Here is a 72,089-nt window from a genome sequence, read left to right as displayed (position 1 = left end):
TGAGAGCTAGGGTTGAAAGACACATCTCCTCCATTTCAATCCAAAGATTTCTGCAGAACACTGATTTTTTTACTTCATAAAAAGAAAATGATATTTAGAAGATTATTTATATATTTGATTAGGATTGCAAATATTTCTGCATTTATTGTTTGGTGGGAGGTTTTGTGGTTAAGAGCAAGCCTGGGCTAAGAGCCATATTTCATGGCTGAATAAAAACATCAAAATATCTTTAATTGTTCCATTTTTAAGGTAGACAGATCATTCAAGTGTGTTTAAAAATCAGAGCAAATGGTTGTATATTGATATAGTTCTGGCTACAACAGAATATATTCTGTGTAGGATTAGAAAGAAAATCTCTCTCTCTCTCTGTCAATAAAATATTTCTCCAGAGTTGAGAAGAAGGAACTCACAGAGCCTGATAGTTATAATGTGAGACTAGAATCAGTTGACAAGCAGAAAGAACTCCAATGTTCCTGATCTTTCAGGAATTGTGCTGTATATGGGTTCATGTTGGTAGGGAAAAGTTGATATTTAAGACAATATGCTATAATTCTTAAAATTTAGGCTTTGGAGCCCTGGCTGGTTGGCTTAGTGGTAGAGCATTGGCTTAGCATGTGGCCGTCCTGAGTTTCATTTCTGGTCAGGGCAAACAGGAAAAGCACCCACCTGCTTCTCCACCCTTCCCCTTCTCCCTTCTCTCTCTCTCTTCTCCTACAGCCATGGCTCAGTTGAAGCAAGTTGGCCCTGGGCACTGAGGATGGCTCCATGGCCTCTGCCTCAGGCAATAAAATAGCTTGGTTGCTGAGCAACAGAGCAACAGCCTCAGATGAGCAGAACATTGCCCCATAGGGAGCTTGTTGGGTGGATCTCCGTTGGGGTGCATGCAAAAATCTGTCTCTCTGCCTCTCTGCTTCTCACTTAAGAAAAATAAAAAATAAATTTAAAAAATTTAGGCTTTGGAGGTATTGAGAATAATTTTAATTAGTTATGTTAATATCTTTCCAAAAAGATTCAGACAGGAAAGTGAAGCAGAACAACTTAAGAGAAGGATTTAAACTTGAAGATTGGTAACCACTTTACTTTTATCTATGTCTATCACAGGGAGAGGGGGCTGTTGGAAAGGGGAGCAAAGAGGGACAAATATATAGTGACAGAAAATGATTTGACTTTGTGTGATGGGCACACAATGCAATCAACAGCTCAAATGCTATAGAGATGATCACCTGAAGCCTATGGACTCTTTTTTTTTTTCTTCCTGAAGCTGGAAATGGGGAGAGACAGTCAGACAGACTCCCGCATACGCCCGACCAGGATCCACCCGGCACGCCCACCAGGGGCGACGCTCTGCCCACCAGGGGCCAATGCTCTGCCCCTCTGGGGCGTCACTCTGTTGCGACCAGAGCCACTCTAGTGCCTGGGGCAGAGGCCAAGGAGCCATCCCCAGCGCCCGGGCCATCTTTGCTCCAGTGGAGCCTCGGCTGCGGGAGGGGAAAAGAGAGACAGAGAGGAAGGAGAGGGGGAGGGGTGGAGAAGCAAATGGGCACTTCTCCTGTGTGCCCTGGCCGGGAATCGAACCCGGGACTTCTGCACGCCAGGCCGACGCTCTACCACTGAGCCAACCGGCCAGGGCCTGAAGCCTATGGACTCTTATTGATCAATGTCACCCCATTAAATTTAATTTCTAAATTAAAAAAAAGCAAGTTGGAGACTGAGTTGAAGTAGGCTCCATTGATATCAATACCTCCCACATGATAGAAAAGCAGAATTTGACAAGCCAAGAACAACCCCCCTGAACTGTTATTTACAGGAATTACAGTATAATGGACATACAAATACAAAACAAGGAAAAAGAGACATTAAACCACATTACAATTAAAGCCAAAGACTCAATCATTAAAAGATACCACAAACGGGGTGAAAAAGATAAGCTGCACGAAGGAGGAAGCTATTTTTTAATACACTTAGAATATAAAAGGAATTCCTATTTATAAAAGAGAATGAAATGAAAATACAATAAAAAGAGAAGAGACACAGATGGGCCATTTCTTAGGAGGAGAAACACAAATGATCATGAACATATGGAATGTTGTTCAATTGCATTTTCAGAGAAATACAAATGTAATCACAAAGCCAGTGTTTTCTGCAGACTAGTTTGGTAAAATTATGCAGCTGGGTTATGTAAAATTTTGATGAGAATGTGCATCAGTGGGGACCATTATTCACTGCTGGTGGGAGAATAAATTGGTACAACTGCTTTGGGGAGAAAGTGGAATTATCTAGTAAATTGCAACATGTTTTGTTGTAATACACAGCAGTTTCTCTCTTCGGTGCACATCCTATGTAAATTTGCATAGGTGCTCTGGATCAAGAGGCAGGCACCAGCCCTGGCCCAATAGCTCAACTGGTTAGAGTGTCATCCTGATATGCAGAGGTTGCAGGTTCAATTCCCTAGTCAGGGCACAGACAGGAACAGATTGATGTTTCTGTCTCTCTCTCCCTTCCTCTCTCTCTCTCTCTCTCTCTCTCTCTCTCTCAAGTCAATAAATACATATTTAAAATAAATAGATAAAAACAACACTAAAAGAAAAATAAAGAGGCAAGTACCAGGCACTAGCAACAGTGTCAATATTAGGAAAATATTAGGAAAGACTCTAAATGCTCAGCACAGCTAAATGATTAAATAAACTCTGAAGTATTCATGAGATAAAATAGCGATCACAGGAAACAAGAATTTATCCATTATCAACAGGGATGAATCTCAAACATATAATGACAAATAAAATAAGCATATATTATTATCTTACCTACATAAAAGATAAAAATACTAACCTCAACTATATAATTTATTAAGTATAAATATATAAGTAAGAGGTACTAGAGAGAAGCCTAAGAATGGATGGAAACAGAATTCAGGCTCAGGGCTAGCTCTTGCGGGAAGAAAAGCAATAGGTAAGATCACTTGATGGTCACACAACTTTTGGTTGGGTATTGGCTACATAGGTGCTTGTTTTATTGTTACTATTTAACCATTCAAATATGTTCTACATATTTTTTAATGTTTTGTATCTTTTGATATAAAATATCAAAAAAATCAGTAAGCTGGAGAAGAGAAAGGATAACACAAATAGTAGATTGGGAAGACAAGACTGAATAAATATATATATCTCCTGCTGGATGACCAGACCTCGTTCTGTTAAATTAATTGTATTTGCTGTCACTCAAGGAAATACTTTTCTGGTCCAGTTAGTTATTCCACCCTGCACACCCCATGCGTTCCAGGTTAAACACATTAATGTTTTAGGAGAAACCTCAACAAAGAATCAGACTCCCCGCTATTTCTAACCACTAGTTCATCTTGATAACTTTCACTGGTGAGAATATATGTATTTTGTTTTTATTATACCATGCAGGAATAATTAGAGTTAATATAGCATGCCATAGGTGATCATTTGTCCACTCTGATAATTAGAATCTTGATTGTACCTCTTAAGAAGATGAACTTGGTCCTGGCCGGTTGGCTCAGTGGTAGATTATTGGCCTGGAGTGTGGATATCCTGGGTTCGATTCCCAGTCACGGCACACAGGAGAAGTAGCCATGTGTTTTTTCACCCCTCCTCCCTTCTCTCTCTCTCTCTCTTTCTTCCCCTCCCACAGGCTTGGCTTGATTGGTTCGAGAGCATCAGCCCTGGGAGCTGAGGATTGCTCCGTGGAACCTCCATCTCAGGCACTAAAAATAGCTTGGTTGCAAGCCTGGCCCTAGATGGGCAGAGCATCAAAGCCAGATGAGGGTTGCCAGGTGGGTCTCAATTGGGATGCATGTAGGAGTCTGTCTCTCTATCTCCCCTCCTTTCATTTAGAAAAAGAAGAAAAATGAAAAAAGAAAAAGATGAGCTTGAATCTGGATCCAATGCTAATTTGCCATACTGTATTTCTTAGTTTACTTCACTTATATTAGCTAGGTTCCTCATTTGTAAGGGGAATAGTATTAATTCCAAACTCTTAGTACTGTTGTGAGATTTCATATAAAATCACCTGGTGCATGATCCAGCAAACCTAAATGATGAGTTTCAAAGAAGCTGATGTGGTTCAGTTAACCTGTTTAGATACAGAATATTTCATAAAGAGATTTTTTTTTAACTTTAGACTGAACTTCACACAACAGATTGAGGATTTTATCATTTACTATAAAGTTAACCTAAATACATGTATTCACAAATTCAGTATAAGTAACATAAAATAACAATTCAAATAGCTCAGTACTAAGAATTGAAACCCCGTTATCTTCTCCTACTTTGCTCATTCTGCTACATCTTTTTAAGCATCAATTCTTTTTGTATTACATTAGCTATTTTCCTGTGTTAGAACACATACCAAAGGATCAGAGAATACTCAGTCCCTTAATTTGCAGTCATTCAAAGTTCAGTTCTCATTCTCTATCTTCAACTACTCTGAACTCTCCGTTTGAAATTCACAAGTTTTAAGAAGGTTTCCTCTGTCTTCAGCACAGTACCTTCAGCCCGTGTCTGCTGCCAATCACTTCCCACCAGGAAATCGCGCTGATTTGTGCCCACGGTGCAGTGCCGCTCTCTCTCCTTCTGCATTACATCTTCATCTCTTCACAATGACTTCTGTGTTCTGCTGTGGAGCCAAGAAGGCCAGTTGGGGCTTATAGCCATACCTTTTGGCAGGAAGGAAATCTGAAAAATTACACCTCTTAGAGAGATGACTGAATTCCATGAGTATACCCTTTTAAAACTGAGGATATTTACTCTTTAGATAATTTATATTAATAAAGGTGGAAAAAAACCAAGTACAATTTAGAATAACCCAATAGTTTTCTTTTTCAATTAAAGAGAAAATATAAAATTTGATTGATGTCTGAGATGTTCATCAACATGTCTGCCGTATCTGGAATGGTGTTTGGTATGTGATCTATTAAAATGCAGCTGTTCAACAATATTTGTTTGAGTGAATTAATGGCTTATTGAATTAATAAAACAGACACACATGTGAACAAAAAGCCTGTAATATACACAACTCAAAATCATTGATTTGAGGCCCGACCAGATGATGGCATAGTGGATAGAGCGTTGACCTGAGACGCTGAGGACTCAGGTTTGAAACCCCAAGGTGCCAGCTTGAGTGCAGGCTCACCAGCTTGAGCACGAGGACACCAGCTTGAGTGTGGGATCATAGACATGACCCCATGGTTACTGTTTTGAGCCCAAAAGTTGCTGGCTTAAAGCCCCAGGTCTCTGGCTTGAGCAAGGGGTCACTGGCTCAGCTGTAGCCCTCTAGAAAAAATATTATTGACTTGATTATCCCATCATTCTTTAATCTCTCTCTTTGTCAATGCTTGTGTAATCCTTATGATTGATCATAAAAAAATTTAGATTCTATTTTTTGTTAATCTCCTGTTAACATTATTCTATATCTCATGGCAATTTATGATATTCTTTAGCCTAACAGGATTACTTACCTAACTCTTAAGGAAAGGATATGCAGATTGAAGTTGCTGGTTTTTTTATTGATTTAAATTTATTGTGTTCACATAGATTCAAGTGTCCCACCGAATACATCCCCACCACCCCCGTGTTCCCCTCAACACCCCCCTTGTCCCCCTCCCCCCAGTGCCTTCCCCCGTTCCCTCCAGGATTTGCTTTTTTCCTCTCTATAATGCTGTGTTATGTATATATAATTTCACCAACCTCTTTCCCTTCTCTGATCCCATCCTCTCATCCCCTTTTCCTCTTTCTGCTTTCCCTCTGCTCCCTTTGATTCACCTCTGCCTCTATTCCGTTCCTCAGTTCACATTGCTCATTGGATTCCTCAGATGAGTGAGGTCATATGATATTTTTCTTTCTCTGCCTGGCTTATTTCACTTAACATAATAGTTTCCAGGTCCATCTGAGTATTTTGACATGACTTTTAGAGGTACCAGGAAGTGCAAGAAGATGGATATAGGACCAGGGCAGTTGAAACTAGGAAGGATAACACGACACTTACTGAAGTTTGGGAAAAGAAGTTTCCCAACTTTTCTTTTATTTTTTGGTAAATTAAAAAATATATATAGGGAGAAATCCTGTGTGGTCTTTATTATACATAACATATCAACAAATGATGGGAGATGCCAAACAGTGTACCATAGGGAATTTTTGAAAGGCTTTCAGGCTATATTTATATAAATTATTTTCCTCTCTTATGTAATCACAATAAAGAAGTTGGATTGAGACTTTAAAATATTTTTCATCACAGAAATATATTTATATACAGTCTGTGAATAACAGCAGACTTATATGTAAATAATACATATGTTTATATCTATTTTATGTATATAAGCATACACATATCTATACATCAAGCCAAGTTGGGAGTTTAAAAGAAAACTAGATTGGTAGGATGGAAAAGCTAAGGAGATACCCTCATATTTGTGGAGTATACCTAACACAACAAAATATTTTTATAATGATTAATGAATAGGAGGATATTTGCTTTTTTAAACAGTTTCCTTGGCTCACTCGAGGCTGCGTTTCAGCTCCTCTTTTATTCTGATATTTGTTCAGAGACTGAATGGAATCTCTTTAGGACTCAGTCTTTAAATTCAACTGTAAGAAAGTGGTGGATTAAAGTCAATTTCAAGTTCTTTGTAGTTCCTCCCCACAAGAAGTCTATTTTCCCAACCCTTGACTTGGGCTGGCTGTATCATATACCTTGCCCAGTAGAACACAGTGGAAATGATTTTGTACAACTTCTCAGGAGGCTTTGTAGCTTCTGCACTTGTATTCTTGAAACACTGGGACCATGAAGAGAAAGAGATCAAACCACAATTAGCACTAATCAATAGACATATGAGTGAAGCCTTCTTGGACCATCCAGCCAAGATAAACAGCCAGAGAGTAAGGTGTAGGGCAGGGGTCCCCAAACTTTTTACACAGGGGGCCAGTTCACTGTCCCTCAGACCATTGGAGGGCCAGACTATAAAAAAAACTATGAACAAATCCCTATCCACACTGCACAGATCTTATTTTAAAGTAAAAAAAACAAAACGGGAACAAATACAATATTTAAAATAAAGAACAAGTAAATTTATTTATTTTTATTTTTATTTTTTAATTATTTATTCATTTTAGAGGAGAGAGAGAGAGAAGGGGGGAGGAGCAGGAAGCTTCAACTCCCATATGTGCCTTGACCGAGCAAGCCCAGGGTTTTGAACCGGTGACCTCAGCATTCCAGGTCAATGCTTTTATCCACTGCGCCACCACAGGTCAGGCAAGAACAAGTAAATTTAAATCAACCAACTGACCAGTATTTCAATGGGAACTATGCTCCTCTCACTGACCACCAATGAAAGAGGTGCCCCTTCCGGAAGTGCGGCGGGGGCCGGATAAATGACCTCAGGGGGCCGCATGTGACCCGCGGGCCATAGTTTGGGGACCCCTGGCACTGTAGGGTTAAGATGACTCTTGAGTTTAGAGCTCAGTGTATCCATTCAACTATGAATGGTTTATTCCTTATAGTGGCAGACAGATCTGAGGTGGTACCCATGACCTCTGGCTCCTGGTGGTCACAGCTTTATGCAATTTCTTCTCCTTGAGAGAGGGAGGGTGGTGCAATTTACTTCTAATCAATAAAATATGGCAAAGGGGAGGAATCTGACATCATTCCCATGACTATGGTGAAATATATTAGACACCACCTTGCTAGCCAGCTGGCTTTAGAGACTGTCCTTGCTAGCGTGACATATTAAGAGGCCATGTTGGGAGTAGGGGGAAATCACATGTCAAGGAACTATGGCAGCCTCTAGGAACTGAGGACAGCCTGCAGCTGACAGCCAGAAAGAGGCTGTGGCTAACAGTCCTTCATAAAGGAAATGCATTCTGCCAGAAACCTATGTGAGCTTGGAAGTATTCAATAGATACTTCCCCAGTCATTTCTCCAGATGAGAATACAGCTCAGTTGACAACTTGATTACAGCTTTGCAGAAGACCTTGATAAGCTAGCTGTGCACAGACTCCTGATCCATAGAAACTTTGGGATAATAAATCCATATTGTTCTAATACTCTAAATTTGTGTTCTTTTGTTATAAACAATAAATAATGAATACAAGTATGTATTATAGTATTAAATGTATTTCTCTTTTTGGACAGGTCTGGTCCTCTAGAACATGAAAAATTTCTGTAGCTAATTCTTTAAACTTATATTTGCCAACTTACCCTTTCATAACCTGCCTAACTTGCCTATCTTTTGGCCCTCAATCATGGTTTGGCAATTCAACTCCAGTTTATGGAAATTGCCCTCAGCAATATATTTAAGTACTTCTGCTTCTAGTGCCAAAAATTCCAAGTTCTTGAGTGATATTTCTAGGAGTATGGCTTAGTTGTCAACCAAAGTGCCTTATCTCCACTGCATTGATCTCATGCCAAGATGGTGAGGTTCCCAAAATCCTTTGAATGCCTTGATTGATTTTAATTACAGTGAAGTCTACTGACATGAAGCTAAATAGCATTCCCAATAGTAACAGTGTTGCCAAGCATTATCAGCAATCTCCGAGAATCCAGGGGAAGTGGCTTCCGAGGGCAAAACCCATAAAGTGGACTTCTTTGTCAATCAACAGTTTCTCAGGGAGCCTCTCAAATGTAAATATATTTGAAAGACATTCTTTCTTTCTCCAAACTTGTTCAGTCTCTTCTCTGAGTGGCATCTCTTCAACTTCCTGATACTTTGTTCTAGTTGTGAAGCTTCTCTGAGCTTCTGAAGAGATTCAGAAAATTCAGCTTCAAGACCGTTGTTATTTACTACTCACCTGCATCAGAAAGCTACAAAGAGAGAAATATGCAGAAGAGAAGAAAAAGGGACACACATCTAAGGCTCTTTTCTCAGAAGGGTACCATCCTACTATCCGGGGACTGTTTTTACAATGATGTTCTCTTGGCAGTGATCATATCTTAAATATCTCTGTCACCCTGGTTTGAAGCACAGTACCTTATACTAGTAGGCAATGTAGTGTTTTTTTAATTGTGGTCAGGGAATAGATGATTTTACAGAATGAGGGTATAAGCTTTTCTTTTTTTTAAATTAATTTTACTAGGGTGACATCAATAAATCAGGGTACATATGTTCAAAGAAAACATGTCCAGGTTATCTTGTCAACCAATTATGTTGCATACCCATCACCCAAAGTCAGATTGTCCTTTGTCACCTTCTATCTAGTTTTCTTTGTGCCCCTCCTCCTCCCCCTTTTCCTCCCCCCCCCCATAACCACCACACTCTTATCAATGTCTCTTAGTCTTGTTTTTATGTCCCACCTACGTATGGAATAATATAGTTCTTGGTTTTTTTCTGATTTACTTATTTCACTTTGTATAATGTTATCAAGATCCCACCATTTTGTTGTAAATGATCCAATGTCATCATTTCTTATGGCTGAGTAGTATTCCATAGTGTATATGTGCCACATCTTCTTTATCCAGTCTTCTATTGATGGGCTTTTTGGCTGTTTCCATGTTTTGGCCACTGTGAACAATGCTGCAATGAACATGAGGCTGCATGTGTCTTTACGTATCAATGTTTCTGAGTTTTTTGGGTATATACCCAGTAGAGGGATTGCTGGGTCATAAGGTAGTTCTATTTTCAGTTTTTTGAGGAACCACCATACTTTCCTCCATAATGGTTGTACTACTTGCCATTCCCACCAACAGTGAATGAGGGTTCCTTTTTCTCCACAGCCTCTCCAACATTTGCTATTACCTGTCTTGTTAATAATAGCTAATCTAACAGGTGTGAGGTGGTATCTCATTGCAGTTTTGATTTGCATTTCTCTAATAACTAATGAAGATGAGCATCTTTTCATATACCTATTGGCCATTTGTATTTCTTCCTGAGAGAAGTGTCTGTTCATGTCCTCTTCCCATTTTTTTATTGGATTGTTTTTCTGTTTGTTGTTGAGTTTTATGAGTTCTTTGTATATTTTGGATATTAGGCCCTTATCTGAGATGTTGTTTGAAAATATCATTTCCCATTTAGTTGGCTGTCTGTTTATTTTGTTGTCAGTTTCTCTTGCTGAGCAAAAACTTCTTAGTCTGATGTAGTCCCATTCATTTATTTTTGTCTTCACTTCCCTTGCCTTTGGAGTCAAATTCATAAAATGCTATTTAAAATCAAGGTCCAGGAATTTAGAACCTATGTCTTCTTCTATGTACTTTATTGTTTCAGGTCTTATATTTAGGTCTTTGATCCACTTTGAATTAATTTTAGTACAAGGGGACAAACTGTAGTCAAGTTTCATTCTTCTGCATGTGGCTTTCCAGTTTTCCCAGCACCATTTGTTGAAGAGGCTTTCTTTTCTCCATTGTATGTTGTTGGCCCCTTTATCAAAAATTATTTGATCATATATATGTGGTTTTATTTCTGGACTTTCTATTCTGTTCCATTGGTCTGAGTGTCTAAATCGCAGACATAATGGAGGGGGGTATGTGGAAGGAGCTTACAGTGAGGTTAGGGGTTGACAGCCAGAGACGGGACAGACTCTGCCCTTTCTTTGCATGTAATATAGTTAATCTAAAGGAGTAGAGGTAAAGTGAGGTTACAATTGATTAGAGGGAAACTGAAGCATCTCTATTAGAATTATGTGCTGTATATGGAGTACCTCTCCTTAAATTTTATGTTTTCTATAAAGTTTTCCATCATATTCTTGTTTGATTTCAGAGTCACTTCGTTACTCTTCCCTGGTTACATTTTTCACCAGGTAATAGAAATGTCAATTTATTTGCCACTTACCTAAAGTGAATTATAAACAACTCAAAGAGAGAGATAATGTATGCCATTTTGTGCAAAAAGGGGAGGAGGGAGCAAGCAGGTAGGCAGGGCGATAGTACGAAAAGAAAGACGCAAGATATTATGAGACTTCAGAGTCACAAAAAGCCTCTATGACATGTCGCATACTAGCTTAGCACGTAAGAAGCCAGTCAAATATATAATCAACAGTTTTCTTCATCTAAAATATAAAGTTAATAATAGCTATTCAATAATCTTCAGAAGACAATTCTGGAGATCGAGGAGACATTAAATATAAGAGCACTTTGGAAAGTATAAAAATATACAAAAGTGACTTCTGATTTTTAGGCTTTTCAGCAAAGCAATGCCATTATAAGTGCAGTGTTTTGAGAAAATTAATATGCCCTTGAAAAGAAAACCAACTCTAGCTTTGTGGATGGTCATGAAAGTGCTATTTATAATATAAAAGATTAAAAATAAGCTAAATGATCAACAATAGAAAGCCGCTTAAATAAATACCCATTTTGTCATCAATTAGACTATCATGTAGCCCAAATAATGGTGTAGAAGAATTTTAAATTGTATATGAAATTTGTAATACTGTATGAGAAATTACAAAATATTACTTACAAATGATCATGTGTATATGTGTATGTGTGTGTGAGAGCTCATAGAGATGTGTGTGTGTATCCAAAGGCATGTAAACAAATATGATAGTAAGATTATAGAAAGATTATAGAGTGCCCTTCGTATCTGTGCTTTTATAATGAATAGTTTGTAAATTGCAAGTGACCAAACACACCCCCTCCTATAACATCAGCCCCCTGCTAATTCCAGAACTATGATCTAGCTTCTGGAGGGGCTGGAAAAGGAAGAAGTTCTCTTTTTCAACTTCTACTGAGAAAGGAGACGTGCAGAAATGAACGAGAGAAAGGGGATGACTGCTGTGTGAGCAAGTCTCCACTTCTACTGCGCACCTGCTGCCTGGATTCTGAAATTGACACGGCAGAACAATGGAGTAGATGGAGTCTTGGGAGAGCCCTCATGAGACTGGAGTTCAACCAACTTCCAGTTCTCAATTTGGCAGATTGCTTGTTTCTTTTCTAGCCTACCTAGAGTGACAGGGTCTTTTCTGGCTCTGAAACATTATGTTTCTATGAGTATGGAAATATATCTCCTGGCCACAAACAGTCATATACTCTTTCTTGCAACCTTTATTTGCTGTCAGTTTCCAATCCTTTTCAAAGTATTCCCTAAGGTGTTGTCTTATATGCTGGGGTTTGCTAACTGGTTTATACATTCCATCCACCTTGTGAGTTAGAAAAGAATAGCATTAGTGATTTTTATAGATGAGGAAAAGAGGCCAATGGAGGTGGAATGATTAGGGAACGGTTGAGAAGCATTTATATATTCGGGTATGTTTTACCCCAAAAGTGGTACTTTCCCAGGAATCATGCTCCTATGTGTCTGAGCTGGTTTTACATGATACTTTTATTTTATTTCCGTTTATTGAATGTATTGGGGTGACACTGGTTAACAAAATTATACATGATCATTTTAGACTCAAAAGGGCTGATGTTCATCTTGCATGGGTCCTGGAATGTATTGAATAATTATTTGTTTTAGGAAAGGATGAAAGAGAGAGATTATAAGGATTTCTGAACCATGTACACGCCCAAATAAAAGAGAAAGAAAAGAGAGGGAGAGAGTGAAAGAGAGAGGAGGAAAGAGTGGGGAGGGTGGAAGGGAAGGAAGGAAGGAAGGAAGGAAGGAAGGAAGGAAGGAAGGAAGGAAGGAAAAAAGGAAGGAAAAAAGGAAGGAAAAAAGGAAGGAAAAAAGGAGGGAAGAAAAGTAGAGATTTTTAGGACACTAATGATTCAAAGGCTTCTTCCGCAGAAATGGATGGATGAGCTGAAGTTGAATCAGACTCATTGTTCAGTGCTTTCCACGTGGGTTGGAAGTCTGATTCTTCCCTTTTTCTAATGGGGTCCACGGTGGGAGGCCAAGGGGGAAACTGATGATTGTATTTAATTATGTTCAAAGGAAGTTACAGAATATTCAGCAGATGTTAGGCTCACAGCTGGGATCCCATAACAAATGCCGCTCTGCTCTCCTGCCTTCCACATTATTGCGCCAAAGCAGGTCCCAGAAAATGCCCAGCAGACACGTTGGCTGGGACCGAGTGAGAAAAGATAACAAATCTTAAGAAAACATGTTGCCTATTATTCCTCCTAATGAGAGCTGCCAGGGTGTACATTGAGCAGGCCTCCGGCTGATACTGGGACACAAAGGACCTTAATGCATCCCACACAAAGATGTCATTTGCAATCTGGAGCAACAAAAGAGATGGAAGCCTTGGAAGGTGGGCCTTGTTTCTTGATACTGTATAGCCCAGAGAAGACAAATAACAAGCAGGCGGTGTGCTTTCCCAAGCCCCATAGGCATTCCAAAGCAGCCTGTTGACTGCAATTAGGATACCCTGGCTTTTAAAAGCCAAGCCTCTCAGCAGGCCGCAGGATACAGTTCGGGCATGTTTCGGATTTACCATGGAGGCAGACTCACTGAAGATAGGACAAAGGATAAACCCTAATGATTTAAAATGCACAGCTTCCTCCAGGGGGTCTTCAGCGATGCCTCCCAGATAGAATAAGCTAGTTTCACACTTTGAAGGGCAGGGGGGGAGATCATATTTTCTAATCCTCTCAAACTAGGTCCACCTAAGAGGTCGCCTACACATGGCTCCCCAACAAAGCCAATATTTCTCCTGTCTTTCCACCTGAAGACCTTTCCTGAAGCGAGGGTTCCTAGTTCAGATCAAGCCCAAGTGCTGGGCAGTTAACGCACGAAGATGTATCCTGAGGATAAAGAGGAGAGTGTGTGGGAAACCGCCCCAGATTCCACACAGTTGGTGGGACCACACTCGATTCAGCATCTCTGAGTGTATCCCAAGGCTAACGGAGCCTCCGCTGTCATATATAACCCACTCATTTCTGCATCCCTTACTGGTTTTTCTTCTTTCCCCGTCTCCCTTCTGGAGTTCCTTCCTTTGATTCCTGACATTATGCTTTAGATAAATCCCTGGTATGAAAATCCTTGTTTTAGGTTCTATTTTTAAGGAGAATCAAATTCAGGGAGTTAGCCAGGAGATTTCAGGGTCTCCTCTAATCCTACCATTTACAAATCTTAGAGGGCTTCTCATTGCTGTGGAGTAAGGAGAAAATTTTCTGGAAGACATCTGTGATTCTTCTTCTTATGATTTTATTTATACAATGGAGCTCTGAAAACCTTCACTGGGTGTTTTGATTAAGACTTGATCCTTGTCTTTTTACTTATTATTATTTATGATTTTAATTTGTGTTTACATAAATTCAAGTGTCCCACTGAATATATCTCCCCCTACCCCCACCCCCTTATTCTCTATTATGATTTTAAATGAACTCTAGACACATGGGTAGTTCTCTTTCTCCACAACACAACAGTTCCACAATACTTTTTATTATTTATGTCCCAGTAGAGCCCAAGCTCTACGTCAGGGGTCCCCAAACTTTTTACACAGGGGGCCAGTTCACTGTCCCACAGACTGTTGGAGGGCCAGACTATAAAAAAAACACTATGAACAAATCCCTATGCATACTGCACATATCTTATTTTAAAGTAAAAAAACAAAATGGGAACAAATACAATATTTAAAATAAAGAACAAGTAAATTTAAATCAACAAACTGACCAGTATTTCAATGGGAACTATGGGCCTGCTTTTGGCTAATGAGATGGTCAATGTCTGGTTCCATATTTGTCACTGCTAGCCGTATCAAGTGATATGACGCGCTTCCGGAGCCATGATGCGTGAGTCACGCGTCACCGGAAGTAGTACTGTACAGGAGAGACGCAGCGCTTTGCGGCGCTGCCACATACAGTACTCCTCTCACTGACCATCAATGAAAGAGATGCCCCTTCCGGAAGTGTGGCGGGGGCCAGATAAATGGCCTGAGGGGGCTGCATGCAGGCCCGCGGGCTGTAGTTTGGGGACCCCTGCTCTATGTTGATCAGGTGTCCCTGATTTGACTTCCCCATGTAGTGGGACACTCCTGCTTATCAGCAGGGCTGGCAGCCTTTTCTAGACTACTCTTGAGGCTATATGAGGATGCTACTGATAAGTGCCGACACTAACTGCCACCGGAGGAAAAGCACGAGACCAACATACACAGAGTTAGTTGCAATAATCACACAGGCAATTTATTGTTCACAAATCCTTTTGGCGTGCCTGGGTACAGCTTAAGGGGGGCCCCATCAGCATGCTCCTCTTGGCTGTCTTTGGTCAGAGCTCAGAGCGGTGTGGAGACAGTTCATGTTCACGTTGGAGTCTGGGCGACTAGTGCAGCACAGGGCCCCTCAGCTTTAGTATCTTTTCTGGCCTATGCCTTCCAACAGGTGTCAATCAACAGGATTATCACCTCAAACCACTTTTTGGGGGGTTCCTAGCAGGGAACCCCTTTTATTTTAATCTACTGAAATGTTTACGTCAAACCACTTTTTAAGATGTTCTTATTTACATGAACTTACAAAGTTATGACACCAAGCCACTTCTTATCTATGTATAACTTCACACACATACTAACTGGGCCCTACTCGAAAGTCAGAGTCTGTTTATCACATTTGCGCCCACTATATTAATTTCTATACAGATGGCATAACTTTACTTAATTTCCTTAATTATTTTTAATGTTATATTTTAATTACTTTTATATATCTTCCATATTTTTTATATTTCTATATATTTAATTACTATAACATTATATTACTACAACAATTTCCTTGTTTTAAGCCTTAATGAAAAGACTTCTTTCAATCTGAATTCTTCACTTAACAAATTTGTATTTTTCTCTTTTGCCTTCTTTAAGTGACTTTTTACTCAATGATGCTTTTTATGATTCCAAAAAATAGAGCAAGGTGCTCTCTTTGTGAAGTGCCCTAACATTTTGTGGGTACCATCATTGAAAGCATTTCTAGTTTTCCCCACTAACCTGTAAGTGAGCTCAGAGTGAACATTGTCTTTTTTTTATCTTTGTACTCTTATTTTGTATCACAGCCTGATAGGTAATAAATGCCCGACCAAAAATATGTTGATTGAATGACTAACTGAATAAAGGAATGAAATATCAATGCTTCATCTTTAAGGACAGATGTTTGATAATCCTACCTCATCCCTCTCTTATTCTAGGGAAGGGTATTGAAATAATAGAATTTTCCATTCCAGGTTATCAGAGAAGTCAATAATATTTCTCAAGAATAGGTAAAGGTAAAACAGAAAATAAGTTACCAGACTGGGTGCTTTGTTGAAAATTTTGGTCTGTGTCTTCCTTTCAGAGAAGGCATTTAGAAGTTTAATGTACTTTGTACTGGTGATCAACACTAGGAGGAGTCGAGACTGAGGCCATTAGGGAGGTAAATGGAAGCTGGTGGAATAATGGAAGATTTGGAACCACAGGACTGAAATGCAACTCCTGGTTTTCCTAGAGGTCTTAGTCAAGTCACTTAAGATTTCTGTTTCTAGCCTGACCAGGCAGTAGTGCAGTGGATAGAGTGTCAAATTGGGATACAAAAGACCCAAGTTCAAAACCCCAAGGTTGCAGGCTTGAGCGTGGGCTCATCTGACTTGAGTGTGAGCTCACCAGCTTGAGCATGGGGTCACTGGCTTGAGTGTGGGATCATAAACATGACCCTATGGTCGCCGGCTTAAGCCCAAAGGTTGCTGGCTTGAGCCCAAAGTCACTGGTTTGAAGTCCAAGGTCGCTCACTTGGGCAAGGGGCCACTCGCTCTACTGTAGCCCTCTCCCCACCCCATCAAGGCACATATGAGAAAGCAATCAATGAACAGGTGATGCAACAAAGAATTGATGCTTCTCATCTCTCTCCCTTCCTGTCTGTCTGTCCCTCTCTGTCTTTGTCACAAAAAATGTATGCATATTTCTGCTTCTATATCTATAAAATAAAAATAATATTTAGTTTATACTGTATTTTGAGTGTTTTAATGAAATAATGTATGTAGGTATACTTTGTACCATGTTATGTGACTACACACACATATACTATGTGTGTCTTTCTATCTATCTATGTATATATATTTACTTATGATTCTCAAAATTTTTATTTTAATGATAAATGCTATCTGTAAAATAAACCTTCAGGAGCCAAAATGAATACTGCCAGAATGCAATCTAAAGATATAAGGCTTGCAGTAAGGCCAGAAATTTGGGTATATTTTGCTTTTGAACTAAATCCCAAATAGTGAGGATCCGTCCTAATTTTAAAAACCTTCAGAGAAGTAAGCACTCCCATTGTTCATATAGCCTCACAATTCGAATTGGAAAACTTAAACACTAAATACTTAAATATATAAAACAATATAAGCCTATGTATTTTTTAAATATGCAAAAAATATTGCTGTGATCAAGACAGTAAAAATGTTAATTTTATTATTCTAACAAAAGTTGTTTCCAGGACTGACACTTGATATCTTTCTCACTCTCATGGAATAATTCAAGTGGTTTCCCAGGGTGTTGCAAAATTTAATGCTCCTGGTTGTGATTATTTCCGGGAAGAAGAATAGTTCCTTCAAGAAAATGTGCCAGCAATGCGTTATGGCATGTGGAGTTATGCAACCCCACACACTGACCAGAATGAGATATCTGTCTGAATATTTAGCACTTAGGATTTATGAGATCCTGTGTGTTACTCATCTGTTTAATGTCCGTGATGTACTGGGAGGGGGCAAACAGAAGGATTCTAGGAGAAGGGCGAGCAGAAAATAGAGCAGCCAGAGACATAAGGAGTAAGTCCAGTCCACTACATAATACCAAAAGCAAAGAATTAGGGACCAAATGGTTATCAGGAAACATTCATTCTGAGATAGGAGTCGGAGGAAGTTGGATTTTGAGGCTTATTGAGGGGATGGAATTCAGAGCAAGTGGTAGTCAAGAATCTAGATAGTTGGTAGGTATCTGGGGAAATCTGCAATTGGATCAAGATGTCTCAGGTATATTAGTGAGGAACCAAGGCCAGAATTTTAGTTCCTGGCAACAGGCTTGAAAAGAATTAATCCAGACCCCAGTTTTCGAGACATGGTACCCCAAATATAAAGGTAAACACAAGGACCAAAACTGAGATCTGTTACAAAATAATGTGGTTCAAATGTGGCCCACGTCTCAGAAATAAGGTAGAACTGGGTAGCAATCAAAATTCGAGGTGGAGTCCCAGGGGAACTGGTTTTATCCCTTCTGTCTTGATAATAGAAAATCCCTAAGGACTAGGACCAGGTCAAGCCTGTCAGGCTGAATTGTTCTGGTTTGGAAAAGCAGTGGTAAGCAAGGGAAAGAAGCCAAGCAGAGACTTACAGTGTGGATAATGCAGTAATGAAAATGACCATTGTCGATCAGTGGTTAAAGGCTCATTATATCATAAGGGATTTTCTGTCTCACACTAATCAATCCTTCAGAATCGCTATGAGCAATCAGACCTCCAGTGTACTACATCCTCCTTTTAGGAGAAGCACTCTTTTTTCCTCTAGAGTTTTAGGATTAGATCTCTATCAAGGATTTCGTCTTGAAGGCTAAAGTAATGACTTATTCAAGTTTCATGGTGGAAATCAACCTTTTCCAAATCTAGTTACATTCCAGCTGGCACATAACACTGGCTGTCTCAAAACCCAAACATCTGGAAGAAGGCTTGAATTGGCTATCTCCCTGCCTCTTATGTCTGAAAACTTTGTTAGATAGTAGGTTAGAAACATGTTTTTGGCTGGACAAGATAAATATATTTTTTAACTATCAAATCTCTGAAGTAATATAAAGCAGACCAAATAATATATAGGAGGCACAAAAGGCATTTTAGTTCTAGTTCATTTAATAATTGTATATCAACTACAGTGCTAAGACCAATAAAATGATGGTTATGCTGTTAATAAACCATATGTTTTGACCCTACAAAGATCAAACTGACAATTCATTTATTTGTGGGTTGATTGTTCAGTTAATTAGACATTTCATTTGTCCAAAGACTGATTTGAGTGGAGCTCTTGCTCAGACACTGGTAGCCCAAGGGGTTGAAAAATTAAAATCTGAAATTAACATGCTCACACTGAATCTTGACCTTCATTTTTTTAAGCATTTCGCCCTTAGGTTTTGCAGGAATCACTGTTATAAGAAAACCCTTTGTTTGAATCCCTGTGAAACTGTTTACTAACTTTGTGAACACAAACAACCTCCTTAGTACTTCCTGGTTCTTGGTGTCTTCCTCTGTAAAATGTAGATCGTGGTAACTGGTGCTGGGGTGGGGGAGGTGGAGGAGGGTGTAGGGGGATAAACGGTGATGTGTGGAGACTTGACTTGGGGCAGTGAACACACAGTGCCATGTACAGATGATGTGTTGTGGAATTGTGCACCTGGAACCTGTATAATTTTGTTGACCAGTGCCACCCAATAAGTTCAATAAGAAAAAAAATGAAAAGAAGAACCATTGCTAGGTTTGCGGTGATGATTACAATAGATACTCTGTGCAAAGACATGCCAAGCAGCAGGCACTCATTACATGGCAGCTATAATTATTTTACTATTGTTTTTATTAAGCAATGAGACAGAGATCAGACTGGCACCGTGCACCCAGAGCGGTGAGAGTTGTGGCCTGAGATGACAGGAGCTTACAATGCCCAATCTGTAATAATTAGCGAAAGGAGTCAGGAGACAGTTGACATCAGTGAGAGTAAAATGTGAGCCTTTGGAGACATCTGGAATTCAGCTGTGGGAAAGGCCATTCCTCCTCCCTTTGAAGGCAACCCATGTGAATATCAGGCAAGCATTGGCCCCAAGTCCTCGTCCCCAGTGCTCATGTGGTGGCAAAACGTTCCTTGTCGCTTCCTGCCGAAGTTCCCAAATCCACTCGCCTGTTTCCTGTAGAGAAAATGTATTTGATAGTATCCCCCACTGTCTGAAATTCTTTTGCTTATTCCAGCTACTCTGACAGTCAGTGTTTTAAAGACTAGAAGATTAAAGGCAGTTCATTTCCACTTAGATTCTTGGCCTGCAATAAAATTTAATGACCTAGTATGATAATTTTATGAGAAATCAAAGTTGTTCATCATGTAAACTTATATTCCTAGACTCCCATGGAAGTATTTTATCTAATAAAAATATTGTCTACTGGTACAAAAATGTATTACCTTTTATTGCACTTTCCACATCATATTTTAAGTGGATAAAATAGTTTGTTACAGATTTTCTTAAACTCTAAGTTCATTGACTCGCTCAACAAATGTGTATTGGGTGAGTAATAGACCTCAGCCACTGTGGGATTTTTTTTTTCCTGTGGGAAATAATAATAAACAAGACAAATAACTTAATCCTGGCCTCATGGAGTTTAGAATCTACCAAAGGAAATAGAAATGAAACAATAAATCAACCTAATATGGTGGGAAAATGCCTTCCATTAAAGTCAGGAAGTCGGGAGAATGAGTGTTTTCCTGATGGAGAGTCTGCATTTATTTGCAGAAATATCTTGGCGGCCTTTTTTAGTACGAAAAGAAAACATGACATTAGAGTGACTTAATGGGCCTACTCAGTGGTTCTCAAACATGGCAGCGCATTTGGGTAAACTAAAAAAAGCAAAAACTGATGCTTGACCTCCATCTCCAGAACTTCAGACTTCACTGTTTGAGTGGTGCCCAGGCATAGGGGTTTCTGTCATGCCCACTGAGCATTTCTAATAAGTGCATGTAAAAGTCTATTTAATTTGCTGTCAAATGTGAAAAAATCTGCACCTTCTACCACTGCCCTGACTTTTCAGGAAATTTGAAACACACCAGTATGATTTTTTATTATCCTCTGAAGAATTCAGTGTTGTGTATAATGTGATGTGTACCTAAGGAATATTGTCATCATATTTGCCAGGCTGCCCTAGTTATGGAATATGAACAGAAAGAACTTAGCGCACTTTTCATCTCCACTGTTCTCCTTAACTTTTTACAGTAAATCAATTATTCAAATATTAATTAAGCTTTGTAAGACATTGTCCTGATTGATGGAGTGCAATGATAAATCACAAATAGCTATTCCCCTTAGTCACTTGCAAACTGAAGTTTGATTTACAAAGGTCTAATAATTACCAAATTATAAATCAATATATGGTCAAATGCCATATAAGAAAGCTAAAAAGATAGTTAAATCTCAGAGCAGGGTAAAGAAGGAGCAATAAATTCTGGTGATCTGTAGTACTCGACTGTAATGTTTCTCTTCTGAAAATAAACTTCTAAAAAAGTTTCTTTTATTGTTAGTACCTGGAAGCTCTAAATTATGGGTCTCCATGCAGGAATAATTGAAATAAGATTGCCCTTTGGGAACTAAATGGTAAATCAACTCAGCTGACTGGGGCAGAAGTGTGGCAAGTTAGTTCAAAGTAATGGAGTAATAGAGTGAAAATTGAGAAGGTGGATTAGAAGAGGAATCATAGAAAAAGGAAGCAAAAAAAATGAGTTGGCAACAGACAGTGTAGTGGTGCTGGAGAATCCTTAGCCTTGGTTTTGATTTTGAATTTTTCTGATCCTCATGATAAAGCCATTCCAAATCTGGAAATGCAGGTGGATTAGCCTTGTGACACTAAACTTTGTTAAAATTCTGCGATAGCCTTGCTGCTCCCATTGCCAAGAGAATCACAGTTGTGAGACGCACCATGTGACATTTGGTCATCAGTCTCCTTACATCTGAGTCCCTGCTCATGAAGCAATCTCTGATGAAGATTTGGCTGCCCAAGTACCTCTGCCTATAGGGACTCAGGGGGCTGATTATATGGACTTTCCGTATATCCAGTTCTCATAAAATGGTGCAATAGCTTCTGATTACAATTTGGCCCCCTGTTTGCCTTGACTATATGAAGAAAATAAATTGGTTACATCAACTTGAGTGTCTCTGATTGTGTGACAATGATTTCTCAGCATAAAATAAAAAAATTGATATTTCGTCCACAAGTCTCATGATCTGGTCCATTTCAATCTCTCTCAACAGATGGATCTGTTCGTGTGATGGCAAAATTTGATTCTGAGACATGGAACATTCAACAGAGTGTCTGTTTCTTCTTGAAAAAAGGGATAAGCCAGGATTTTGCGATTGTACCAAAACCATGATGTTGTTTATTAGGATTTTCTTTTATTTCAAATGTTAGTTCAGTTCTCTCTGGCTCAAGGATTTTTTTTTTTTTTTTTTTTTTTGGCCATCCCCAAAATACTGGGGAGAAGTGATGTTTTGTGGAGGCTGTTTATTTGCTTGTTCATTTTGTTCCAGCAAGGGGTAATGCTCTATACTAAATTCCCTCTTAATTACAGTGGCTTAAATAAGATCAAGATTTCTTTCCCTTAGATGTAACAGCCCCAAATTAGGTGGTTGGTCAATGTGGGTAATTTTTCCACTCTTCAAGGTTATCCAAGGATCTAGGCTTGTGCAGGGTCTGTGCCATCCTCAAAATATAGCTTGTGTTTCTGGATTTATGGAGGCTGGTTTCCCTGTTGCCATCGCATATTTCCCAGTAGGTGAGGAGGAGGCAGAGAAGAAATTCGGGGTAAGCAACAAGTCGTTTTGGGACATTAGGCTACATTTGCCTCGCTAAAACTCCATTCCTAATTTCAAGATAATGGAAATAAGTATACCAACATCATAAGATTTTGTAAAGGTTAAATAATTTAACATGTATACATTTGAGCAAGATACATAACTATATAAACAAGCAAGACATGAGTTATTATTAACCTCACTTTAGTGGTTTAAAATTGGGTTAATCAGAATAGAGATTTGAATGAGAGAAAGGATATGCATTACAAAGTAAATTTCTAAAAAATATCATTGTGACTGTTATTCCACATTTGGAAAAGCAGTATTACCACACTCTTTATCATATATATTATAGGTTTATGTGTGAGGCTAAAATGACTCAAGTCCACATATTCCCCATACTTGAAGTTTCTAATGTGTTTAGTATTAGGATTTCATCACAAATGATATTTGTTTTTTCTTTTATTGAATTTATCCTCTTTACAAGTTAATTTCTGCTTTTTAAGACTTTGTTTCTCTCCCTCCCTCTCTTTCTTCTCCTCCTCTTTCTCTTCCTTCTTCTCCTGTTTCTTCTCTCTCTCTGCCTTTCTCTCTCACTCTCCCTCCTCCCCTCCCCCTTTCTATCTCTATATTAACACACACACATGCACACATATACAGTTGCTCCATAATATAGGCAGAATGGAAATTTCAGTATTCTTCCAGAAATATTTATAATTAGGAATTCACTGGCAACTGACATTATTCTGAAGACCACAAAGATGACAAATGTCAGAAAAATTTCTCTGGATATTCTAGAATTTTTAGAATATTTTCAAAAGGGCATTGATTGCATTTGTTTATTTATGATTAATTCAATGCATATTTATAAAGCACATACAGTGAGCCAATATTTGTATTCAGCACTGGGAACTCAAAGGGGAGAAACATCTGGCAGTGCTCTTGTCCTGTTGAAGTATGGTCTAGCGGGGATACAGACATGCATGCAAAGGTGAGATTACAGTCAGTTGCATAATGCTTCAGTCAAGTATCTGTGCAACACTGTACCTATAGTAAACAATTATATATTGCACACATCAATATTTTCTAGGAGGGCTGATCTCATGCTAAGTGTTCTTGGCATAGTAAAAAAAAAAAGGTGGAAACTGAAGAAGTTCCATGTGTGTTCCATTCTATAAAGCCTCGTGGGGATTAGACACAGATTGGAGGTTCAGGGACAACTTCTCTAAGGAAGGACAATTGAGCAGTAATCTTAAATAAGAGGAGTTTTTTGTTTATTTAAAGAACGCAAGGGAGAAGTGGGGAAGAGTGTCTCAGGTGTTAGACTTCTACTTAACTAACATGTTGCACAATGTCTTCTAGAGTACTACCTATGCGATTTATACATAAGTATACATCATACTACATATTTTATCTTAAAATGTGGACAACAGACAATATGCATATGGGGCGTTGGGTTCTTGACCTATAAATTGAGGGTTCGGCAAAATGTTTCCTCAAATGTCTTTCAGATTTAAGATTAAAATCTCATGACTTCATAAGTTTTCACAGATCACACACAAAAATGTCACAGTAGAAGAACAACATACGGTAGACCTATTTTTCATTAAGTATTAAGTGTAAGCTTTAAAAAGACTGTTCAGGTCAATCTTAATCAACATCTCATCATCAAACTAAAACATGTTTTCCCAAAATATCTACTGTTTTATGTTCTGTTCTCACATTCTAATTTAACATACAAACAGTAAAAGTAAGAATTTTAACATGGGAAAACATAAATAAAATGTTTATAATAAATATAAAGTGAAAAACCTAATTAAAATTAATTATATGTTTAAAAAGTAAGACCCATAAAAAATAATTTTTAGGAGTTTGGCAGAATTGAAAAAAATTACCTTGAGTAAAGTAAAGTAAACAACATTTTACAGAAGTTATTTTGCATAAAGAATATATTTGATCTCTACAAATTAAATGAAGTATGTATTATTATTAGTTATTTTATTTTGGAAATTTTTATTTTGATATATTACTATCCAACCCAAAGCCTAGAGTCCTTGAATTGAATTGGTAACTCTCTGATTCAAGTATCTTCTTTCCATTAAATCCTGTTTCACAACCTACACCTGGATTCTGAAAGTGCTAACTCCCTTCTTCCAAATTTATTCTTTCTACTAGATTTTTATTTTACTCTCTTATCAAAAATTGTTTTTAGCAAATGAACGAAAGCTCAAAATGAAATCTCTAGCTTGTGACCAGAAGAACAATCAAGCTGATTTGTCTTTATTAGAATTAGCACTTTGACCTAAAAATTGAAATTCCATTAAAATAGTCCCAGTTCCACCACTTCAGAAGACCAGAAGGCTGTTTGCAAAGCATGGGTTCATACCTTCACCCAAAATCCTCAGGTATGCAAAAACTCACAAGATCCACCAAGAAAAGTTCCCAAGCCATCTCATTCAAGTTTATTCTTTGTAGACAGAACTGTAGAAATGTGCAGGGCAAATTTGGAATAAGAAATAGAGACTTCCAATGGCGACATCTTGCCCTCTGTGGATAAAGTTTGACCAAAGATTCACTGAACACTTGCTAGAAGAATTAGCTCTAGTCTTTAACATTCATATAGGACTTTCTAGCCCCAGAGATGATGATGATGATGATGATGATGATGATAGATAGATAGATACATACATACATACATACATACATACATATAAACAAATAAATAAATTTAATCTAATTGGGTTGTGTTGGTTTAAATTGCTTAATCAAGCTCCTTCATATGTGCTATCTTATTTTCTTTTTTATCCCCCTACCAATAATTATATAAGTTATTCAGGACAATATTTCCATTTTACAGGGGAGAAAACTTATTTACAGTATGTAAAAGAAATTGTCTAAGGTCACACAGATAAGCAAAAACATATAGCATAAAATAGCTAACATGATATAAATATCAAAATAAGTCTTCTAATTCAAGTCTTATAACTCCAAATCTCATGCCATATGGCATGTTTTAAAAGGTACTTTTTATCTATTATTTATTAAATTAATTTAACTAGTCTGTAAGGGGCTTATTATGAGTATAATTCATGTAATCTCATGTACACTTTTCTAAGTCACTTTAACTAATCTTCTAATGAGATACTTTAAATGTTATTGTAGATAGATTCATAACTATTTTTGTTCATTGTGGTCATCTTGTGGTTCACAACTCTGTCTTTCTCTTATTGTCTTAAATTATTTTTGCAAATTCTTTTGACATTCTGAAACTCAATTTTAATATATGTGTTTGGGTCTCTTCCCCCACACTTCCAACAAGCAATTCTCAGACACCAGCTGTGTCAACTCAATTCTGACACTACTTACGGGAGATCGCATTAGACTCTACAGGTTCACATTTCAGTTCTATAAGACTGTCCTCCTCATACACACTTGAGAAGTGAGTCACAGACCCAGGTCGTCACCTGTACTCTGATCAACCAGGAATAAATCAGAGGTTCCCATGACCCTCTCGTTGGGCTCCATCAATTTGCTAGAGCTGCTCACAGAACTAAAAAAAAAAAAAAACAAAAAACAACCAACATTTACTTACTAGATTAGTGGTTTACTATAAAAGAATTTAAGTCAGGAGGGATGCATGGGCAAGCTTTGGGGAATGGGCCAGGACCTTTATGCCCTCTCTGGGCATGCCACTTTCCTGGCATCTCCACAGATTCACCAACCTAGAAGCTCTCTGAACCTTGTCCTTCTCGGACTTTATGGAGACTTTATTACATGGACATGATGGATTACATCATTGGCCATTGGGCTTTGATCCCACCTCCAGCCTCTTCCCCTCCCTGGGAGTGAGTGGGACTGAAAGTTCCAACCCTTTAATCACAATTTTGGTTCTACTGGCAACCAGCCCCCATCCTTTGGTGCTTTCCAAAATTCCTGTCATTAACATAACAAAAGACATCTTTATATCTCACCACTTAGGAAATTCCAAGGGTTTTAGGAGCTCTGTGCCAGAAATGGGGACAAAGACCAAATATATATTTCTTAATATAAATCACAATATCACAAAATACTCCCAAATTCTACCACTATGTGATAAACATGACATTTCCAAAATTCTCCAAATATCCACATGGAATAAATGTCATGGTATGAGGTAAGGCGTCCATGACATCTAATTCACACTATGCACTTTAATAAATCTTTAGCAACTTAAGTGAGGTTATGCAAAGTCTAATTGAGAGTTAGCTTGTACTTACCATTCAGCCATCCTGCAAATCCCATTGTCATCCTGTCTGTAATCCAACATACCTGAGATCAAATCATAATTCCATAGCTCTTTTTAAGCTTAGCCATTAAAAGGTAATAAATATTGAGCTGTGAAGACTTAATGAAATAATACATGAAAGCAATTGGCACAATAGCTTGCTTATAGTAAAGAGTCAGTCACTAAATAATAGCATGTAAAATACTAAAATGATTAATACTAATTTATCTTTTCTTTTCTTTAGAATGAAGTGAATTTTGTCTTTCCCTATGGCTTTCTTATTTTATTCTTTATTCTGTCCTGAAAGACACATAAAACAAACCCATTACATTTCCATGTATCTATAGTGAATTGCACATAAAAGACAATAAATGCCTTCGCAGGTCACCTAAAACAGTAACAATCATAGCTACTAATCATCATGTTTCAGCCTTTGTCTTCCATTAGCGGATATATTTATGATTGTCTAGGAAGGTAAGGTAAATGTTATTGTTTTTGATTTAAACATTTGATGATACTCTGGCCTAAAAGTTTTCATGATTGCTCTAAGAAAAGATGGAGGCAAAATTTACACCAGTTCAACCAGGCTGTTCCCTTCCCAGTATGCTTTTCTACCACCAAGTTAAAACAGATTTCTGGTTCAGGGAACAAAATGCAAATATATGAGAAATTTGGTATATTAATCCTTTAATTTTGTCAGCAGTAAGTGTTGAGCGCAAGAAAACTTAAAAATATACATATATTAACAGCTCCTAGCTGGGTAGCTGAGTTGGTTAGAACGTCCTTCCAAAGCAGAGAAGTTGCCGGTTCAATCCCCTGTTGGGCACATACATGTTCCTGTCTCTCTCTGTCACCCCTTCCTCTCCCTCTCTCAAAAATCAGTAAATAAAGAAATTTGAGGAAAAAATATATTAACGGTAAAATTTTAGGTGCCAATGAATATCAAGAGGAGATATATTTATTTTGAAGGAGATGATTTCTAGACTCCGTCAACCCATCTAAAAAAGATATTAAAACTTCTACACATATGTCTGAAGCTGTTTGCCATGTTTGGAATCTTGGACTGAATTCCAAGGATGTTATTGAAACAGGTTTAAATGGAGAGTTTGGGACTTAGGGTTATGACCAAGCAGAGTGACCAGCTGAAGGCAGAATGTGTTTATCCAATATAATTTTATAACATTTTGATGACCTAGGATTTGAAGATGACACTGCATATAAACAAGTTTACAGTTGCTAACAGCCACAGATATTAAAACAGTCAGGAAAAGTACAGGTTGGATGTTGGAAAACATCTTGAATTCAAGGTAATAACAAATGCAACATTTATTTCCTTAGGTCTAAAACTTTGAGCATGAGAATAGTAAGCCACAAGGTTCCAGACTTGAAGAATTTTTACCCAAGGGAATATAGTACCTAAAAGTATGTTGATTTATGAACAATGAACAGGATTTGTTTGCTTGCTAATTCAGTACCAGTCAAGAAGAAAGCCCCACAGCTCAATTCTTGTTGTAGGAAGAAAAGACGACAATGCAACTCTCTCGTCCTCTTCTTTGGCATGGGCCATTGCTAAGGACTTCTTTAGGGTAATAGCACAAATTTGCAAAACAGATCTGCTGGAAGCCCTGACTATGAAGACCACTTTGGGCATGAAACATACATGGGAGGAATGTTTTGGCACTATCACCACATATGGTCACAATAACTACAAAGGGTAGAAAAAATATATTTATTATATAAAAGAAAATTCTGCACTGAAATGTTGCATGGCTTCCATAAACAACTGTATTATTTGAAAAATAACAGAACCGCATGCCTCTGATTTATGTGAAGTTTTGGCTGGGTGCTTCTTTTATTTTGAAGAATTGTTAGTCCTTCCCTCATATTTAATTATTTTGAAAATTGAAGGACACCAAAGAAATATTTTGTCCCAGTGAGAAAATTTCAGTGTTATACAATATATATTAGCTCCTCCTTATTTAGTAGAAAAATAGAAACAAATTTATTATTCTTTCCGATTTACCTTTCAGACAGCCAAAATAGCCAGAATCAGCCTGATGGAATGACAATCAAAGTTGCTTTTCTATAAAAACATATATTCTAAAGGTAAATAGTGAAATAAACAAGAAATATATAAGACAATTTCAAAGACTTTTAAGCTATGAAGAAAATAAAATAATGCAATATGATAGAAAATGGCTTTGGATATATTCTTTTTTTTTTTTTTTTTTTTTTAATTTCTGCACTACAAATTTCCAAAAATTTATTAATTTAAATGGCACAGTTTATCAACTCACAGTTTTCATAGGTCAAGAGTCTGGACATGAGATAAGTGGGCCATCTGCTCAAAGTCTTATCAGGCTAAAATCAGGATGTTAACTGAAATTACAGTTTCATACAGAACTCGGGGTTCTCTTCAGAGCTTACTCATGCTGACGGCAGAATTCAGTTCCTTGCAGTGGTAGGACCAGGATCCTTGTTTCCTTGATGGTTGTTGGCCAAAGGTAATCTCAGCATCTTGAGACCTCCCTCAGGTCCCTTTTGTGTGACCTTGTCCATAGAAACTCTCACAAAATGATAACTGACTTCTTCCACACACACAAAAGAGTATCTCTGCTTTCAAAGGGCTTTTGTGATTAGGTCAGGGTCACCCCCAAAAATAACCTTTGGATGAACTTACAGTCAACTTATTAGGGGCCTTACTTACATCTGCATACTTTGTTGTGCCAAATAACATATAAAGATCATAAATAACATATAAAGATCATAAATTACATAAGTTTGACGGTGAAATCCCAATATAGTCACATCTCATCCACACTCAAAGAAAGCCAATTATATAAGAATATGGGTAATTTGGGGACATCTTAGAATTCTGACTACCACATTGTGTAAGCCTACAATATTAATTAGCATAATCAAAAAAGACTTCCTAGGGAAGTAATATTTGAGTTGAACTTGAATGTTGAGAAACAGCCAGACATATAATAATCATGGGAAAAAATTGTGAAGGCTCTGCTGTGGAAAATAATTTTGTGGGTACAAGAAACAGAAGAAGGTTCAAACGCCAAGGGAAGAGGGAGAAGATATGAGGTAGGATAGATAGAGACTGGATAATTCAGGGTCTTACAGGTCATGCAGATTTCAAATATTAAGATTAACAATAGTGCTGTATTACATGATTCATATGAAATTTAAATTCAAAGTTCAGTGTTAGGTTCGGGGAGGTGTGCTGTGGCTGCCAGAGTCTAACTCTTGAAGGAGCAGGAACAGGGAAGTGCTGATAGGGTCCCTATGAGGCCGAGAACAAAGAGATAGGGTCCCTGTGAGGCTGAGAACAAAGAGATCAGCATAAAGTTGGGCAAACATCCTGCATTCTATTGGTTAGAGACTCTTATCAGAAGTTTATGTTTGAAATTCACCACTGAACTAAACACTTCCCCTGTTGCTATGTTGTGCGCGACCCCCCTAGCGAATAGTGAACTGCCACATCTGCTTCTGTATAATGCTTGCTCACTTAGGATATATAAGGACCTAGTTGTAACCACCAGGTGCGACTCTCATTTGTAGCCCCCTGTGGGTACGGTGTCTCTGAACACCTTGAGAGTTCGTCCCTGCGCAGGTTAAACTTGGCCAATAAAGTAAAATCTAACCCCTGAAAGTCTCCGACGTTTGTTCTCACACTTGGTGGATGCAACATTTCAGTAAGTAGTATTAAGATGATTTAAGTAGTGTCGCACCATAATCTATTTCTTTGTAAAATTTCAAAACCTTTCAGGTTGCTTTTTGCAATTTATTTTTTGTTTGACCATTTTAAATGCTCTGCTCTAAAGAAGAGAAGTAATTATGAAAATACAACTCTTAATTCTGTCAGCAAAAAAGAGTTTGCTACTGTCCTTGCTTGTCAATGTAGGCTACTCTGATTTTTCAAAGTGACTATAGATTTAAAATTTAATTTCAAATTAAACCACTTGTGTAATGCAATTTTTTCTAACTTTTTCAATGATTTTTTCCTGGGTGGTTAAACTTTCTAAAGAAGGGAAAAAAAGTATAAAATATATTCAATCATTACAGCTTATGTATTATTATTTGCCTGCCAATTGGTTCCAACCACTCACACTAATGTTACATCTGATTTGAAAACAAACAAAGTTTTGAAATTGAAGTACATATTTATCATTTGGAACAATAAAGCATCTAGTTTGCTTACTGACCTTCAAAAGTAAGTAAAGGATAGACCTGGAACTAAAAACCAGATATAGTTTATGACCTCTACTTCTTGCCAAATGGAATAAAAAGGACATAATTTATCCTAACACCAGAAAAAATAAAAAGAAAAAAAAACAGAAAACTGGCCAAAATATGTGAAAGTACAGCTCTCAATATACTGGACATAGCATAATAAAAGCGAGTAACTGAAAGATGGAAAACAAATGTAATGAATCTTATTTCTGATTGTTTCAAATGATTACCTGAAGAGAGTTTCCAGGATATAGTGCAGGAGTGGGGAGCCCAGGTATAACCTTATGACTCCCAGCATTGAAGAGGTTAAGTAGAAAGTCCAGGAAAGACCAGATTGTGAGAGTTCATAAGGCAGAGGACCAGAGAGGAGATAGCCTAACAAAAACATCAAAGATCTATATATAAAGAATTCCCTTTGAGTACTCAGCTGAATACTGATTAGTACACGCATAGAAGAGAAGTACTCAAGGCTGAGAGGAAAAAAACACTGAAAGAATTAGGGGGAACAATACCCAGAGCTCACATTGTACCATTAATAGGACCTATTTCCCCCAGTTAAAAGAGAAAGCCTTATAATATACTGGTGGTGTTGGGTAGTATACTCATAGTGGTTATGCCTCAGGAATGGAAAAAACTAACCCCACATTAAAAACTGTTTTGTTCTAGCCAAAAAAGCCTTAAAAGGAAATAGCAAATTAATAGATTGTTTTTACATAACCTAACCACATCTCAGTACAAAACTCCGGAATATTTCAGAAAGGTAAAAATATCTAAGACTTAAAAAAATAAAATTCACAATGTATAGCATCCAATAAAAAATTAAATTTATAAAAGCAACAGGAAAATAAAATAAATAGAAGAAAAGTCAATCAATTGACAATGACATAGAATGACTAAAGAATAAAATTGGTATACAGGGCTATTAAAACAGACATTATGACTGTGTTCCATTTGTTCAAGGAGCCAGAAGAAATATTTACAATATAATATGGAGACATAAAAAATACCCAAATTGTACTTCTACCAATTAAACTACAATGTCTGCAATGAAAAAACACAATGGATGGAATTAATTGCATATTAGATATTAGAAAAAGAGATCAGTGAACTTGAAAACATAAAAATAGAAACCGTATAAAGTGAAACATACAGAGAAATAAAGTGAAAAAGTGAAGAAAGGATCAATGATCTGTGGGACAATTTCAAGATGCCCAACGTATGAGTAATTGCAGTTCTAAAATAAAATAAAAAAGATAGAGAGCAAGAAATATATATTTTTAAAATAATAGCTGAATATATTTCAAATTTGCTGAAAAAAAAACTTTACAATCTAACAAGTCAATGAGAACCAAATGCACATATATTAAAAAAAATTTTGGCCCATCAGAATAAAATAGCTTAAAATCAGTGAAAAAAGGCAATGTTAAAGCAGCCAAATAATGTACATTATGTACAAAGAAACTAAGTAAAGGAGGACAGTAGTTTGTCACTGTAAACAATGCAAAGGAGAAGAAAGTGAAGAGACATTTGCATTAAATGAAATACTCAATTATTTACTACCTATAGTAAAACGTCATTTATAAAAACAAAAACTGGATAAAATAAAAAATGGAAGACAATATAGTATGCTAACACTCATCAAAAGAAGCAAAGTAGCTTAATATCAAACAAAAGAAGATAACTTCATAATGATTAAGGGAACAATTTATCAAGAAAATGCAGCAATCTTAAAATTTTATGACCCAAACAACAGAAATTACAAACACACAAAACAAAAACTATTACACCTTCAAAAAGTTGTAAACAAATTCATTATTAGAGTCAAGAATTTTAAAATTACTTCCTTACTAATGGATAGAAAAATCAGTAAGATATAGAAGACTAGAAAATACTATCAACCAACTTGATCAGCATTTTTAGACCATTCTACCCAACAACACGACAATATTTTTTTAACGTGCACACAGAAAATTTATCAATATAGACTATATTCTGTAAAATAAAAATAAAAAATTCAAGTAATAAAATGTATGTTTTATCCACCACAATAAAATTAAATTAGAACCCAATATCAAAAAGATACCTGAATAATCCCAAATATTGGAAATTAATTAGTACACTTCTAAATAATTACCTTAAGAATAAAAAATATAATTCTGCAAAAATTCTTTTGGAAATTTGAAGAAAAAACACATCCCAAAGCATTCTATGAGGCCAGCCTTCTTCTGATACCAAAATAAAACAAATGAAAAGAAAAAGAAACTACACAATTGTATCTCTCATGAATATAAATCCAAAAATTCTTAATACAGTTTTTTCAATGTTAATCAAATAATATATAAAAAGAATAACACATCCTAATACAAGGGGTTTTATATCGGTAATGCAAGATTGTCTTCATATTTTAATATTTGAACTTCATCAATTTAATTAACCATATTAACAGGTTATAAAAATATGATCATCTCAATTGATGCAGAAAAAATTTGTTACAATACAATATTCACTTCTAAAAAGTCTAATTGACATAGAAATAGAAGTCAAATTTCTTTATTTTATTTATATATATATTAGTGAGGAGAAAGAGAGAGAGAGAGAAAGAGAGAGAGAAATAAAGCAGGGAGGAGCAGGAAGCATCAACTCCCATACATTCCTTGACCAGGCAAGCCCAAGGTTTTGAACCAGTGACCTCTGCATTCCAGTTCAATGTTTTATCCACTGCACCATTACAGGTCAGGCTAGAAGTCAAATTTCTTAATCTCATAAAGGGCAGTTATCAAACTCGTGCAGTTTACACCATACTTTATGGTGAAAAAACAAATGCTTTTCCCTGAAAGTCATGATCAAAATAAGAATATTTAGTCTTATCACTTCTTTTAATATTGAAATAAGTGTTTAGCCAGTGCAATAAGTCAAGAAAAAAAATGAGTTGGTGTCTATATGGACAGGACATAAAAAGCTTAAATCCTTTGCCTCTCTAAAGATAACCAACATGTTTGGTGTGTGTGTATAACCCCTTTGGTCACCTTTAGAATAAGGGAAACCTTAGCCTCACTCCTAATCATCCCCCGCCCCTTAAAGTAGCTGAGGTCAAAGTAGAGGAGGAATTGGGTGCATGGTGCAGGAGAGTGGTGCCATGCCAATAAGGAAGGCACATTTACTCTCTTGTTTTAGTCACTGGACAGCTGTATACCACTGAGTATTTCAAAGATGCTTTATTCTTTCTCTCCTTTTCAGGATATCTGAGTCTAGAAAAACAAATGCTTTGGGGAAAAAAACAGCATTTATGAAATTAAGACTATATTATAGGAATTACTATATAGCCGTTACTCATATATAGTAATTTACTCATACTTATCCTATGGTATAGGCATTGATAATTCCACATTTCATTTCATTTCTTTTATTTTATTTTCTTTTTCTTTAAAAAAAATTCCTTGTTGATATGAGAGAGAGAGAGTAGGGGGTTAGGAAGAAAGAGAGAGAGGAGCATCAATTTGTTGTTCCATTTTTAGTTGTGTACTTATTGGTTGCTTTTCATGTGTCCCTGACTAGGAATCAACCTGTAGCCTCTTCATGCAAAGACAATGCTCTACCCACTGAGTCTCTCAAGGCACCATATTTTATTTCTTAACCTTAATGTTACAGAGATTATAAGCAGTATAGCTAGAATTTGAGCCTAAGTTGTGTGTGTGTGTGTGTGTGTGTGTGTTTTAACTCCAATTCTCCTGCCTGTGCTCATACACAAATATCTTGCTGCCCATGTCAGTGTTCTCAGTCACCTCTCTCTAGTCAGAGTTTTTTTTTCACAGTTACATGCAACATTTTTTAAATTATTTTTTATAAATAATTTTATTTTTTTAATGGGGTGACATCACTAAATCAGGATACATATATTCAAAGATAACAAGTCCAGGTTATCTTGTCATTCAATTATGTTGCATACCCATCACCCAAAGTCAGATTGTCCTCTGTCACCTTCTAGCTAGTTTTCTTTGTGCCCCTCCCCTAGTCAGAGTTTTAAAAGTGTAATTACTGCTTCAAATCTAGCTGTATTAAAACAGTTTTGAAATTACATAAATTAGATAATATCTATTAAATTATGTATGGGTGGGTTTTTTCAATATTTTCTTTCATTTTTAACCTAAAATGGACTCTTTAAGTTGTAATATTTTTATATTCCCTGGCTATTACAGTACTGTAATTTCTATAAATATCCTTAGTCTTTGTTATGCTTTTACTAGTTTAGGAATATGCTACAAAGAATATACATTATACATCAGACATAATATGATAGAGCACCCCTGGTGGCCTGGTGGGTCAAACACAAGATTCACTGTCAAGAATCTTTAGTGAAACATCTCCTGCTATTGGATGCTTATTCTCCTCTATTTTCCCCCTTTGTCTTTGTTTCTTTTTTAAGTACATGATTCTTCTCTTCAGACTTCTTTAACTATCACCTTGACTGTTTTATTAACTCCGTTCCTTGGTAAATCCACTAGTGAAGTAAGAATACTGTGGATTCAATCTTTGGTTTTACCATAAAAAACATTTTATTTCTATTTCCTCCAGAACATTTGCATGCCTTTCCTGGACCTGTCCTTCAAATCATCCTTGTTAATTAGAGTAAATGAGAAGGCAATAGCATTATGTAAAGACATTTAGAAAGATTAACTAAATAAATATTGTCTTGAAATTCTTTTTTTCCATTCTCTTCTGTCATGACAATATGAGCTAAAGGAAAAAAGAGAAAAACAATTGTATTTAGCACCGTGTTTCCTTTGCTTCAAATTGTCCACTTGTAAGAAGAGCTATTGATGTTTTTGAACACTATGGAAATAGTTTCATCGACTAGAATCAGTAGTCCAGCTAACAGACTTAACAAACCAGGATTTATTGAGAGTGTGTTAGAGTATACAAGCACTATATATATTTTATCTCTTGTAGCACTGACAACTATCCTCTTAGTATTTTTTTTTATCCTCTTAGTTTTTATTATCTGAATTTAACAGATGAAGGAAAAGAGAACCAGAGACTCAATGGAAATCATTCATGAATAAATGTTAATGTTAAGATCTGAAACTTCAAGTCTCTCTGACTCCAAAAACTCTCCGTAACATGAGCTTGAGCATGTTGCTTTGAACTTCAAACTTCCCAGCTGAAAAGGAAGGTGAATGGTAGTCATTGATTTTATTTTCAAGTATTTATTGAGTTACTGTATGCTATACATATGCCTAGATATACCAGTTAGCTCAACATAGACAAATATTAACTATTTATACTAAAAAACAAATAACTGTTTCTCAATCTGCTGGATAACAGAAAACGCACATCTATGTTTCATTCATATGAACATAGAGAATGTGGGGAGTTGGAATAATCAGAAAAGACTTCCCTGAAAAATTTGCTTTGAGCTCATAATGGAATGATAAGAGGAAAATAAACAGGGGAGGGGGAGTAGGATCCCCTTGGGAAGTCCTAACAGAGAAAATAGTGGGAGCAGAGGCTGGCAGCAAGACAGGCAGTTTTTTCTAAGCCCTGTGTGTTACCATTGGAGCTGGACTGGGTGTGGGGGAGATTTCCCTGACAAAGTCTTCCTAACTAAGATGGCTGTTCTGTGGTTTAAAGTCAGAGAGGCAAGGCCAGCCAGCAGAGAGTACCTTGTTATTTAGAAAGCCCTGTGTCAACGTGGAGTTTTGTGGGAGTTTTGCTGGATTCTTATTTTAAAAGACTGTAACATTTCCCCCAAACCATTCTTAAAGTCTTAGTGCCGTGGAATCTTTTCGTGGCGTAAAATTGGGGTTTATAAAGGAGCTTCTGTTTCAGTGTTGACAAAGCTGGAGATACAGTGAGCTTAACTCCTGGGATGAAAAAGTGCTTCAGAGCATCAAATACACACTTCTTATCTGTTTCTAAAGAAGACAATATGCATTTGTAGTTTGGTTAATTATAAGTGTGTGTTTCTTGGCTGAAGAGAGGAGAGTTACAGAAACCCACGCTGTCTCAGAGGCTAGAAACCAGAGGAGAATGTTCCCCACTGAAGGGTGGAGGAAGAGAAACCTATGAGCTGGTGACTGGTGGGTGGGTAGCTGAGTAGTCCTGATGAAAAATGTAACACATGCCCACCAGATAGTCTCATCTACCTTTCTCCAAGTTTGCTTTCTAATGAGGGCTGGACCATACCTTGTCTCCATAGCAGGAGATGAGGATGGGGACCCACCTCCTTCCTGATCAGAGCAACTTTCTTTTACTCCTTGTAGGAGGACTGCAATCCCTTTTCACTCAAGCGTGTCTTCAGTGAGAATGTATGGAGTGCTCACTCTGTTGGACATTGCAGATCCAGGGACAATAAGAAGCCATGTTTGACTTCAGTCTAGTGGAGGAGACATACATGAAAATAAATACCAATGTCAATAATGCAAGGATAGGGGAATGAACAAAGTTCTAGGAGAATCGGAGAGAAAATGATTAATTCTCCCAGGAGACATCACAACATGTGTTAAAAGGGAGGGTCATTTGAGCTAGATCTTGAAGAGTAACTGGCTGAGGAGATGAAAATGAGCTTTCTAAGGAAAGAAGGAAAAGGAAAAGTCAAATGCATTGAGGTTTGAAAATGCTTTCTACAAAAGAAAGCTGATAAAGTGGTTGGGCTCAGATTATGAAGAAAGGTGAATGCCACATTCATGATACTGTAAATGCAAGAGCAAATATTACCTCTGACTTGTTCATTAACATTATTTCCAGTTTGTATATTTTCAAGGCTGACTATATATTCAACAGCCAAGGAGCCATTGGTTCTTGCCACTAAATGAGCCAGTTCATCACCATGGGCAATCTTTTGTAACATTTCAGAATTAAAAGGAAGGGTAGAAAAGAAGAAAGAAAGGGGGGGAAAAAGAAGGAGGGAGGGAGGAGGAAAAGAAGAGAAGGAAGGAAGGAATGAAAAAAGAAGGGAAGGAAAGGAGAAATGGTGGAAGGGAGGAAAATATTAGGTGAGAGGAAAGGAGAAAGGGAAGGAGAGAAAGCAGAAGGGGAGGTAAAGAAGAGATAACCAAAAGAAAAGAAAAAAGAGGAGAAAATAAAGAGGGAAATAAAAAGTAAAGAATCATTTGGGTTCACTGCCAACAAGAGTTAGAAAAGCTGATTTCTTAAGATAAACTGAAGTAGAACAAAATATGCTCCATATGTTGAAACTGTATACTTAGTTTGAGATAAACAAAAACATGTTTGGAGAATAGCTGCCATAATTAAAAAGAAATTAAAAGAAAGAAAGAAAAACCATCTGGGGGTAGATACATGTTTAAACACACACACACTCACACACAATACACAGTGATTCCAAAACTTGAAGTTTTTCTTGATTTAAGTAAACTTGCTTGTTGCAAAAGGGCATTGCAACAGTCTATGCCCTAAGCACCCTGTGTTCCAGGCTGGAGCTGTCCAGAGCTACTTGGCATTGCTCAAACCCCACAAGACCTTTCCAAAGCCTGTCCTTTGCTCCTGCTTTCTTCCTTGCTGTGTGACTATACATCCTCCTTTTTCCTCTGGATCACCCCCAATTACCCCAAAGCACCCAAGTCAAATGTCACCTGCTCCCAGTGTGTGCCTGATACACAGCACAGTTCATACCGCTTTCCTCACCTGTGAACTCTATGCATGTGTTATCCCTTTCCTGGGGCTGCCATGACAAAATACCAGAATCTGGGCAGCTGAAAATAACAGTCTATTTTTTCACAGTCCTGGAGGCTAGAAGTCTAAAATCAGGCAGCGGAAATCAGGGTTGGTTCCCTCTGAAGAATCTGAGGGAGAATCCATTGCAAGCTTTTCCTCCAACTTCTGCCAATGCCTAGAACTTCTTGGAGTTCTTTACACTAAATGCATCAGAGAAATCTCTGCTGTGTCATCACCTGGCGCTCAGAGCCCTCACATGGCTGCCTTTTTAGAAGGACACCAGTCATGTTGGATTAGGGCCCCACCCTACTCCAGTATGACCTCATGTTAACAAGTCACATTGGCAACCACCTGATTTCCAAATAAGGTAACTGAGATACTGGGCGTTTGGACTTCAACATATCATTTTGGGGATACAATTCCATCCAGAGGATAATGTCTCTAATATAAATTCAGTTTTACTGAAGGAGTCACATGCATGTCTATGTCTCCCATCCCCAAAAAAGTTAACGACTAACTCCATTTCAAGTATATATACTGCTCACAAAAATTAGGGGATATTTAAAAATGAAGTGATAAACTATCCCCTAATTTTTGTGAGCAGTTTATGTATAGTATTTCCAACCTTGTATTTCCAAGACTGAGCATTGTTAATTCTTAGTTCATGTTTTCTAAATTGAACTAACTATAAAATATTATTGACAGAGGGTTTCTGGTTAAGGCCAAAAGATGGTTAGGAGGCAGTCAAGTCTACATTTGATAGGAAATGCTGGGCATGTGGTGACTCTCACATTACTACAGTTTCCAGATGGGGTTTTCTTCTGCAATGGGCCGTGTGGCAGTAAAGAACCCTTGCTGGAATAACATAATGAGAGGAGCATCTCAGAGAGACTAGAAGACTCAAAATTTTCATCCATGAAAGAGAAGAATTAGGAGGAGGAGAAGGAAGAGAAAAAGAGGAAGTAAGGAGAAGGGGAAGAAGGTGATGAAGAAGAAATAGAAAAGTATCTATTTCTTAGAAAATAAGAGATACTGGGGAAAGAAATAGTAAGGAAGGAAAAAAGGACCTTGGGAAAAACTTGCTATGGCCATAGAACAGTATTTCAAAGCAGCCTCCCAGTTTTAGCTTAATAATCATGTAGTCAATTCTAAATTAAGTTGGTCATTTCTTTTTTACAAGGGCATTGTTATTTTTAACCATATCATAACTCTATGTCCCAAAAGTAACATAGCCTGAAGGAGAGACACAGAATGGAGAAGACCTCATGAGCATTTCAACTAATAAATCACAGGAAGATGGATTTGTTGTACTCAAGTTAGTGGTATCTAAAACAACTTATGGGCTGGCTTTAGCTCAGTGGTTCCTTTGAGTCAAGTTCACTTGTTAAAACAACTTATAAATATCTCCTATCAATTTTTGCCTCAGAAATTATGAACTGGTAATATTTCCTAGGGCACACATTTTGTTGTAAGTGTCTGTATCTTGGTTCATGCTGATCCTCCATTCTGATGTGCCCACCCTTACCTTCAACTCCAGTTCTTTCCAAATGTAACTGAAGCTTAACATTCTCCAGGAGCATTTCTCTGGACACTCAGGTCCCATTAACCATACTTTCCTCCATGTGCCTCTGTGCTTCCTCTGCACCTTGAATGAACTGATACACTTGTACTGTGACATTGACTTATAAATTACTTCTTCATTAGCTGCTCCATTGTCAAATAATGGGTTCTCCTACAGCATTCTCACCTGGAATGTCTTAACTTCCTAGTAGTTATTCACTGCGCCTGGCATATAATAGGTATAGATCAGTGTTTGCTGAATGAATTAGTTAATGAACAGGGGAGTCTATGTCAAACTATTTTAAAGTTTTCAGGTAATCTTGGAAAAATATCAAGAGGAGTATAGGCATAATTAGAATGCCATTATTCTATTTAATATGTGGAAGAGAAATAGAATACTGCAGTCAAGTCTCTGGTGGTTTTATTCCTGACTCAACACAGTCATGGCGAAGGAACACAGAAAACGGACATCTTTTTTTTTTTTTTTAACTTTTTTTTGGAAATTAGCCCAAAAGCCAAATGTTTTATTTTAATGGTTTCTTCTCTCATACCGCAACTAGTAAACATTTCAGATCACACATAGACACAATGTTTGTTTGTATTTACTATAATTCCCTATGCAACTCCAGATGCTTGGACCGTTCAGGCATCTAATACATGTTTGATGAATTAAGGAATTTAACCCTTGGATAAAATGAGCTAAGATTCTGACATCCATTAGCAAGCTGTGGCCAGTTTTCATCTGCCTAGTTTGAATGTAGGCCATCCATTTGGAGACAGGGAATGGAAAAATTGTGACGTAAATAACTGATCTGTTCAATGCCTTCGAATCAATACTTAAAATACACTCCCTATTCAACATCTGGTATACCATGAGGTAGAATTCTCAGTTCTGGCTCCAAGTTTGCCCCCACACTGCTATGTGAAATTAACTTTTTTGGCTAAGTAGATTGAGCTTAGTCCCACCTACCTTAATATAGTTTAACTGTATGGGACATAGGTCAGAGTTTCTTTAAGTCCAATAAAGTCTGATCTGATTCTAACACAATTATATACATGAGGCTAGATTATAATACTTGTATGTCTCAATGAGGCTTTTAACTTGGTATCATTGGTAGGCAGGCATCACCTCCAAGTTTTAATTTAAAGAAATAAAATTCTGTCCCTTTGATTAATTTCCAGGAAAAGTTGTTGGAAAAATACTCATCCTGTATGCCTCGAGCAATGCATTTCTAGTTTCATACTTCTGTTCTACTCTGTATTCAAGAAGTCTTCAATTAAGCAGAGACCTCCTTCTTAGAGATTTTTATTGACATCGTGTGAAAGGGGAGCATGCCTCTTGGAATAGAAGTGGTAAGGGTCTCATTTACCAGTAGGTCATCAAATGTTTCTTCCAGCTATGTGTCACACTCCTCTGAGAATGCTGGCAAATTAAGTATTCTCCAACTTCTTATACTCCCCGCTCACTTTATAAATAATTTTCCTGATCAACGTCAAGGTGACATGTCATGTCTGATCATGCCTTTATAAAGCAGGTTATAACTCAAAGTGCCTTTCTTTATCTGCATCATCTTGATAAAACCTCTCAAGTCTTGGAATAGCAAGTCAGATTAATTTTTGCTTATTTTTCAGTTAGGTAAATGGAGTCTCAGAATGTTCCAGATTTATGAAAAGATAGATCATGGAAATGTATAGAACTGGGCTTGGAACTGAAGTGTTTGATTTCTAGTTCAAGGCTCATTGATCACACCACAGTGCTCTAATGGACGTTCAAGAAACAGCTGTGCTTACTCACACATTTTTTTTTATTTCAACATATTTACTGAGCATCTATTATTTGTAGATATTGTGCTTAGTGTTGGTATTATTAGTGGTAATCAAACGTAAATCTCTTCCCTCGTTGAGTTGGTAGTAGTGGACATATAGAGAATGACAGTGCTTACTAATGTACTCAGTAAAGCAAATGAACAAACACACATAATCACTAATTGGAAGAAATCATCACTTTTGCCAACACTAGGATGATCAAGCAAGAGAAAGATGAGTTTCACCCTGGATTGTAGTCTGCTACTAGAAACTGTGTTTTCTTCTGATTTAATTCAGTTAACAACTACAGGAAAATGTAACACTGGCGCTAACCTCACCAGACTATAGAGTACAAACCAACCATGTACTACATATCTGGGTCTGAGTGAAAATCCAGGGGATTGGTTGGCTTTTCTCCCTAGAAATTTTCATTTCTACAGGACTTTTAATAACAAAAGAACAGTATGCCTCTGCAGTACCAAAAGTGAAAAAATTTAGATGATTACCCAGAAATGTTCTGCATGAAATGACTCTTTGTAATGACAGCAACTGATTTAAAAAGTTGCAGTTATTTCTGCCCTTTCAGGAGTATCCACACATCTCCATAATTTCAAACTGCTTTGTTCATTCTTCTGATAATTCTTAAACCAGGGCAGACCATCGTAGGCAGGGGCGCCAGGAAATGGAGCCTGCACTTCTTCCTAACAAGAAGCTATTAAAAGGAAGTGAAAGAAAGAACAAACAAATGGAAGGTAGTCTTTGGTTTGAGTAATTTAAGACTATTATGTTTAGTGTTTTATTTCACTCACCTGGAAGTGAGTCCAATAATGGGAGGGAACGAGCCACTATTATGCAGGAAAGAACACTTCCGACTTTTATCAGAACTAGAACTATGAAGCATGGGTGGAAGAATTTAAAAATGACATGCTGAGAAAGATGCCCAATATCTGACTGTTAAAGAAGGAGTTTATCATCTAATTAAATGCATTAAAGCTATCCCAGGGATCTCTGAGATCACTTGGGTTATTCATGTAGTTGATTCTTCAAATACGAATGTGTGATACTTCCAAATGAATGTGTTTATCTTCCCTGGGCTTTTAAATAATGTAACTAATATTCATCTACTTTCCTTCCTTCTGGACCATGAAATAGCACATGCACTTCTTGTGCATGGTGCAGAAAAGGCTAGCTTGGTTCATTTATTGGATTTCTAGGTCTGATTTTTTTCACAGTGATTTGGGCCATTTGTCCTTGAGATAAGAACTTTTGGGACAGTGGATACAGCCTAAATGGCAAGAGTATATGCTTGATAAACCATACAGTAGATCATCGAAAGCTGAAGCTGAAAAAATTGGAATGCTGCTTGCTGCAAAGGCTTGTGTGGACCTCAGAGCCAGTTCAGTGTTTTGGTAGCAGATGGAAGAAAGTTGCAGAGAGCTTCCATTATCATCCAGAGTTGCCAGAACCAGTATCATGGAAATTGCACTAAACTCCTGGATCAACTTTTTAAAAAGATTTTATTTATTAATTTTACAAAAAGAAGAGGGAGAGATGGGGGTGGAATGACAATTATCAATTCATAATTGCTTCAGTTTATTTGTTGATTGATTGCTTGTCATATGTGCCTTGACCAAGCAAGCCCAGGTTTTCGAACCTGTGACCTCAGTATTCTAGATCAATGCTTTATCCACTGTACCACCACTGGCCAGGCATACCTACAAATAAATTTAACCAAGGAATTAAAAGCCCTATACTTGAAAAATTATAAGATACTGAAGAAAGAAATTGAGGAAGATACAAATAAGTGGAAGCACATACTGTGTTCATGGATAGCAAAAATTAACATCATTAAAATGTTCATACTACCCAAAGCAATCTATAGTTTCAATGCAATTTTTATTAATATACCAATGGCATATATCACTTATCTAGAACAAATATTCCAGAAATATAGATGGAACCAAAAAAGACCCCAAATAGCCTCAGAAATTTTGAAAACAAAGCAACAAAGGTAGAGGTATCACATTACCTGATATCAAACTATACTACAAAGCCATAATAATCAGAACAACATGGTATGTGCATAAGAACAGGCACATAGACCAATGGAACAGAACAGAGAACACAGAAATAAACCTACACCTCTATGATCAATTAATATTTGACAAAGGAAGCAAGAACAAACAATGGGGGAAAGTGATAAAAATAGAGAGGCACACATGCGCCAAATAAACATGTGCTTACGTGTCAATAAATGTTCAAAAAATTGGACAGATATACACACACAAAAAAGAAACTAGACCACCAACTTACACCATATACAAGAATAAACTCAAAATGGATTAATGACATGAAAGTTGAAAACCATAAAAATTCTAGAAGTAAACATAGGCAATAAAATTTCAGGCATTTCTCATAGCAATATTTTTGCCAATATATCTCCTTGGTTAAGTTCAGGAAACAAAGGAAAAATCAACAAATAAGACTACACCAAACTACAAAGCATTTGCCCAGTAAAAGAAACAATGAATAAAAGGAAAAGGGAACTCACTGACTTGGAGAACATATTTGCCAATAATACATATGATAAGGAGTTAATTTTCAAAAAAATATAAAAACTTATACAACTCAACACCTAGAAGACAAATAACCCAATTAAAAAATGGGCAAGGGACCTGAAGAGACACTTCTCCAAAGAGGACACACAGATGGCCAATAGACATATGAAAAAATGCTCAGTGTCACTAATCATCAGAAAGGTGCAAATTAAAACCACAATGAGATATTACCTCATGCCTGTCAGAATGGCTATCATCAATAAATCAACTAACAACAAGTGTTGGCAAAGATGTAGAGAAAAGGGAACCCTCATGCACAGTTGGTAGGAATGCAGACTCAGGCAGCCACTGTGGGAAACTGTATGGAGTTTCCTCAAAAAAGTAAAAATCAAACTGCCTTTTAACCCAGTGATCCCACTCCTGGGAATATATCCAAAGAAACCTGAAACACTAATTCAAAAGAGCATATGCACCCCTATGTTCATCGCAGCATTATTCACAGTAGCCAAGATCTGGAAACAGCCCAAGCACCCATCCATACACGAGTGGATAAAAAAGCCACAGTCCATTTGCACAATGGCATACTACTGGGTCATAAAAAAAAGAAATCTTACCTTTGGGGACAGCATGGATGGACCTGGGGAATATTATGGTAAGTGAAATAAGTCAGTCAGAGAAAGACAAATGCGATATGATCTCATTTATATAAGGTCTACCAGAAAGTTCTGTCCGTTTCTATCACAACAGGTTTTGACACGTAAGCACATGTTTATTTGGCGCATGTGTGCCTCTCTATTTTTATCACTTAATGTATACATACTGACGTAGCAAATTAACTAAAACAAAGTTGATTCACATTAGTCTTATGTGTAAAGCGATAGTGTACCCATGGCTACTGATAAAGTTCATTTACGTCACTGTAATTTTTATAAATTTCAACAAGGAAGAAATGCTACAGAAGCATGTCTGTCACATCCACCATATTCCCCGGTCTTAGCACCCTCCGACTATCACTTGTTTTTGTCCTTACAAAATTTTTTGAAGGGCCAAAAATTCAGAAATGAAGAAGATATCAAACAAGCACTGGTTCAATTTTTCACATCAAAAGATAAAACATTTTTTAAAAATGGGATAATACAAATTGCCCTCACGCTGGCAAGAAATCATTAATAATAATGGCAATTATATTATTTAATAAAATTTATTGATGGTAAGAAAAATTTGTATTTTGTTTTAATTCCAAAAACGGACAGAACTTTCCGGTAGGCCTTATATATGGAATCTAATGAACAATATAAACTGATGAACAAAATGGAAACAGAGGCTAAAAATATATGGGACAGATTGATTGACAGCTGCCAGAGGCAAGGGTGGTTGGAGGCTGGATGAAAACGGTGAGGGGATGAACATAAAAACATATATAACACAGCGGCACAAAGAACAGTGTGGCGATAGCCAGGGGTCAGGGGGTGGGGAGGCAGGCTGGGGTGGGCAGAGGGGGGGGGAAGATAGGAAGAGCCTTTGCTTGGAGCGACGGGCACATGACGCAGCGTGCAGATGATGTTTCTTGAGTGCTTTGCTTGAAACCTGTGTGGTTTTGCAAGCCAGTGTTCCCCCAATAAATTCAATAAAAAATGATGTTTTCTTAAATGAAAACAAAACTCAACGTCCGGAGCAGCCCGATCATGTATATTACAAGTATTGTCTCAATTCTTCTACTAGGTATTTATTTTCCATTCAATATTGATGTATTTATCTATTTTTAAAAATATCTTTGGCCCTGGCCGGTTGGCTCAGTGGTAGAACGTCGGCCTGGCATCCAGAGGACGCGGGTTTGATTCCCTGCCAGGGCACATAGGAGAAGCGCCCATTTGCTTCTCCACCCCCCCCCCCTCCTTCCTCTCTGTCTCTCTCTTCCCCTCCCGCAGCCAAGGCTCCATTGGAGCAAAGATGGCCCGGGCGCTGGGGATGGCTCCTTGGCCTCTGCCCCAGGCGCTAGAGTGGCTCTGGTTGCGGCAGAGTGACGCCCCGGAGGGGCAGAGCATTGCCCCCTGGTGGACAGAGCGTCGCCCCCTGGTGGGCATGCTGGGTGGATCCCAGTCGGGTGCATGCGGGAGTCTGTCTGACTGTCCCTCCCCGTTTCCAGCTTCAGAAAAATACAAAAAAAAAAATCTTCAATGAGGAAAATGGCATCAGATAAATTTGTATTAGACATTTTAAAATAATCACTAATTGTATCCCTACTGTGTGCAAGTCATTATTCAAACACCCACAGGGGAAAAGTGAGTCAGAAAGGAATTCATTTTTACAGAAAGTCTGATTCTCAGTGGCTGTAAAAAATCAAGCATCTCTGACTTGGACCCCCATGTAAACTATGCCACATATCTTGCATGAGAATGGAGAAAAAATTGAGAATACCTTGGGGAATTGGCTTGATATTTTAGAAAACATTCACAATTAATTCTTTTTAAATCAATTACCAGACCACCTCAGTGAGAACAGATTACTTCAAGGGACCATATTTATCATTTAATTGGAGTTTTTACCAGAACCTGTTTTTCCTAATGTCTTTTGTTTGCCAAATTCCTTTTGCCATACTTTTCAGTGGGCAGCAGCTCTTCTCTCCCAAATTCTAGGCCTAGAGGGGAGGAAGACAGGCACCATTTCTACACCTTTCTTTTGTGTGTGTGTGTATGAAACTTTTTAAATTGACCTTTTTTTTTTTTTTTTTTAGAACAGATACAGATTCACAACAAAATTGAGCGGAACGTACAGTGTTACATAGCCCTGACCCCACATGTCCCAACTCCCCACCCCTGTCAACATTCCACAGTGGAATGTTATCATTTTTACAATCAATGAACCTACACATTATTATCACAAAAGTCCATAGTTTATTAGGATACATTCTTGATGTTGTACAGTCTCTGTTGGGGCAAATGTATGATGACATATATCTACCATTATAGTATGATATGGAATAGTTTCACTGTCCAAAAAGCCCTCTGTGCTTTGTTCATCTCTTCATTTTCCCATAACTGCCAGCAATCACCAATCTTTTTACTGTGTTCATCATTTTGCTTCTCCCAGAATGTCATATAGTTGGAATCATATGATATGCATTGCTTTTTTTTTTTTTTTTTTTTTTTTTTTTGTGACAAACAAAGAGAGGGACAGATAAGGGCAGACAGGAAGGGAGAGAGATGAGAAGAATCAATTCTTCATTGTGGCACCTTAGTTGTTCATTGATGGCTTTCTCACATGTGCCTTGACCAGAGGGCTACAGCAGACTGAGTGACCCCTTGCTCAAGCCAGCAACCTTGGGCCCAAGCTGGTGAGCCTTGCTCAAACCAGATGAGCCTGTGCTCAAGCTGGTGATCTCAGTGTTTTGAATCTGGGTCCTCCGCATCCCAGTCCGACACTCTATCCACTGTGCCACTGCCTGGTCAGGCTGCATCACTTTTTTATGATTGGATCTTTCACTTAGTAATATACATTTACATTTCCTCCATGTCTTTTTATGGCCTGAAATCCCATTCATTTTTATTGATGAATAATATTTCATTGTCTGGGTGTAACCGTTTATTTACACATTCACCTACTGAAGGGCATCTTGATTGCTTCCATATTTGGCAACTATAAATAATGCTTCAGTAAACATTTGTGTTCAGGTTTCTGTGTGGACACAAGTTTCCAACTCATTTGACTAAATACTAAAGAGGGCAGTTACTGAGTGGTACAATTAAAGAGTTTGTTTACCTTTATAAGAAAGTGACAAACTCTCTTCTAATGTGACTGTACCATTTTGCATTCCCACCAGACAGGAATGAGAATCCTGTTACTCCACATCCTCTCCAGCTTTTGGTGCTGTCAGTGCTCCGGATTTTGACCATTCTAATAGGGGTGTGGTATCCCACTGCTGTTTTAATTTGCAATTGCTTGATATATGAGATGAAAAACCTTTTCGTGTGCTTATTTGACATCTATCTACCTTCTTTAGTGAAGTACCCCTCTGGATCTTATGCCCATTTTTAAATCAGGTTGTTCATTTTCTTAATGTTGCATACAAAGGAATTTTTCTAGGAAGTTAATTAATGTCTCGATCTGCCAGGCCAGGCTTGTAGAGAGCTAGGAGATCTCAACATGAAAAGGGCCATTCCTGAAGTAATATGTGGGAATAGGCTCAATGTGGAGAAGTGGATAGTTATATGAGTTCTTGGTATCTGTAGGCATGCTGATAAAAACAGGCATTTCTGGCATATGAAATTCAAATTTATAACTCCAGAGGTTATACAAAAATCTCTAGATAAAGATTAAAAAAAACCCAATTCATAGAAAAGAAGATCAGACTTGTGGTTATCTGAGTTAATATTGGGGCAGGTTGTGGAAAAGAAAATTGAAGGGAGGTGGTCATAAGATACAAATTTCCAGTTATAAGGTATAAATAAACATTAAGGAGGTAATAATGTACAACACGATGACTATAGTGACCACTACTCTGTGGTATGTATTGTTGGTCAAATAAGTTTGTAAATATGATATATATGTTTGCTCGCTTATAGTTTGCATTGGGTATGGGGGACAAGCTGTAAGCAGGCAGGGTCATTATAACATAAGGCTTAGTTTTAAGACCTAAGCCTTTCCCACCCTTTTAATACTAAAATCTTCTCAACACTAAGCTTTTCCCCATACCCTTGACTGTTGTATGATAGGGGGTGGTGCACTCTTCTGAGAAATCCTATTTATGCCTCAGATAAGTGACTTTGTATCAGAGACTTCCTTGTTTGTATATTAGATTAAAGGTTTTGATTTCTACACTGTAAAATGGGGCAGAGGAGCCCATGCTGGAGGAGAGCAGAGAAAGGCCACGTGGAGGAGAGGAGATGCAGCCAAGATGGCAGAGTGCTGAAGGAGAAGCCAGTTTGTGCAGAGAGAAGGAGATGGGGAACAGAGGTGAATAAGGGTGGTAAGGTAGAAACCTTTGATTCTAGGAAACTCAGATAAGTCAGTGGCTTTGGAAGCCTGAGTGGAAAGGGAAGTGTTTTCCCACTGTGTGTATTTCTTGCCCGCCGGGTGCAAGCTAGGATTAAAGGTAATGGACCACCAGTTCTTGGCTCCATTGTTTCATTACCATCTGTCCAAATCAAATGAGATCCTGCATAAGCCAGGCGGCTGTGATGGTGGCCGTGGCAACTGGCTTTACATGTATAAAAATTGTTAGGAAGGTAAATGCTAATAGTTCTCATCATAAGAAAATATTATTTCTCTTTTTCTCTTTAGCGTGTCTTTATGAGGTGCGGATTGCTAAGTAAACTTTTGCAGTAATCACTACCCAATATTGTTGGGATCAAATTACGCACAGTACAACTGAAATTCATAGTGATGGATGTCAATGCCCTCTCAATAAAACGGGGGAAAAGTGGGCATTTTTTTTGTTTAGTATAATTTAGGGCTATTTTATTAACCAGAAACTGAGGAATTCTTCATGTATTAATCAGCAGCTTTTATTGTGCTCATGTAAATAAACCAGGCAAATAAAAAACCAAATAAATTATACCAATTGGAGAGATTGTTAAATTCACAAATCCTTGCCTTAGGGACATGAACTTTAAACAAGCAGAGCTTGCCTAGCTCTCCTCATTGGGAGTCAGGGGCACCCTATATACTCGGTAAGAGAGACAGAGAGGGAGAGAGAAAGAGACATACACTCTGAGACAAACCAAAACCAAATAAAACAAACAAAATGAACAAAAAGAAAAATATCATCTGTCTATCACTAAGCCCCCAAATAAAAACACCCTGTAGCCTTTTCTTATTAATTTCTATTCCCCTAATGAAGATGTCTTTATCCTTGCAGATAGGAAAATTGTGCAGAAAAAACCATTATTTTTTTTCTCCGTGAAAAGATAATCAAGTCCTTTTTAATCCTCATAAGCTCCCTTTGCCTTTAAAGTTTATTTGTATTAAGATCTTTGTCACCTTCCATGTTATAATCATAACATTAAAACCAATATTTAAAAGTGGGAAAATATTATGGACCACTAAAATAAAAAAGTCTGACATAAGACCCCCATGTGATTTAGTCAGTTGACACATTTCTTGAGTCATTTTTCTGCACCAGGTGCTAGGGGTGAATATGTGAACAAAAATAAAGTAACCAGAACATAGGGAGAGGAACATAAAACATGGTGGCCATTCAAATAAGGTGGTTAGAAAACATCTCTCTTATGAAGTGAGCTCTGAGCAAAGATGTAAATTACATGAGAAAGTTGCACAAGCAGACAACTGGGGAGAAGATGTGTAGTGTAGTAAATACTCAAATCCCAGAGGAGTTCTCTGTGTTGCAGGAACAGCATGAAAGCTAGTATAGTCAAACCAGAGTGTGCACAGATGAGAGGAGCTTGAGATGAAGCCAGCAAATCAGGCCAGGTCCAGATTACACAGAGCTTTTTAAACTACGGCCGAGATTTTAGGTTTTCTTCAACTGTAATGGGAAACCATTTGTACTCAACACATATTTATAATTTATTAAAGAAACACCATCTCAGAGGGGGGGAAAAAGTCTTAGTATTGATACAGATTTTCAATGATCACCAAACCCAGGGTTTTTCTATCTTGGCACTATTGGTATTTTGACCTGAATAAGTCAAGTCTTTGTTGGAGGGGTGCTCTTGTAAGCATTAAAGGATGTTTAGCAGTATCTCTGGTCTCTATCCACTTTATACTAATAGCAGACTCCCTCCAGGTGTGGCAAAAAAAAACCCTGTCTTTAAACAATGACAAATGTTCAATTGTCCTAGTTAATAACCAGTTATCAATTCAATCAATTTTGCACATTCAGTAGCTGTGAGGTAATAACTTACATAAAGGAAACAAAGCCAGTGCTTGCATTAAAGGTGGAACTAATAAAATGTGTATAAACACTCACACATTTTTACACACACTTAAGACACTTCATCTTGCATTTTTAACTAACTTGTGTGTTCCCTTTATTCCTATTTATAGATAAATAACTTGACTCGCAGAAAATGAAGTCAACTTGTAACTTGAACTCAGATCTCTAAATCTCTGTCTACTTTAATAATAAATTGTCAGCTTGGGATGTAGTTGAGATGACAATGACTTAACCTAACCACAAACCAAAAGCTTCCTTGACCCTTTTAGCCAAATGTCCTTCAACACCAGTTCAAGCAATAGGGAGACAGGGACCCTTGATCTTTCAACCCCACTTTAACTAGAAAAAGAATTTGAAAGTTGGAAGTGATGTCAGAGAAATGGCGCCGTAAGGAGTGATACTGATAAATCTCCCCCAAAATTCAACAAGATCTTCAACCAGAGACAGAAAAATCTATCCTTGGAGCCTCCAGAAGTTCCACACTAAATGTGAAGGTATGATCGAGTGAAAAAATGACTAAATATATAATCAATCCCGAAGGAAATAAGGAGGAAGAAACACTCCGCCTTCCTCACTAACCTAAATAAGGGCTGCTTTCACTTGGAACTGAGAGTATAGGAACTAAGGCAGGCATAGGGTGTGAATAGAACCAGACTGCGACACAAACGTCCGAACCAGGCTGTGGCATGGACATCCAAGCCGAGGAAAAATTGTGCTTGTGGCAACACAGTCAATACAAGCTAATGCCCGCACCAAATCCAGACAAAGAAAGGCACTTGGGACAGCCATCCACCCCATCTCCTGGTCAGCGCACGCAGATAGTGGGAAAGAGATTCCTCCTAGAGTCCTAGGAGTGGGCGCCCATGTTACCACACAGAGGGGCAGAGTCAGAGGCCTTTGTGTGAGCTGAAACTGAAATCTCAGGGTCGCCCTTGTGCCCCAAAAATCAGCGTGTGGGGAGGGAGCGGGAGCAAAATTCCCGATGCTTGAACTTTTCCATGCGGGCGGGGCGCCTCACTCAGAGTGAGAGGCAGCCAGCCAGATATCCTGGTCGGCGAGCGTGGAGAGTGGGCGAGAGATTCTCCCAGGAGTGGATGCCCGTGTTCCCAGACAGAGGGGCAGAGTCAGAGGTCTCTGTATGGGCCGAAGCCCCACCTGATTATGCTAGGGGCTCTGACTGATTGAGCCTTACCCAGAGCCCAGTGCTGAGTGGGAGTAGAGTGGGGAGTTGCCAGCTCTTTGAGCCTCTTACTCTCCAGGCAGAGGCAGCAACAACCCCATAGCTGGATCATCAGGCTATTAATTCAAGAAGGAAAGACTACAAGAGAGGCTCTGGGAACACAGACTCTCTCATTGGCGGAGCCTGCAAATGCTAATGAGCCTCGACTGCCAACGACACTGAAGCCCAATATATGACATTGCCATAGAGACTCATCAACTGCAAACCTCTAACTAAGCGTGCCACAGGGGCAGAACCTGGGGTACAGAGTCACCGACCAGGAAGAGCGAGAAAAAAGAAAAAGCAAGAAGATAACCTCTCAAAATCAAGAATAATCCACAGACTTTATAACTTATCCCATTTTATTATATTTGTTCATTTGTTTCTCTTATCTTCTTGTCTTGATTATTTTCTTCCTCTTCCAATTTGGTCATTTAATTCTCTGCCGGTCTTATTCTCTCCTCTCCTTGAACTACACTACCCATAAGTGTTACATCTCCCATTATCTTTTCTTTCTTCTTCCTTTCTCTCTATGAAGGTTGCACTCTAAAACCCTTAACTCTCTCTCTCTCTCCTTTTATTCTAATTTCTTCTTTTTTGTTTTCTCTTTTTTTTTCTCTTTCTCTATGTTAGTTTCTTCTTTTCTCCTTTACTTTCCTCTCATTCAATCCTCAATCACGAACAAATTATTTTATCTGGAATTCAAATTTTTCTTTGTGGTGCTTTGGGGTTTTTTACTTTGCTTTTTTAACTCACTAGCACTGCTCCCAACCCTGGCTCTCCATTTTATCTAGTTCTTGCTACACTAAATACAATAGTAATTTTTTTATTTTTTCCCCTTTTTTCTGTTTCTCTCTTATTCCTCTCATCATATCTCTTAGTCAACCATCACCTAAAAGCAAATCATTTTATTCTTGACCCAAATTTTTTCCTTTTTTGCATTTTGTGGGTCCATACCCCCTTTTTCCCCTTTATCACTTCTCCCCAACTCAGGCCCTCCATTATAGGTAGTTTTTGTTCTATTTAGCACAATATAATTCACAGTTCACCACAAGATTTTCTCAAGAAGGAGGGGAGAGGAGAGAAAAGGAAAAAAAGGGGGGGGATAATATTTTTTATTCTTTTTTATTTTTTTAACTTTTTATTCTTTAATAATTCTCATTAATACTATCAACAAAACCACCCCCAGATGCCATTAAGGAAAAGGAAATCAAATATCATAGATACAAAAGACAGAGAGGTAGCACAGATAGATGAAGAAAAATCTATGGAGAAAAAATTTAATATATTGGAAACCTTGGAGTTAAATGACAGAGAATTTAAAATAGAAATCCTAAAAATACTCAGAGATATACAAGAAAACACAGAAAGGCAATTTAGGGAGCTCAGAAAACAACTCAATGAATACAAAGAATATATTACCAAGGAAATTGAAACTATAAAAACAAATCAAATAGACATGAAAAACTCAATTCACAAGCTAAAAAACGAGGTAACAAGCTTAGCTAATAGAACAGGCCAGATAGAAGGTAGGATTAGTGAAATAGAAGACAAGCAACTTGAGGCACAACAGAGAGAAGAAGAAAGAGACTCAAAAATTTAAAAAAAATGAGAAAGCCCTACAGGAATTGTCTGACTCCATCAAAAAGAATAACATAAGATAATAGGTATATCAGAGGGAGAAGAGAGAGAAAATGGAATGGAGAACATATTCAAACAAATAATAGATGAGAATTTCCCAAGCCTGTGGAAAGAACTAAAGCCTCAAATTCAAAAAGCAAGCAGAACTCCGAGTTTTCTTAACCCCAATAAACCTACTCCAAGGCACATCATAATGAAATTGGCACAAACCAAAGACAAAGAAAAAATTCTCAAGGCAGCCAGGGAAAAGAAGAATACAACATATAAAGGAAGGTCCATTAGATTATCATCAGATTTCTCAACAGAAACTCTACAAGCTAGAAGAGAGTGGACCCCAATATTTAAAGTCCTGAAAGAGAGGAACTTTCAGCCAAGAATACTATACCCATCAAAGCTATTCTTCAAATATGAAGGAGAAATAAAAACATTCACAGATACAAAAAAGATGAGGGAATTTATCATCAGAAAACCTCCACTCCAGGAATTACTAAAGGGGATTTTCCAACCAGATAAAAAGAACAAAATAAAACAAAACTACAAGTAAAAGCTCCAAGAAGAACACAATAAAACCAAATTTAAACTGTGGCAACAACAACAAAAAAAAGGGAGAGGACGGAGATTAACAGTAGCAAAGGATGATGGAGTGCAAAAGTACTCACAAGATAGTGCACTACAATGAACAGGGTAGGAACCCTTTTCGCTACTTAATGGTAACCACCATTGAAAAATCCATGACAGAAGCACATGATTTAAAAAAGATAGCAACAGAGGAAAAATGTATGGAATACAACCAAACAAAAACAAAAGATAGAAAAACAAAAGAGAAGAATCAAAAAGACACAAAACTAATAGAAAGCAATGTATAAAATGGCAATAGGGAACTCACAAGTGTCAATAATTACACTAAATGTAAATGGATTAAACTGACCAATAAAAAGGCACAGTGTAGCAGAATGGATTAAAAAGAAAATCCAACTGTATGCTGCCTACAAGAAACTCATCTAAGCAACAAGGATAAAAACAAATTCAAAGTGAAAGGCTGGAAAACAATACTCCAAGCAAATAACATCCAAAAAAACACAGGCATAGCAATACTCATATCTGATAATGCTGAATACAAGACAGCAAAAGTACTCAAAGACAAAAATGGTCATTACATAATGATTAAGGGGACACTGAATCAAGAAGACATAACACTTCTTAATATATATGCGCCAAACCAAGGAGCACCAAAATGCATAAGACAGCTACTTATTGACCTTAAAACAAAAACTGACAAAAATACAATCATACTTGGAGACCTCAATACACCGCTGATGGCTCTAGATCAGTCATCCAAACCGAGAATCAATAAAGATATATTGGCCTTAAACAAAACACTAGAGTGCCTGGATATGATAGACATGTACAGGACATTTCATCCCAAAGTGACAGAGTATACATTTTTCTCCAGTGTATATGAATCATTCTCAAGAATTGGCCACAAAAACAACATCAGCAAATTCAGAAAAATCGAAGTTGTACCAAGCATATTTTCTGATCACAAAGCCTTGAAACTAGAATTCAACTGCAAAAAAGAGGAAAAAAAAACTCCACAAAAATGTGGAAACTAAACAACATACTTTAAAAAAATGAATGGGTCAAAGAAGAAATAAGCGCAGAGATCAAAAGATATATACCGACAAATGAAAATGACAATACGACATATCAGAATCTATGTGATGCAACAAAAGCAGTGATAAGAGGAAAGTTTATATCATTTCAGGCATATATGAACAAACAAGAGTGAGCCCAAGTGAACCACTTAACTTCACACCTTAAGGAACTGGAAAAAGAAGAACAAAGACAACCCAAAACCAGCCAAAGAAAGGAGAATAAAAATCAGAGCAGAAATAAAGGAAATAGAGAACAGAAAAACTATAGAAAAAATTAATAGAACAAGGAGATGGTTCTTTGAAAAGAACAAAATTGACAAACCCTTGGCAAGACTTACCAAGGAAAAAAGAGAAAGAACTCATATAAACAAAATCCAAAATGAAAGAGGAAAAATCATGACAGACATCATAGATATACAAAGAATTATTGTAGAATACTATGAAAAACTTTATGCCACTAAATTCAACAATCTAGAAGAAATGGATAAATTCCTAGAACAATACAAGCTTCCTAGACTGAGTCAAGAAGAAACAGAAAGCCTAAACAGACCAATTAGTAGGGAAGAAATAGGAAAAACTATTAAAAACCTCCCGGCCTGACCTGTGGTGGTGCAGTAGATAAAGCGTCGACCTGGAAATGCTGAGGTTGCTGGTTTGAAACCCTGGGCTTGCCTGGTCAAGGCACATATGGGAGTTGATGCTTCCTGCTCCTCCCCCCTTCTCTCTCTCTCCTCTCTCTCTCTCTCTCTCCTTTCTAAAATGAATAAATAAAATAAAAATTTTTTAAAAAATTGCCTGACCAGGTGGTGGCGCAGTGGATAGAGCATCGGACTGGGATGTGGAAGGACCCAGGTTTGAGACCCCGAGGTTGCCAGCTTGAGTGTGGGCTCATCTGGCTTGAGCAAAAAAGCTCACCAGCTTGGACCCAAGGTCTCTGGCTCCAGCAAGGGGTTACTCGGTCTGCTGAAGGCCCGCAGTCAAGGCACATATGAGAAAGCAATCAATGAACAACTAAGAAGTCACAACGCACAACGAGAAACTAATGATTGATGCTTCTCATCTCTCTCTCCGTTCCTGTCTGTCTGTCCCTGTCTATCTCTGCCTATGTAAAAAAAAAAAAAAACCTCCCCCAAAATAAAAGTCCAGGCCCAGACGGTTATACTGGCGAATTCTATCAAACATTCAAAGAAGACTTGGTTCCTACTCTACTCAAAGTCTTCCAAAGAATTGAAGAAGAAGCAATACTTCTAAACACATTTTATGAGGCCAACATAACCTTCATACCGAAACCGGGCAAGGACAGCACAAAAAAAGAAAACTACAGACCAATAGCTCTAATGAATACAGATGCTAAAATACTAAACAAAATACTAGCAAATCAAATACAACAACATATTAAAAAATAATACATCATGATCAAGTGGGATTCATCCCAGAATCTCAAGGATGGTTCAACATACGTAAAACGGTTAACGTAATATACCATATCAACAAAACAAAGAACAAAAACCACATGATCTTATCAATAGATGCAGAAAAGGCATTCGATAAAATACAACACAATTTTATGTTTAAGATCTCAACAAAATGGGTATAGAAGGAAAATATCTCAACATGATAAAGGCCATAGATGATAAACCATCAACTAACATCATATTAAATGGCACAAAACTGAAGGCTTTCCCCCTTAAATCAGGAACAAGACAGGGTTGTCCACTCTCTCCACTCTTATTTAATGTGGTGCTAGTGGTTCTAGCCAGAGCAATCAGACAAGACAAAGAAATAAAAGGTGTCCATATTTGAAAAGAAGTAAAGGTATCACTTTTTGCAGATGATATGATCCTATACATCGAAAACCCCAAAGAATCTACAAAAAGACTATTAGAAACAATAAGCCAATACAGTAAGGTCGCAGTATACAAAATTAACATACAAAAGTCCATAGCCTTTCTATATGCGGAACAATGAAACATTTGAGACCAAACTCAAAAAAATAATTCCCTTCACGATTGCAACAACAAAAAATAAAATACCTAGGAATAAACATAACAAAGAATGTAAAGGACCTATATAATGAAAACTACAAACCATGGTTAAGGGAAATTGAAAAAGATACAATGAGATGGAAAAATATTCCTTGCTCTTGGATAGGAAGAATAAATATAATCAAGATGGCCATATTACCCAAAGCAATATACAAATTTAATGCAATTTCCATCAAAATTCCAATGACATTTTTTAAAGAAATGGAACAAAAAATCATCAGATTTATATGGAACTATAAAAAAACCTGAATAGCCAAAGCAATCCTAAAGAAAAAGAACAAAGCTGGGGGCATTACAATACCTGACTTCAAACTATATATATTATAGAGCCACGACAATCAAAACAGCATGGTATTGGCAGAAAAATAGATACTCAGACCAATGGAACAGAATAGAAAGTCCAGAAATAAAACCACATATATAAGGTCAAATAATTTTTGATAAAGGGGCCAACAACACACAATGGAGAAAAGAAAGCCTCAACAAATGGTGCTGGAAAAACTGGAAAGCCACATGCAAAAGAATGAAACTTGACCACAGTTTGTCCCCTTGTACTAAAATTAATTCAAAATGGATCAAAGACGTAAATATAAGACCTGAAACAATAAAGTACATAGAAGAAGACATAGGTTCTAAACTCATAGACCTTGGTTTTAAAGAGCATTTTATGAATTTGACTCCAAAGGCAAGGGAAGTGAAGGCAAAAATAAATGAATGGGACTATATCAGACTAAGAAGTTTCTCCTCAGCAAGAGAAACTGACAACAAAATAAACAGACAGCCAACTAAATGGGAAATGATATTTTCAAACAACAGCTCAGATAAGGGCCTAATATCCAAAATATACAAAGAACTCATAAAACTCAACAACAAACAAACAAACAAACAATCCAATAAAAAAATGGGAAGAGGACATGAACAGACACTTTTCTCAGGAAGAAATACAAATGGCCAACAGGTATATGAAAAGATGCTCATCTTCATTAGTTATTAGAGAAATGCAAATCAAAACTGCAATGAGATACCACCTCACACCTGTTAGATTAACTATTATTAACAAGACAGGTAATAGCAAATGTTGGAGAGGCTGTGGAGAAAAAGGAACCCTCATTCACTGTTGGTGGGAATGTAAAGTAGTACAACCATTATGGAAGAAAGTATGGTGATTCCTCAAAAAACTGAAAATAGAACTACCTTATGACCCAGCAATCCCTCTACTGGGTATATACCCCCAAAACTCAGAAACATTGATACATAAAGACACATGCAGCCCCATGTTCATTGCAGCATTGTTCACAGTGGCCAGGACATGAAAACAACCAAAAAGCCCTTCAATAAAAGACTGGATAAAGAAGATGTGGCACATATACACTATGGAATACTACTCAGCCATAAGAAATGATGACATTGGATCATTTACAACAAAATGGTGGGATCTTGATAACATTATACAAAGTGAAATAAGTAAATCAGAAAAAACCAAGAACTGCATTATTCCATATGTAGGTGGGACATAAAAACAAGACTAAGAGACATTGATAAGAGTGTGGTGGTTATGGGGGGGGGGGGAGAGGAAAAGGGGGAGGGGGAGGGGCACAAAGAAAACTAGATAGAAGGTGACGGAGGACAATCTGACTTTGGGTGATGGGTATGCAACATGATTGACAAGATAACCTGAACATGTTTTCTTTGAACATATGTACTGTAATTTATTGATGTCACCCCAGTAAAATTAATAAAATTAATAAAAAAATTAAAAGATATTAAAAAAAAGAATTTGAAAGTTAACATTAATTTTCATTTCCACTGTCTAAAAGCTCAGAATGGTATAAAATACCTTACTCTGTATGAAGCCATCCCCCTGGGCCGCTGTATTTTGACCGGAGGTTGTTTCAAAGGGGACTGTCCAAAACTATGTCAGAAGTTCTGACTCTCTGGTATCTTCTAGAAAAGGAGCCGCTTACTCTACTTGTTTCTAATTCACCAGATATTTTGTTACTTCGACTCCCAACAGATTTTTGAGTGGATTCAGTAGAAGGATTTAAAAACCAACACAATTCATGGGCTGGTGGGGTTTAGAGTACAGATTTCCCCTTGTATAAGACACACGTTCTTTTAGAAAAATTTGGGTCTAAAAACTGGGTGCATCTTAAACAGTGGTTGTAGTTTTTTTACTTGCATTTCCTGTTTTTTCACACTTGTTTTTGTGCTTATTGTTAAAGACAGTGATTCATCATCAGACACAGATGAGGACAAGCTAATGGATGGGAGTTTTGACAGTGATGAGAAGTTGTATAAATTTTATGATGACTAAAACTTGAATTTAATAACTTTATCTAACACATTTTTTTTCAAATTTTGAGTCCCAAAATTTAGGTACATTTTATACATGGGAGCATCTTATACATGGAGAAATACGGTATATTGAATTCTTATTTTTCTCCATCTCCTCCCAAGAGAAACCACTGTGTTGATGCAGCTGAGGAAGACATCTCAGCATCTCTGTCTGTAGTACCACATGAGCCCCGGTAGAGGCATTTCTAAGTAATGTAGTGAGCTGCCATTGGGAGGGGAAGGCGGAAGAAGTAGGAGAGTAGCAATAAGATAGTAATAAAAAAGGTCAGACAGAAATTGAAAGGTACTCCATTCATATCACCACAGATTTACTTTTAAAACCCAGGAAGCTGCTTCCTGTGACTCTGACCAAGGGTTGCTTTTTACTGCTCCAAAATACTTGACCAACGCACAAAATGAGCCAGAAAGCTGATGCTTTTATCCCATGATGAGAAGGTGATTAGTCAATTCGTGTCCCAACTCGCTTAGCCCTGGGAACCTCTGAGGCATATACTGCACGTTCTTCCAAAGTGTCCTAACAGGATTGAATTCCAGTTGTCCACAGTGATAAATGGCTACAGAGCTCATCTTTGTTGTGACTTTCCCCTTTCCTTACTTGCTCCTCTATTCCCCTAAATGTGTTTCTTGGGATCACTTGCCACATAAACTGTGTAAACTATTATAGTTGCCTCAGGATCTTTTGGTGAAATCAAAATGAAGATAGGAAGTTATTTCTCTCATCCCTACCAAGATAAAAGCCATAGTTTAAGGCTCAATTTAAAAATATTTTTCTTAAACAAGCCTAGAAATTTCCCTCTTGGTGGCTGCCCATTCTTCTGCCTTGACTATCTCTCCCAAGTTTTACGAGGGGCATCATTTTTTAGACTCCAACCCAAGCATCACCTCTTCTGTTCAACTTTCCCTGCTCCTTCGCAAGCAAGTGTTCCTGCTTCCTTTTCCCCTGCTTGCTTACTAAGCTTAATTTAACCAAAAGAGAAAACACAAGCACAGATGCACATTAACAAAGCCAAGTGATGAGTAGAATAATGAAAAAAGATTAATGACATAATTGAAAAGCATTCTTTTTTCTGTTGAGTGTCACACTGGGAAAATCCTTGTTCCTTCTAACTCCATAGACAGGCACAGAGAAAGGGATAACCTACCTTTTCCTTTGTCTTCTGTCTTCTCTCTTTCTCTTTTATCTTATGTTTCCGGAATGTTTTCTTAATCAAATCATTTTTCCTGGCGCTAGGCACGTTTGTAACACTGCTTTGACTCAATTTCATGGATGATTTGTAATTCTTCCGTAGACAGCACATCACAAAGATAAGATCAAATGCATAGATGTATAAGTGCAAACAGGAAATGAAGTTAGAGTACACAGTGGCTACTCAAAATTGAGTGTGGATTTGACTTAACTGTTTGTTTTAAAACATTTTCTGATGAAGTGAAACTAGAATTTATACTATATTTCTTGTATAATTAGCTCTTCTTTGTGAGCGTTGGAAATTTGTACTGTACAGAATTCACAGCCGTCATTCTCCCAGTCGCCAGCAAACTATTATTATCAGATGAGCTTTCTGGCAGGCGAAATTAAGGCATTAGCATCCTATGTCATTTCCCCCGCCAGAGCAAGTCCGAACAACATCTTATGATGTAGCTGTCAGATTTAAGAATAGCATTCATGTGTAACTCTTATAACTTGAAATTATAAAACCACAAAAATGGGAGTCATATCTTGGAGACAGGTCAATGGATAGAATTTGGCTTTTCTATGGTGGCTCATATAAGAACAAAAGGTGAAGTGGGTGGATGGGTAGATGTGGCATCAGCCCAACAATCTGCATGGTGAACTCCTACAGGCCTGAGTTGTCCAGAAGGACATGCTATTGATGGTGCGTTCTCTGTTAAAAGTGGCCAGATAGAAGTGTTAAGTGTGAGTTCACAGAGAGCCATATGCATGGGCCAACTAGTGGTCTAATACAAAATTAAATATGGCTTCTGCTTTTGCTTCTGTTGTGTTTGTACACCCAAGTAGAGCTTCCCTCAGATTTAGCTTGCACAGGGAAAGTGAGTTTGGCTAAGCTTGAAAAAGACAGAATCAAGCAGTTGGTTATGCTTTGGAAGGAACAATAGTCCTAGGGAATTACAAGAAAGCAGGAAGCCAAACCACATATACCTCGATTCCTGTGGGACCCAGAGCTGGAGAAGCCTTCCTCTGTGCTACCAAGGTCATGAACGTGAGCTTTTCAACTTGGACTGCTTACCTCTCCTCTCTGTTCTCCACAGAGGAGTCAGCAGGTCATCCCTCACTCCCTTGCCCAGGGTTGGGTGCAATGGATTCTGATGGTTGTTTCAACTCCTTGGGCCACACAAGAACTAGTCTGGCCAAAGGGAGTGAAGAAAAGAAATAAAGTAACTGGCTTTCTTTTTCTACAGCACTGATTTGCCCTTCCTGCTGGAGAATCAGGTGTTCTCCATGCTGGAATAATCCAAAATATAAATATCTAAGCACTCAGAGGACTTAAGACTGATTGTCTTACAAAAAGATACATAGAAGTTTCCTAAGAACTAACAATGGAGAAATAGCCAAATAAGTTCATTGGATGCTTATAAGGAAGGCAAGGGCCATGTTATAAGCTTTCCCTATATATCAAAAATGGAGATAAAAAATAAAATATGACTAGATTACATAGGCCTATTAAATAATTTATTTAAGATTCAACTTAATAATTAACTATACTTTCCAGTATGTAGCCTTTATCAGCATGGATATTTATGGAGAATCAAAAAATATATAAAATGTGAGGAAACCTGGACAAAATTACAAGAGCGTGGTGTTTGTGATTCTGTTTAATTTTAACGTTCATTCAGAATAGCATTATTCAGTTTTGGATTTTTTTTCCTTCTTTTCCTGTTTTCATGACTGATTTTTCTATTAGGCAAATTGCCTCTCTATGAATTTCAAATCCAATTTCTCTATTTCTGAAGTAGTATTTCTAAACTGTTTCTTTGCTATGACACACATGATGGATGTATTAGTCATGTGCCATGACTTTTGCCTCTGACACCAACAAGCTATCTCCCACATAGAGAGGACTCTATCTTTATCCCCCGTTAGGAGGATGACCTTGAATCCAGGCTTGCTGAGGAATCCTTCCAAATTGATCCTGATGGAATATTGCATTTGAGAGCAAAGTGTTTTTATTTCAGAGAACAGCAGCACAGAGTGGCCAAAACAGTAGACCTATATTCTCTCTCCCTGAAATATCTTCACCTAAACAAGGAATATTCACTCCCTCATCTTTTTTTTTTTTTTTTTTTTTAAAGACAGAGAGAGAAGAACAAACAAGGAGGAAGAGAGAGAGAGAAAAAAGCATCAATTTATAGTTGTGGTACCTTAGTTGTTCATTGATTGCTTTCTCATATGTGCCTTGATTGGGAGCTCCAGCCAAGCCAGTGACCCTTGCTCATGCCAATGACCTTGGGCTCAAGCCAGTGACCATGGATCATCTCTCTGATCCCATGCTCAAACCGGCGTCCCCATGCTCAAGCCAGTGACCTCGGGGTTTTGAACCTGGGTCCTCAGCATCCTAGGCCAAGGCTCTATCCACTGTGTCACTGCCTGGTCAGGCTTACTACCTCATCTTTAAATTTGTTAAAATGTTACTGTAATAGTAAAGCTGTTTCTAAGTGCACTCCTTTAAATATCTTTCCCTAGTACTCTCTTTTCTTGCAGCTTTTTCTTGAATATATTTCTTAAATTTATTGATTAAAGAGAGACAAAGAGGGAGAGAGATGAATAGCAATTTGTTGTTCAATTTTATTTATGCACTCATTGATTCTTGTATGTTCCCTGACCGGGGATCAAACCTGCAACCTTGGTGTATCAGAACAATACTCTAACCAACTGAGCTACTGGGCCAGGGCCTTATAGCCTTATTTTTATTTTTTTTTGGTATTTTTCTGAAGCTGGAAATGGGGAGAAACAGTCAGACAGACTCCCACATGCGCCCGACCAGGATCCACCCGGCACGCCCACCAGGGGGCGATGCTCTGCCCCTCCGGGGCATCGCTCTGTTGCGACCTGAGCCACTCTAGTGCCTGAGGCAGAGGCCAAGGAGCCATCCCCAGTGCCCAGGCCATCTTTGCTCCAATGGAGCCTCGGCTGCGGGAGGGGAAGAGAGAGACAGAGAGGAAGGAGAGGGGGAGGGGTGGAGAAGCAGATGGGCGCTTCTCCTGTGTGCCCTGGCTGGGAATCGAACCCCAGACTTCTGCATGCCAGGCTGACGCTCTACCACTGAGCCAACCGGCCAGGGCCAATATAGCCTTACTCTTTTTCATTTTTCAGTATACTGTACATTTACATAGTATGTTCATCTTCTTTGTTTTCACCCCCACTAAAAGCCTACATTTTACAAGGGCAGAGACCCTTGGTCTATTTTCTTCCTTGGCATCAGAAAAGTGTGTAGCTCATAACAGCCACTCAACACATGGAATCAAATGAATAAGCATTGCCATGATTCTTGTTAATACATGGAAAAACAGTAACAGTGGGGCTTAGAAAGGACAAATAATTTGTCAGTTTGGCTAGCAAAAGGTAGAGCAATTCTGAAGCCTCAGCCTCTGAACTCAAGCAAGGCCTTACGCATCACGCTCTGTTGTTTCACAAGTGCTTTGCTGACTGGGATCATTCTACTTACTAGATGTGTATTTTGTTTGCTTTTAAAGAAGACCCATTCTTTGGGCTTTAGGTTCCATATCACTTCCCTATTAGTGGCTGAATTAGCAAAGCTAGGTATATATATACCTTTTATATATATATATACCTTTTATATATATATTTGTTTATATATATATATAAACAAACAAACAAAACTGTTAATTTTTGTTGGTTTGTTTTAATCTTAGGTTCATAAAGTGCAAAACAAACTGGCCAAATATATTTGGCATTATTCTGGAAACTCCTGAATAATCCATAGGGAAACTGAATACAAATGTTCCAGTTATTTTACATAGGGTTTCAATAATATTTAATGATGGAGACTCCATAGGGCATTTCTGAAAATAAATAATGAGAAGTTGGGCTGAGTTAAGAGAGACACAGTCGCAACCCCTCTCCCACAATGCTCCGTCACAACGAGCTGAATAGTAATGTAACTGCTTCAAAAATATGGTAACTTGTTTTATAAACATCATAAATATAAAAATATTTTTAAGTAGAAATTTCCAAAGTTCTAAATCAATGAAACAAACCACTATACCATCTAACCCTTTGGGGAAATTATTTTGCTTAGAGGATACTTATCCACTAAAAATAAGCCCACTTCTTCCTGCTTATAAATTTGAATCTTCTCACAAGCTAGTTTCAACCTTGATTGACAAAATGTCAACCATTTAAAGATTCTCCACAATTATTGCCCCTTTTTCTGGAGTCAATGAGCCTACCTCCTACTTATCTTTGAAACCACAAGATTCTTCTCCTGTCTTATGGCAAGAAAAGGGCCCTTTGACTTTAGTGGGAGAATGTGTAATCAATCTAACCATAAAAATATAAATTTTGAAAACTACTTTAAGAACCACTTTCTCCAAGAAACTAAGATAAGATTTGTGTGCAGTGTGGGTTTTAATTTTGAAAACTCTGAAATCTTAAAATTTATGAGTAGCTTAACACCTTAGCTATTGCCATGTGATGGCTGGTACAATGGGAGGAGAGAAGGCAGAAATATAAGCAAGACCTATTTGAATCATAGATCTTTCATGACTAAGCTTTAAAATAGAGATTAATTATAGTTACCCTAAAATATTATTGTAACTTTGTAAATAATTATAGATAATTGATTTTTTCCTGAAGTATAGAAAGTTATGAGGCATTGTTTAAAAACACAAGAGATAAAATTGCAGTGTTTAGGATGAGCGGTGACACTGTGCTATTTTTTTTTCCAGAAAAGAAAATCATTCAACTATGTAATTGCAGTTAATGTGAAGTTTATTAGAGAACTCAATCACTCCATACTTTATATTCAAATATGCTGCTCGTATACATTTGTATTGAAAATCTGTGATATTGCTAAATAGTCACATCACAGATAAATTATCCAGGGCATTTTAATTGCTATATGAGTCATCGCCTTCCTAAATTATTTTACAATTTTACCATTTTGTATTTGTAATTGCTAGTACTGACATGTGTGAGAAAATGCTCTACTTATCATGAAGTGGTCATAATTTATGAGAGAAAATCAGGGAGGATGTTTTTGGCCAATGTAATCCATGACTGATATAGTCAATCTCTGATAACAGAATAGCTTTAACCAAACATTGCTAGAATCTGGCATTTTTCTCTAAAATTCAGCCTCAACTAAGACAACAAACTTCTCAAGCTTATAATAAATTTAACATATATATATATATATATACACATATATATTTCCATTTGAAACTCATATATCAGTAAGTTAGGTCATATAGAAATCAGTTGTTATAAATATGTATTCCTTGATTGGCTCATTGACTCAGATACATAAATTTGCTGCTTAGACCTCTAACCATAAAAATATAGATATTATTAGTTATAAATCCATAAAATCGTCTCTGTAGGAGATTATAGCAAAGATGAAAGGCTGATTAACATTCTTCTCCAGGCAATAAAAAGGATAGAAACATTTATATCTTCTTCAACTGTTCTGCATTAAACTGTGATTGAGCATCTATTAAGTTGAATAAAAGAGAATAGTGGAATTACAGTAGTCACTCCTTAATCCAAAATTTTACTTTTTCTGGTTTCAGTTACTCTTGGTCAAATGTAGTTTGAAAATATTAAATGGGAAGTTTCAGAAATAAACAATTCATAAGCTTTAGGTTGCATGACATTCTGAGTAGTGTGATTAAATCCTGCACTATCATTCTCTGCACTGCCCAGTACGTGAATCATTCCCACTGCCTACCCTACCCGCCTACTAGGGATTTAGTAGCTGTCTCAGTCACCAGATCCTCTGTCCTGAAATCACAGTGCTTGTGTTCAAATCCCTTATTTTACTTAATAATGGCCCCAAAGTACAAGAATAATTATGCTGGTGTAAAGCCAGTAGCCACAGCCACCATCACAGCCACCTGACCCATGCAGGTTTGCATTTGATTTGAACAGACGGTAATGAAACAATAGAGCCAAGAACTGGTGGGCCATTAGCTTTAATCCTAGTTTGCACCCAGTGGGCAAGAAACACACACAGTGGGAAACACTTCCCTTTCCATTTAAGGCTCCCAAAGCCACTGACTTATCCGAGTTTCCTAGAATCAACGGTTTCTACCTCACCAGCCTTATTTACCTGTTCCCCATCTCCTTCTCTCTGCACAAACTCTGCACAAACTGGCTTCTCCTTCAGCACTCCGCCATTTTGGCTGCTTCTCCTCTCCTCCAAGTGACCTTTCTCTGTTTCCTCTCTAATGCTAATTTCAGAAACCAGAGAGAGAAAGCTCCTGGTCTGCCCCATTTTATGATGTAGAAATCAAAACCTTTAATATACAAACAAGGAAGTCTCTGATACAAAGTCACTTAGGGTCTTAAAACTAAGCCTTAGAGTATAACAACCCTACCAGCTTACAGCCTGTCCCCCACACCCAATGCAAACTATAAGCGAGCAAACCTATATATCATATTTACAAATTTATTTGACCAACAGCTGGTGATTTGAATATGCCAAAGTAAAACCATAAAGTTCTTTCTATAAGTGAAAAGATAGGTATGTATAAGGAAAACATACACATAGTATATATAGGGTTCAGTATATCTACAGTTTCAGGCATCCACTGGGTCTTAGAATGCATCCCCTATAGATAATGGAGGACTACTGCACTGTGAAGCTATGGGGAGCCTTTAAGACTAACAGTGGAGTTTATATGTCATGTATACATTGCCTTAAAATTCGGAGTCTTTTAAAAATATATTATTAAGGATGGAAGAGGAAGCACTGAAATCTAAGATTTTTGTTTTCCTCTGTGGGGTTCTTTTTGAATTGAGGACCAACAAGTTACTATTAGCTTCCCACTGTGGTTAACTGAATAACCTTAATAGTTAAATCTTACAGATTGACAAAGTTTAGGCAACCAGGATATATGATCCAGCTCTCTCAGCCTTATCTTACATTTGGATCTATTCACCTCTTCAAGTCATTCATTATGAGATTGACAAAGAGCCCAGTCCTCTCAAATTCCCAATGTTTACTATAAACACAGGAAGTTCACAATTCTCAGAGTTAAGCCTAACCCTGAGCCTGTCTTCAGTGGGATAAGGTCTGCAATTTCACAAAGTACCCCAGTGAAAAAGAACTTGAAAGAACATGTACGCTGATGAATCTTTTACTGATTCAGGTCCCATTAATTTAGATGCTTGGAGTCATTCAGACATTTGGTATGAAATATATCTTTTTATCTGCCTGGGAAGAAAATCTTGATAAGCAAATCAACAGTGCAAATAAGAATTCTAGAGAGATATCTATCTGAAGTACAAGAACAAACCAAATGTTTTTAAGTACCTTTCTGGGATCTGTATTGTTAATCAGTGTATTGTTATTTCAAGATAATTGTCATCATAGGCTAAGTGGTTATTATCTGTGAGTAATCTGAAAGCTTCTGAGAGACAAAACAATACAACTTTATATTGTTCCATACCTATACTCTAATTATCTTGTATAACACCATTCATTAAATCTTAGTCAAAATCCCACAAATGGGAGCTCAAGGGGCCAACAGGTAGGGTGGTTTCTGGGGAAGATCCTCCCCTTGACTATCATGAGCCTTAAAATATAGCTGTTTGCTTGGCTCATATTCAGTCTGAACTTCGTGGTTGACATTGAAATAGAGGTTATAACGACTTGCTCTGAAAGAGAAACAGACATATAAGTGCTAAGAACTACTTCTGTGTTTCTATATGTTGTTTTATTCAAAATCCTCCAGCAAACCCATGAGGTATGTTTGGATAGCTCCAATAAATAGTTGAATAAATCGAGGCTCTAAAATGTGAAACAAATAAATATCTGAAGGTTGTGAAAGGGAGTTCAGTCCCCTGGAGCACAAAGATGGGTCACTCACAGATCTCCTCAAGTCATGTAAGCCTGTTCAGGTATCCCAGCTTCTGAAACAAAGCTTTTACTTGTATTAACCATTATGCGCACTAGCCATAACCAAAGTCACCATTACTCAAGCTAAAATTTTAACTCTTGAGTACCCCTATCAGCTGGGTAAGTGGTGAAACTTCATCTCTGAATCCCGTCGGTCCTCTCCAAGATGAGTGGTTTTTATACTCCATCATATTGCATCAAAGATGTTGGTACTCAACTACTAAAAGCTGCAAGGGGAATACCCTTCCTACAAACCTTCAGCACAACAGTTACACACGGTATGATAATGACTGGTGCCATTTCCTGCACTAAAATACAACTTCCTTATGTGCAGCAGACCTCGTCATTTTCCAGTTGGTATCAGAGAACCCAGCACATACCTTGGTTTTCAGTGTGACTCAATAAACTTTGATTAAATTAATATTCAGATCAAGAAGAACTAATCCAGAAGCTAATCTTCAATTTCCTGGGAATGATGTAGCACAAGAAAAGCAGCTGCATTAGCAATGCTTACTTAAATGAAAGAGCACTTCTATCAACAGTATTTTAAGACTGCTGATATTACTTAAATTAAACAGAAGATGACCTGTTAGTTCCATACAGGCTGTGGCAGGCAGAATTCCATAAATGAACTCCAAGATTCAACGACTGGATACCAAGAACCTATAAATATGAGATAGTTTTTTATGGATCATGTTATGTTATATGGCAGAGTACCCCTTAAGACAAGGAGATTATCTGGTGAAGACAGTCTAACCATACAACCTAGAAGCTCAGAGTTTTCTCTGGTCAGTTGTAGACAAAGTCAGAGCAATTGAAAACTTGAGAAGGCCTGACCAGGCAGTGGCACAGTGAACAGAGTGTTGGACTGGACCTTAGGTTCAAGACTCTAAGGTCGCCAGCTTGAGCGTGGGTTCATCTGGTGTGAACAAACCTCACCAGCTTGAGCCCAGGGTCACTGGTGTGAGCAAGGGGTTACTCGGTCTGCTGTAGCTTCACAGTCAAGGCACATATGAGAAAGCAATCAATGAACGACTAAGGTGCCGCAACAAAAAATTAATGCTTCTCATCTCTCTCCCTTCCTGTCTGTCTGTCCCTATCTATCCTTCTCTCTGACTCTCTCTCTCTGTCTCTGTCAAACAAACAAACAAACAAACAAAAACTTGAGAAGAACTTGACTCACTGTTGTTGGTGTGAAGATGGAGGGGGCCACATAAGAATGACTGTAGGTGACCTAAAAGCTGAGAGAGGTCCCTAGCTGATAGCCAGTCAGTAAACAAGGACCTCAGTCTGTGTAAGGGACTGAATTCTACCAACAGCAAGAATGAACTTGGAAGAAGACTCAAATTCCAGATGATAACGTAGTCAGCTGACATCTTGACTTCAACCTTAATCTCAAGCAGAAAACCTTACAGAATTGTGAGTTCGTTGATGGGTGTTGCTTTAAACCTCTAAGCTTGAGATATTTTGTTACACAGCAGTAGAAAAACTAACATACAGGATGATTACCTTTTATATATATATAAGAACTAGTACTAAAATAAATAATAGTGACTGTCCCTTTTAATGAAATTGTAATGAAACCTTTAAAATTAAAAGTAAATGCAGGGAAATTTTTTTCATCTCGTTCAAGGGGCTCAGTAGAAAAGACCTTCATCATCCAACTATAAATGTACATTATGCAGCTATTGATGCTTTCCACCACATGACAATGGATGTGTGCTCTGTGAATTTAATGTATTCTGTGGGCTTCTGATAGGCATCCATACTAAAAAGGCAAAATACTTTTATTGGGAGGGTGTGTGTATTTTAATGATCTTTAAAAGAAGCGAAGGCCTTTTTTGTGGCCTTATTCAACTTCCCCCAAAACTTGCCTCAGACCCTGTCACATTGAGAAAATATATGTGACTTTCTTTTGTTTTTTCATGTGTTTTGAGTTTAATAACACATGCTGTTTATATTTGGTTTCTATAGAGAGTTCCTTTTTGTCTTGTAAACAGTTGCAAAGATTTACCTAGCTAGAGCTGTGTGGGTTTTCTCTTTCTTTATCCTCCCAACCCCCTTGGAAAGTTTGAATAGTTCCAAGGATTAGCAGCAGCTTAACTTCAGTCAGGAGTTGTACTAGATAAATACAGTTATTGTTCCATTTTGGCTCCTCAGGACAGTGTGAAATTAACCAGTTGCCTCATTCTTTCTTCACAGTCAACATCTTAATAGTTACTCCTATTTGTGTTTCATTGACTTGTCAGAAAGTACCAGTAAATGAATCCTCAATATGAAATAAAGCCCAAAGTTCAACTTATTCTTCTTCCAAATGAGTTAGATATGTCTGGAGAGGATAATCAACTTCTTTCTCTTAAGGGCCTAATACATAACAGATACTGAACTAATCAAATAACATACGCGCTTTTTTTTTTTTTTATGGTTGTTAATATTCCCATTTTTTAGGTCAGGGCACTGATCCTCAAACAGATCGAAAGACTTGCCAAAAATGTATAGATACTAAGTGGACGGTCTGTGTGAAGTTTAATCCAAGATGAGTCCACATTGCAGGCACTTGGGTAAGTGTTAGGCCACCTAAATTGCCACAGGACTGTGTACGTTTTGTCTTCTAGGTAATACTCTGTCCTTGACTCTGACGCTTTGGCATCCATTGTGGGAGAACACGATAATTCTCCTGACCTCAGCAACAAACATGTTAACAGCACAATTATGA

The 72,089-nt window shown here is 37.6% G+C and overlaps 1 pseudogene; it reads left to right on the top strand.

The window, feature by feature from the left end:
• Nucleotides 1-14,612: 14,612 nt before the first annotated feature.
• On the top strand, nt 14,613-43,396 carry LOC136398583 (metalloendopeptidase OMA1, mitochondrial pseudogene; annotated as a pseudogene).
• Nucleotides 43,397-72,089: the final 28,693 nt, after the last annotated feature.

This window comes from Saccopteryx leptura, chromosome 3 (assembly GCF_036850995.1).
Source record: "Saccopteryx leptura isolate mSacLep1 chromosome 3, mSacLep1_pri_phased_curated, whole genome shotgun sequence".
Lineage (NCBI taxonomy): Eukaryota > Metazoa > Chordata > Mammalia > Chiroptera > Emballonuridae > Saccopteryx > Saccopteryx leptura.
The sequence above is the reverse complement of the archived record's forward strand: the minus strand, read 5'-3'. Positions and strand labels throughout refer to the sequence as shown.